The sequence below is a fragment of the Tinamus guttatus genome, unplaced genomic scaffold (assembly GCF_059628265.1).
Source record: "Tinamus guttatus ecotype Peru unplaced genomic scaffold, ASM5962826v1 Tinamus_guttatus_pri_ptg000004l, whole genome shotgun sequence".
Lineage (NCBI taxonomy): Eukaryota > Metazoa > Chordata > Aves > Tinamiformes > Tinamidae > Tinamus > Tinamus guttatus.
The window spans coordinates 4,892,984-4,965,072 of NW_028288538.1; the positions used below are offsets into that span (position 1 = coordinate 4,892,984).

The 72,089-nt window shown below is 40.1% G+C and overlaps 1 long non-coding RNA gene across 1 annotated transcript; it reads left to right on the plus strand.

Annotated features, from left to right (window-relative positions):
- The first annotated feature begins 14,225 nt into the window (after nucleotides 1-14,225).
- LOC148596377 (uncharacterized) lies at nucleotides 14,226-32,694 on the plus strand. The gene is made up of 3 exons (XR_015914392.1): nucleotides 14,226-14,384; nucleotides 27,334-27,510; nucleotides 32,368-32,694. It is a non-coding gene; the product is annotated as an uncharacterized LOC148596377 (long non-coding RNA).
- The last annotated feature ends 39,395 nt before the right edge of the window (nucleotides 32,695-72,089 follow it).

A 72,089-nucleotide genomic window follows, 5' to 3' on the forward strand; every position in this document is an offset into this window, starting at 1 on the left:
TAGACCAATAATATCAGCAATACATAGTAGCGGATTGGTTCCTTTAAGTGTTTACCTCTCCTCTGTAGAGGAGCTATATCCCTTTACAATGTAATTGAGCCATGTTTTGCTTCAGCTGATTTCCATCCACAAACAGTTTTGGAGTTCAGAGAAGAGATCACCTTAAGCCATTGAATTCTCCACTTTCACAGTCAATTAGTGATGGCTGCCAATATGGAGGAGGGCAAGGGATATGGGCTGCCCTTGAGAAAATGTCATACGGTGCTGATGTCATAAAATAATAATACTACATACTAGGCGTCATTACTTTTGCTAGTACATAAAGGCATCCGAGCACTGGAACTGCCTGGCTGTACTGTTTGCACAGGCTGGGTCAGGTAAAGCTGTGCTACTAGAAAGGCAAGTTGCACAGCCTGTGCCTTTTGGAAAAACTGAAATCTAATACCATGGGGTTAGAATTTGCAGCATTAGTCTTCCCATTATCCAGCCTGGATTCTCCACCTGGGTAATTTGGCCCAACTTCTTTGAAGTCAGTTGAACTATGAAGGTACGTGGTACTTTCTCATTTTATGCCCTGTGAAAATCTGACCAACCATTCCTTTGCACATCATTAAAACATGTATATATATGCACACACCTATTATTAGTTATTGAGCTGTACTAAATTTTATAACAGCCTGGATGCTCCCAAGCCCTTAGGAAATTCTGCCTAATCACCATGCAGGCAATATTCATTAGCACAGCAATACTCAGAAAGACAGACTCACAAACACAAAATTCACCATGCAGACTTTTCCTGCTATCCTCTATGCCTGCAGGATAAGGATAAGACACATAAACTTGCAGCTGACCCTAGCTTCTGTGCTTTTTTTATTCTGTAGCATAATCAAAGTCATTAGTTAGATCACCCTCCCAATCTAGCAGCAAAGGAGAAGTACACAGGTAATAGGAAAGAACCATCTGTGCTCAGACAGACAGTAAACATGTATCACTTTCCTTCTTCTTACCTTTATTTTTTTTTCCTTTCAGCTTAAGTCACCCAGACCTTGTCTTTTCAGTAATGTCATAATCAGCAAGCTGAAGGCAAGGCTGCTGATAATTGTTCTTTATGTTGCTCTTTGTTTAGTATCTGATTCAATACATCTGCGTGGACACCATTCCATCACCTTCTTAGTAACAGAGGTGAAAAAAAATCAATGGCAATCAGATTACCTTGTTAACAGAAAGGCTAAAGGGCCAGTGTGTTAAGTTCACAGTGCATCACCTTTCATTTAAAACATCTCACTTGTGGGCTTTCTGTTTTTTATTATTATTATTTTATTCTTATTCTTATTTGTCCTTTATTATTATTTATAGTATCAAGCGTTTCTCAGCATGCTTTGATATAATTGCATTAGTTTTCTCTCAGGTTAGACTGGGCAGCTGTGACATCTTTTCTGAGGGATGCAATATTTGTTTTGCTAAGATGGCTTTATCTGCAGGTCCTTGTTTCACACATGGGTCAGACCAGAATCTGGAAGAGGTTCAGCATCTTGTATGATTGCATGCTTGGCCCTTTTTCTGCTCATTCACTAGAACAGAGTCAGGCATTATATGACTTATGTGATGTGCTAGTAAGAATAGCTATAACACAGCACCAGCTGGATATTGAAGAAACCTGGAGTTTCAGCAATGGAGAAAATACAGAAGAACAAAGTTCTGCAAAGTAGGAAATGATACTAGTAGCCTGTTATTTCCCTGAGCATCCTAGTTTTAAGACTTGGGGTTACTGCTGTAATCCAGAATACAGAATCATCCTTCTTGTTTGTAGTCCACAAAACTGCTGTGTTACCTTAAATATATATATATATATTTATTAGAACCTTCTGACCAAACATAGTTTGCATGACTAACTTACTATTTCTTACATAACTCTTTTTTTTTTCTTCCCTAAGACCTTTCTTACCGTTGCTGTTAAAGCAGTGTCAAGTTCTGTATCTGTATTGGCCACAGGGTTTTTTTATTGTGGATAAAAAAAATCCTGCCAAAGACTCCAGTTGGTTTAATCTGTTGGAATTTTTTTCTGAGAAACACAGTGCAACATAAACTTTATTATTCAGGCTGAGTTATCACATATTATTATCACAGAAATGAACGAGCAGGGACTCTCTCAAAAAAGCTAATATCTTGTCAACTATTACTTCAGTCATTTTCATCAGCAAAAGGAGCTTTTTAGGATAGTTTGGAATTAGACTTTTTAATGATATTGAGTTTTTCATAGGTTGAATAACAAAGCAACTAGCCCTGTATCTGTTAGTTTCGTCTCTCTCTTCTGAAACCAAAGCTGTGCTTAGTTAGCAACAACAACAAAAACAGGTAGATGACTGATTAAATTCAACAGGATCTTCATTTTTCATTCCTTGCAGGATGTTCAAGTATCTTTCAGCTCTAACTGAATTCCAGGTCGAATTGCATGTAACTGTTAGAGACCTCTTCACCACAGATTCCCACAGCTAGAGTCTTTTCAATTAATTAAGTGTTGCAGAGGTTAGCAATGATTTTAAGTTCTGGAATGAAATTACTTTAAGAGGTGGCAAATTCCTTGTGTGTTTTCTCCTCCTTCATCTGGATTATGGCTGTCAAAAGTAGAATTTTGTCAATGTATTAAAAAGAACCATGCACCTAACAGGCTCAAATCAATATGTACTCCTTTGTTTTTATGGAAAGACTGAAATGAAAGCAATTCATAACTAACTGAGATGAAAAGTTTGCCTCTGCAATTTTTGGAAGTGAGAAAAGTCTGAAAAGCACACAGACTATCACTCAGCAAATTGACTGTATCAAGAGGGGGAAGAGGAAAACCAGGCTAATCGGACATTCAGGAGCGATGAGTGATTTTGGAGGTCTAACACAGGCAGGCACCTCCTTGCAGGAATCCCAAACCGGTAGTGTTTATTGAGTCTCAGTTCCAATTTCCCTAACATTTTTTCCAGTTGCAACTTCTGAAGGCCTGAAGTATGTTCCCAACCAAAGACTCAAATGCTTCCCCAAGGTCACGAGGAGCAACAGCTTTAATCTGGCAAAGAGTATCCACCCAGGCAATTTCAGCGCTAAATTCCTCCAGCAGACAGGGAGAATTTACAGCCTTGGCCTGTTCCAGACTCCCCATAATTACTGATGCAACTCTACACTCTTGACAGCAACCACGTCCTCCCTGGCTCCATGTAAGGAGGCCTATTTTGCACCCAGAGTTTTCAACTGGAAAAAATCCCAGCTCCTGGTAGTATTCCAGCTTCCACGGCTGTTTAGCATTGTACGATTGGTTTCTGATTGTGGCCTGTTTGAGTGTAGTACAGAGGAAATGATGATGGAAGACAAGAATACATACTAAAGCAAGAGAACCTTTCATCCTGCAGATGGGGATATGTACGCCCACAAGGAACTGCTTGTACTGATCTGCTTGTGGGGTCAGGATCTAAGCTTTGATGAATAGGAGCAACGGCGATCATTTGCTGTACAAGCCAGAATAACTCTTTGAGAAATTCTTAGCACATTACATGGTGCTTTTGCGACTGATACAGAATTTCACAGCTGTAGTACACATTATCCGGCTCCCAAAGACAAGAGCAAGGTGTTTAAGGCTGATCTATAGAAGCTGCAATAGCTAAGTGTTACACTTTCTCTTTACTCTTTTCATACAAGTGTCTTCATGGGAAAGCACCAGACACTTCTCTGAACCTGTGGAAAACCTACAGCGAATAAAAGGTGCCCTCGCCCTTCCACAAAACAAGCTTTCAAGGACAGAGTTGGCTTCTCTATCAATGAAGCTTTGAAGGGAACTTAGGATTTATAAAGTGTGCTGATGGAGAAAGCAGCACTGCCCACAGCAGTTTGATTTTCTGGCTCAGAGAACCAGGCCCTCCAGAGGACACTATTACCTCATGCCAAAAGCCTGGGCCAAAAGGACAGCGTTTTGGGGAGGAATCTGCCTTTTCCCACATATCAGAGCTTCTAATATGCAGCTTTGAATGGAGAAAATGTGTAAGAGTCATGGATTTTACTAATGGACATAGCCTATGTCCACCTGGGGGGTCTTGCAGGTGTGGGAACTGCAGCTTATAGGTGACTGCTGTTTCTGATTATGCCAGATGAGATTTATTGAGTGCTATAGAAGCCAGTTGAATCTTTTTTTTTCTTGTTCTGATAATATTGTTACATGGAGAACTGGAAGAAAAGTTACAGAGCTGTTGGCATAAAAAAGGGAGAGGAAAAAAATTATACAAGGAAATTGCAGTTAAGTGGAACTTGCCTCAAAGGTTTTATATTAGAACAGTAGTTTCTCTAGCTAGAAAGTATATACATATATATATATATTTAAAGTATCTCTTGTAGAGGGAGAATTTAGCTGTGGGGCCTGGGCTTCTAGCTAGTACGGTGGCCTTGGCTGTGGCACTGCATTAGATAGGGCTGTTCCTCTAGGGAAAGTGGAGGCTTGGTGCTCTCCATGGGGATACATGTGCCAATACAACCTGAAGATTAGATTTACGACTCTGGCAAGCTGAGCCTGAATTGTACGTGCTCAAGAGATGCTTCTGGTGGCCACGGAGTGGAGAGGGCAGTTGTAGACAAAGACCACAGCATGTTTTCTATCTGTGCCCTGCATGCTGGAGGAGGGCAGGGGCTGTACAGACCTAATTAACTGCAATAGCTGTCCCCAGACTTGATGCCCAGCCGAGTTCTGTCCTCACTTACACAACTGCAATTTAGATTTTGACCCAAGATGTAGTTTGTTATTAAGGCCATATGTTTCTCATAACTATGATTTTTGAGCATTAGGGGCTTTTTGTTGAGAATAATGGAAAATTCCTATTGAGCAAGATTTCACTGTGAACTGCCACTAACTTAGCTCCATATATCTTCAAGGGTGTGGAGAGGGAAGGTTTTAAAGATTTCTAAATAGTTAGTTTAAAAGCTTTTTCTTCTCCTAATTTTTCTCATTACAAGTCGATATTAAAATAAACAGTTTCATGAAGCTTTCTGCTCCAAATTGAAATTAATGTGTTTCCCTTTTTATGACAAAGAGACACATCTTTATACTTTCGGAAATGAGAAATAGCCAAATATACTTACACATTAAAAAAATAAAACAACAACAAAAAAGAAATAGAAATGGGTAGGGGAAGTCTATTTATGAATGTTAATACAAAAGCAAATGTTTTATAGGTGTGTAAGAACCGTTAATGTTGCTGATTCAAACTCAAATCTGGGCAGAGAAAAGAGTAAGAAAAATGGAGAGCCTAGACTCGGACTTTTCTACTAGCAGCTGGTCATACTGCTACAGATGTCACTGGTCAGTGATGTTTTCTGCAAAGCAGAAAACACCTTAGTTGTTTTTTTCCCCAGCTTTGTTGCAGTGGTAGGTTTACAAAAAAAAAAAAAAAAAAACTTGAAGATGTGCTATAGTCAAGAAGCTGATTCGAGCTGCTCATAGTCACTTTTCTGATCACAATGATACTTCGATAAGAGTTTAAAAGCTTGTTTCACAGAATAGCGTGGGTGCTGTGTGCTCCAGATGGGGGTAGTAAGTCACTCAAGGTAATGAGACCTCCCTAGAGGTAATATGAACTAGGGTCCCACAAAAGTCTAATGACACCAGATTTAATTGAAAGATTCTAGCTGGTGAACCCATAAATTCCCTTAACCATAAGTAGTAATATGGGGGCTGGGGTTCTGCACACAAGTAATTGCTTAATGGTGTAAAGCATTACAGAGAAAAGCCAAAGTCATATTTTTGCTATTAGAGCACGCAGAAATCACTTGCTTTCTTGTTTGAATATTCCATGTATTTAAGAGATTAGATTAATAACGGTCTAAACTGATTGTGTTTGTGGCTGGGCTAATCTTTAAAAATGTTGTGGCAGGATGGGCCTAGGTCTTACTGTGGGTTTCAGCTTTGTCTTAATGGAAATACAGAGTCTGGAAAGCCACAAAGCCATCATTGGAACTCACTCTAGTCTCAAAAATGTGTTGCTTTCTGGCCTTCTCTCCAGAGCTCTAGTGCATTTGTATTTGGACTGCATGATGTTTCAACAGGTGCAAATTCTGAAGATAATGGGCCTCCACATCGCAGAGTTTTTCAGGAATGTCACCCCTTGGCAGTGCCTGTCTTGGCATCCTGGCAGACACTAGGTGCTCTTGGAAGATGCTCACTACCTTTACCAAGTAGGATGCCTTCTTCAGGACGGGCCTGGCACAGAACCAGGCACACGTGTCCGTCTGTCCGTGAGCCCTGCTGGCTCATCCAACAGCTGCTTCAGGGTAGAGCTGTGGCAAACTTTGCAGCTTCTTCTTTATTTTTATCCACGTGTTTCTGTTTATAAATCGCTTGCATAAGACGCCATCTGTACCCCTGCAGTTTCTTGTGCCAGCATGTATGTGCATTCAAATGCAACTCGTATTTTTTGCAATTTGAAAAATGCAACTTGCTGTTTGTTTTTGTTTGGTTGTTTTTTTGCCTGTTTTTCAGTTAATTCTTGGCTCCTTAAAATCACATTAGAAAAGTACTCTGACAGAGTGTTTTGTGGAAAGCGCTTTGAGATCGTTTTCCAAAAGGCATCGTGATGTGAATGTCTTCTGTTGTGGTTTAACCTCCTCTATTTGAAATTTCCTCCCTGCACCTTAGTTTGTCGTTGCCATTTCTTTCAGTGTATACTTTATTTCTTTGACACAATTTTAGTTGGAGAGCATATGTATAAAATAAAAACTCCTTTGTATATGAAAATACAAGCTATCTACATTAAAGAAATCCCTTCACCCCATATATAAAATGTATATATGTAACCACTTCTGTGAGAAGGAAAAAAAATGCAGTTATTATAGTACCTAGGGTGTCACCTTCTTCACATGTCAGCGACCCCGGAACACAACAGTATGTTTCAGCCTGATGGCAGCGATTAAAGATCAATGTAAATTATGAAGATGAACATTCAAAGCTTACACAAAAGCACATCCACTGGGGCTTGCCTAACAACAGACAGAGGCGCAAATAACCATCACGGCCGGGCTTGCGCGCTCTTGCAAGTGCTCACCACCATGCTGAGCATTAAATATGTAAGATCAGCAATATTTCTATTGTCAAAATCCATTAGAGTTACATTTTTGTTTATATTTTTATTTTTCCCCCCATTCAATATCCCTAACTTCCCCTGTGTGCATATCCATGTCCTCATACTGCCATATTGCACAATGTATTATCTTGGTAGGTCGTATTAGAGCCATGCTGCCAATGCTATTCCAGGAAAAGACCTGGCATGAAGAAAAGATGACTGAATTAGTGGCCAATTGGGACATTTTCTGACCTACTCTTTAGGAACCAAGTCCTCTGAACTTTCCCATTATCCTTCGGCTTCATCCTTTTAATAGGGACCAAATCTCCATTAACAATTGAACACCGACAATAAGTGCCATCAGGAAAAGGAAATTCAATTTTAGTGGGGGATGACAGCCTTACCTTTTCGCGCTTAATTGGCCGTATTGTCTCCAAAAGTTAATTGGTTACTTAGTCCAGGTAGTTAGTAAAATGTTTAGCTGCGTCAAAAAGCCCAGGCTCCTACTGTTAATGGGGCATGAAATGGAATGTTTGATACTGCAAATAAAATCAGTGATATTCAAGGATGTTATGGTAGGTAATGCGTTGAAACTGCCATTTAATGGGTCCTGGAAGATTAGGGTAGTGTCAGCTGGAACCGCCCGGTCTCTTTTCTGACATTGTTAGTTGCCTCTTCATTTACTTAACGGCTGTCTGCACTGATTACATAGGCATAAAACTCCCTACAAAAAAACAACAGAGACACGCTCTATTAGCAGTCCAATTAGAACTATTTGCATATTACAGTTCATTTCTGCTTAAGTGAATCCCTAATACAACTTTAGGAAAAAAAAATCTATTGTCATTAAAAAAAAAAAAAAAGGCCAGACAAGAAAGGAAAAGCCTTAAAGGTGATCTCTTCTCTACTTCTTATTCCTCATCAGATAAATTTAGTAAAGGTCCATAAAAAATAAGAGGTGGTGGGACAGTCTGGATGTAACATATTTCTGCTGCTGGCTTTCATGGCGATGACTTTTTACTATGTCGATAAAATGCACTCCAACTTTTTTACAGGGCCATTGTGGGGTTTCTCTGTCCATTTTTCCCCCCCGTCTTGATTGTTTTTCACTATTCTTCTTTCCCTTAGTGTCCTTTTTTTTTTTTTCTTGCAGATATATATATATCCTAAGGTGGATGCTAGATCAACCCTCACCTTGGGTTTCTTGAGCAAAGCAGCTAATGTGCCTGGGAATGGGCCTCGTGAGGAAGCACACTTGATGCTGTGTAGCTCATGCAGCCTATTAGCAAACGGTGGTAAATGATCCCCCTCCTCTCTGCAGCCCCCCTTGCCAGCCTTAAAGGTTGACATTAACGGGGAGGTAATGCAGCCTTCCAGCTCCTCTCGAAAATACCCGTTGGCAAAAATTTAACCCGTTGTCAAATACAAGAAATGAGTTGGCCATGAACTGGGAGGGCTGAGTAAGTCCTACTGTGTAATCTGTCACAACTTTGGAGAGGTCTTTTCCCTAGGGAATAACATGGTGGAAGCAATATGGGATTGAGCTGGGAGTGGTGTGTGTGTTTGCTGGAGCTCTTCCTTTGCCTGTCTATAGATTGAAAGTGTGGTGGCAGCTGTGTAAAAAACACTAAAAATACTACCAGTAAGAGGAGAAAATAATTTTGTAGTCTTTTAATTTCAACTTTTGCATGGTCTGCTGAGCCTTGCAGATGCAAAGACCTCATTTTAAGGTGGTAATTACTATTTGCCTACATGTTTGCCCACCAGATAGGTGGTTTCCCATGAAAACCTGGGACCTGACATCCAATGAGAAGCTTCTCACCTGCCTTGTGGTGGCTGGTTCATCTCTGAGGGTCTCCTAGACAGGCTGTCTGGGTGGAATAGTGGAGTTGCTTGATTGCTGCTCGGATTGGAGGCACCTAGAGCAGCCCAGGGGGGATCTTTGATGTTCAGATGCTAATGTAAATACCGACAGAGTTATTTCCAAAGCTCACACAGCTGAATTCCTTTCTACATGCAGACCTAATTTCACAGGTCAGCCAACCCACCTCCGCTATTATCTGGATTTAGCGATTAATAGAGGATTTCAGTAGTTGACTGTGACAAATAGTGACGAGGGAAGGGAGGGAGGGCAAAGCTCTTCTGAAACAAGGTATGTCTTTACCAGCACTTCCTACCCCTAGCCATTATTTTTTTCTGCTGACACTTAACCAATTGTAAACAAACCCAGCACCAAAAAAATCCTTTGGTGCAGAAAGTGAAATTCTCTATGTCTCAGCCCTTGTCGTGCCTGCGAGAGGAGTCGCAGTGTGCAATATGTGCTGGTTTTATGCCCCATTGGGTCTTTTGTATCCAGCCTCCTGCTTTGGAGCTCCCTCTTGCCCAGGGATGGATACTGGGGGACACAAATGTCCCTGCGCAGCCCATGGCCCCTGCCAAGAGAACGGCTGCCTGCTCACAAAACAGGCTTGGATCAGTAAGCAGTGATTAAGGATAGGGTAGTGCTTCCTGCTGCTTTTACCTGGATCTGCCCTTCTCCCGCGGATATGGAAAGAAGGGGAAAACCCTCATGCGGATGTTAAGGAGCAGCCACTTGCAGATGAGATGAATCAATGGGCCCGATGATGCTTTGAAAATATTTGTTTTCTTACCAAAAAAAAAAAAAAAAAGGTAACAAAAATTACTTTCCTAAATAAAACATCAACTTATGAATGCAAACTCTGTTCTGTTTATACTCATCTTCTAGTTTATCTTTTTTTTCTGGTTTAGTATCAGGCCTAGTGAAATAGCAATTCATAGAAAAGGTGGGATAAATCATTAGTCTCTGTTTAGTTTACTTTTTATTTACGGCAAGAGTTTCTTTATTGCTGAACTGAATTGATTGCTAGTGAGGGGCTGCTTGCACACTAATTTGTGAATACAGGTGGCTTTTTGGGGTGCCGAGGAACTGCATAGGGGTTTGATCTGTGGCATGGGAGGATGTGACTTGTTCTAAGGGCTACTCTGCAGATAACACTAGATTCAGCAAAACTTTTCACCTCTTTCTTTTCCATTATTGATATGGAAGCGAAGTAGCGGAAGCTACATTAATTAAAAAGCAAAGAAACAAACGAAAAAACACTGTATATAATTAATTGCAAAAGAAAATCCTGCTAAATTATTCGTTCCTTTCAAGGGCTATTTTATTTTGTTTGCATGTGTGCGCTTTTTTTTTTTTAACAGTGATATTTTAAAAAATCCAAATTTTGAACTCAATATATCCGTCAGGTCTGAAAAAAAGAACTGTTATGTAGTTAGAGCTGCTAGATGTTTGCATCACAAAGTTTGGTGAACTTTAGGTGTATACTGACGGCCGGCACATCTGGGAGCCAAGAAGCTGGTCTCGTAAAGGGGACACATGGGTTAAGAAGCTCTAGGGTCAGCTGGGGCCAGGAAATGCAGTGCCGCATGGAAAACAATTTGCATGAGGGCTGAAAATGTAAATGAAAATACTGACATCTCTGGGTCCAAACAGAAATCGAAGCATAGGCTGTTCTGCGCTATGGTATCATGCCTAACTTTTAGGAAAAAATCAGATTATTTTCATTATTTTGTTTCTCTAACAGGAATTCTCTTTCTCCAGTTTCGGTTTGCCAGCGGGAGATGGAAAGCAACAGAGTTGTGGAGTTTGATCCTGGCTCCAAAGCCCCCTTGTACTGACCTGCAGTTTAGCAGCAGGATCGCGTTACTAATGAATGCATGTTTGAGAGCAAATAAAATAAAAACATTTTACAAAACTCAGGCCAGTTTCAAATATTCAGGCAGCTGTCTCTGCCCATCACCTGCCAGTTTATGGCTTTAACTCTTCTCTCCTAACTTCAACTCCTCATATTTCCGAATTAGGAGTAAGTGACTTTTATTCTTATTTATTCTACTGTGGCTATTTGGAGAACCCTTCTGTGTAAACTATTCTCTCTTAAGCATGGTTCTATGAAATGTGAAATAATATGTCTTAAAAAGAATCCACAAAATTTCCAGTATTTCTATCCCACTGGAAAAAAAAGAAAAAAAAAAGAAAAAAAAAGAAAAAGAAAAAAAAGACTGGATTCCTCACTTATTTAGTTGCTGGCAGAACAGATCTGTTAATTAAAAATAATTTAGAATTGTGGAAAATGTGATAGGAATATTGTAGTCTCATTTGCAGCTGATTCATATCCTTGGTCATATGTGGGTGTGTCGTTCAGGACCTTTTCCAGTGCTTTTGGGGAGATGTTATTTGTTTATTTTGACTTTACTAGTGTTTGTTTTTAGAAACTGTGCTAGAAGTGCTGGAATTAAGGACACTGTTCAACATCCAGGTCCTTGACCATAGCGTTTCATCCTTCCATGTCTTTTCTCTCCTGTAGTAAATTCAGTTCCACACTACACCTAAGAAGCTATTCCCATATTTGTATGAATATGTGCATGTACACACACACACACAAATATATACACAGATATGTATATATATATTCTTTATCCTTAGTAATTGAATCAGTGGTTTCCAAACTTTTTCAACATAGACTTGTTGTTAGCTCCCTGAATTGACTGTGAACAACCATATTTTCATGAGCCATCCTGAATCTTTATATTCAAACTGGTAATGGGAACAAAGCTTCTATTGACCACTCTGAAACTCCCTGAACTTTTCACACCATCTGATCTCATCCTTCCACCAGGCTGCTCTGGTTTTGCTTTAAAAGTCATACCAAATGCCCATGCTTTCCCTATTCCTGGAGTCTTTTTTGTTGTTCTTCCCTAAGCTCTGTCCAGTGCTTTCACATGCTCTTTGCTAGGAGACATCCTACACACATCCCTGAATTTCAGGTACACTTGTAATGGGGTTTTGACAGTCAGAACTCTTTGTAGCCCATGACAATTTCATGCACATGTATCTAAAGGCACAATTTCACCCCAAGACAACCTACAGTTAGACATGGGTAGCAAGTGTTTGATTACCTGTATGTAGCTTTAATTATAGCAAGGTACATGTAATTAAAAAGAAGTGCCTGATTCAGTGCTATGTTACTCCATTGAATTCTGGAATAGGAGAAATGAGGAGAGTTGCACGATCGTGGAAGTGGAGGAGCACCACGGTGAGTGGGAGCCAGCAGGTTTCTCTAGCAAGTTTCGGTAGAGTTGGTAAGTGGAAGAGTTGCAGCCTTGCAGAGAAGTGCTCTTTCTATATATCTAACAGAAATCCATAGACAAGCACACACACAAGCACACACTACATTCTCGTCATTGATTAACCAGTCTCACAACGTTTTCGTCAAGAGAAATAATTGGCAGTTTTAACTAACAAGAAATTGATCCCATTATTCAGTATAGAATATTCCACCTATTTCAAAAAAGATGCTTATTAAAGAGGCCCGCTACTTTCTATCAGTGTCATGCATATGTAAGTAACCACGGCTATAATATGCCATCTATGACGAAGTCATAAACACAAACATTCACACACAGCCAGGTCTGCAAAGCTCCTGTTTGCCAATTACAGTAATGCTGATGACATATCTAGTTTAACACACGCCGCATTAAAATAGTTCCCCCTTTCCTAGGAAAATCTAATTACACCAAGCCCAAGCACTCAATCAAACCTGTTATTCTGTGGCTAAACAGCCCAGTGTTAATGCAATTTGAGGAGATCCAGGCCGTGACTGGGAACGTCATGTATTAACAATATCTAATGGGAGCTCCCGTAGGTAAATGAATATGCTAACAAGCAAGGTCGCTGCTAAATCTAATATCTTTAAGCTGTTTAATTCCAAACAGTCCCTTAATAAATCAATTGACCGGGAGAGCTGATGCCCCTATCAATTATTCAAGAGGGCAAATAAATATTTCAGATGATTTGATAGGAAGGCTAGTGCTGGTCTTATAGAAAGCTTTGCATTTCATTAGCCTCTTGCTAAAACTTTTATAATGTGCAGAACACTGGTGGTTCTCCCGAATCTAGAAACTCCAAGTGTAGGAAAGAGCAGAATAAGGTATCCTGCTTCACCCAAAAGTCTGCCCAGGGCTTTATGACCGATAACATGGGAAGAGGTGGGCAAAGGGTGCAAACAGCATCAGACTTCAGAGCACAACTCCTCCACCCCAAGAAATACAGAAAGGAAAATGAGAGCACATTTTCATTTCTGGGCAATCCAGAAGAAAAGTAATCTAAAGAAGCTAGGATTAGTGGTTAATACCATATGACATGCTGCCTTTTGTAAACGGGGGGAAGTCATTTGTGTTTCGGTTGGATTATTTGTGTGTTTATGTTAACATTGAGCCATGATTCAGGTTTGCCAAATGCAATTCCCTTGAAGGAAAAGCAGAGTTATTAAAGGAGGTGCTGCCTGTAATTGATCTGCATTAAGTAAGTGAAGCTTGCAAAGTGCTTGAGATACTTGGATGGAAGAAGCCAGGAGTGCAAAATATTATTCTATAAGAGCAAAGTATTATTAGTGTATCTGAAAAATTGCTGATCATTTAAACATGTGGTTTATTATAAAATCAATAAAGATAAAGTTACAAGAGAAAGGGAGAGAAAATGTACCTGCTGCTGGAGAACAAAGAGGAAGAGGGAGATCCCTGAGGAAGCTTCTTGTTTAAGCATGTGTAAAGTTGCTTGCTTCTGTCTGATCCATTTATACCACTAATACAGATTAAAAGTCGATGATTACTTATATAAGCATTTCAGTTTATGAAATGAAACCTATGCCATTAAAAAAAAAAAGCCTATTGCTTTGGAAAGTATCCACTAGACCTATGTTTGAATCTGCATCTCCCTGGGATGACAAGATCCACATTTCTGCCATAGCTCCCTGCCCAAAGTGTCTCTTCCATAGCTATGTCTCCTTGTAGGAACAGGGGGAGGAAATAAGCTTAGGATGGAAGTGTGTTGGTAATAAAGTCACGAACACAGAGCCTGAAGCCTCCCACTGAGCCTCGCCTGCATGGAGAATATCTAAAATGAGCTCCTTGGAGCAACCACGAGTAAAGGAGCGTCTGCCCAGCATATTTCTCTAGAAGCAGTGTGAAGTCCTGCAATAGTCCACCCCATATGGGATGGGTTGGTTTGTCTCTCTGTGGTGGGCTGACGAGGAGGGGCAACTCCAAGACGAGCATCCTGCTCCTCCAGAATGACGAGCTGGATGCTGCTCTCTGGAGAGAGTTTGTGAAGATTTCCTTCATGCTCATCCTATTCTGCATAAGGGATTTCCTACAAGGACAGGGGAGAGGAGTTCCAGCCACAAGAATCCTACTGGTAGGAAGGTGGTTTAAAAACGAGAGGTAAGGAAACTTTTTAAATCATTTTGGACATGTAGGAAAATGGGGTGGTTTCAGAAGGTTGGTTAGAAAAGCATCTGACACTCCAGACGGGGTCCTCAGCAAAATAGTCTGGCTTACACCTCCTCTAGAACAGGCTCTTGGTTTCTTCTGCTTCTTCTCCCTAAATAGTAAGATCCGTATAAAAATCACTGAATGAGGATCTTCTATGGCAGCAGTTTTACATTGCAAATTGCTCAATGAGGTATGAAAGAGGCATCTCAGCTGCACAAAATCATAATTTAAATGTTCGGTTTGGTTTATTTTCAGCTTCATGACTCAATGGAGTAGATCCTCTGCATGGCACTGAAAGTAAAATCTGGTCAGGTTTGAAGTCAAAATCGGGGCTTTTACTCATCATTTAATAATCGTTTCCTTTGCTTCAAAATTCTATGTTATCATACGCATGCTGCAGCCAAGAGTGTGCCACAGAAAATTGCATGGGGAAGTGGATGAAAGAATTAACCTGAAGGTTGAAAATGTATAAGTAGTATAAGGTACTATGACCTAACGGAATTATTAACTATATACAAAATTTGAATTCTAGAAGCTGAGATACCAAATGAACAGCTTGGATTATTTTAAGTCCGATTTCTACCCATTTCAAAAATAAACTTTCAGGAATAAAATCTCTGCTTGCATGAAATAGTGGAATCGTATTCCTATTTTCAAGAGGGAACAGTTTTTTAACCGCTTGCACAAGCTACTTCTATAGGGGGAATCAGCAGCCCTAATATTTGCTAAGAAAAATAGGGGTAAAGTCATATGGGAAATGTGTGAGAGAGATTTTTTTAAAAAAATATTTTCCATCGAAATAGTAGCTCTCAAATATTTCCTGACTAGCTTTAATTTCAATTCATGACAGGTCATTGAGATTCAGTTATTCTTGGGAATGTCAAGGGTTCTCAAGAGTATTAGCGAGAATTTTATGAAAATGTTGATGCAGAAAATCATATGAAGTTATTTACTGTATTGAATCTTGTGTGTCTGGCTTAATGGATTGTGGAGCAAGTGCATGACAGTCAGATCTGGTAGTTATTGTGGTCTTCGTGTTTCTTCAATCCTGATTGCTTTATATATCCATGAAGGACAATACTTGTTCTAGCGAGGACTGGTCCAATGATGCTCCTCTACCTATGGTCTAAGTGAACACGACTACGCTGATCAGTGAGGATAGCTTCTCCTGTTACTGAAAAGTGTTGTCAAAATGTGGCCCCTTGCAGAAGTACCTGCAGATGGTGTTGACGTCACTTTTGTCCTTTTGTTTCTTTTTTTTTAAGAAATATATAGAGAATAATAAAAGAAAGTGTTCATCTAACTCATTTGCAAGGTTCTACCTGCCATCCCTTATGCTCAACGAGTATGTGAGGGCACTGTTAGGCTTATGTGCATGTAAATTACCTCTAACTGCACATCTCTATTATAGGCAATTACACTAATGTGCTGGAATGATACATTTAGTGCCTTTAGAAGATAGAAGCTGGGTGGAGGGCAGACTGATTTGAAGATCAATCTGGATGAAACAAAGAATGGTATTTATTTGGTAGACCATTGGGAAAGGCTTGCTAAAATCGTAGCATAAGATAGCATTAACCATATGATAAGCGAGGCTTGCAATTTAGGAGTCCTTTTGTGCTTTTTTTAAAAAAAATAATTATGCTTTGGATTATTAGGCTAAGCTGGGAACTATTACTATTTCTTTGTAGAATAGAGATCTCAAGCAAGATCTGACATATGTGCCAGGTATTTGGATTTTACCTAGCTAGTCTTTGACATGATTTGGATAGCAGAATTTGAGTTTCCTTGCTCACACTTGTAAAAGAGAACCACCACAGTGACCACTCATAAGCTAGGAAAGATGGTGCCAACATTGCCAAGGTACTCACCAGCATACGTAGGAAAGGCCCCTTCCTGGAAATGCACGATGAACGATGCTTTCCTTTCTGTGCTTTCATCACTGTGAGATTGGACTCCAGAATTGCACTTCGCTGGACAGCTTCTTTTGACTAAAAATAGAAAAGCTAAACTTAAAAAAGCAATGATTTTGGGTGATGTCCATTCTAACCTGCCTGCCTTTGAATGTGGAGCAGAAATCAAGGGACTTGATATCGGTGTTTGAAGCTCAGATGGGAGGAATGGCTTCTTGGCTGCAACTGTTACCAAGGCAGACCCTGGAGGTGGGGAGAAAGAAATTTATCGATTAAAAGCACCAACTCTTCCCTGACTGTCCCCTTACACAGTATCACCATGACTGTGGGCTGCTTCTTCCACTAGGTTTCTTTTACACCCACTTCTAGAGAATTCAGGAAGCAATGGGAAAATTGCATGATGTCACCTGAGAGGTTTAAGTTTTTCACAGCCCTGGATGTGAAGTATCACAAGTTGTTATTGGTAATATGACATGTTCCACAGGAACTTAAGGAAATTTTTTTTTTTAACAGTGAGGGTGACAGAGCATTGGAGTAGGTTGCCAAGAGAAGTCATGGAATCTCCTTCTCTGGAGATCTTCAAAACCAGCTTGGATGCAGTCCTGTGCCCCATGCTCTAGGTGACCCTGCATGTGCAGGCGGGTTGAACTAGATGATCTCTAGACGTCCTTTCCAACCTTAATGATTCTATGATTTTTCTATTTTTGGTATTGTTTTTATTTGTAGTAAGTCTTCCAGCAGACTTGGATTATAGTTGGTTTCTCTTTCAAATACATAAAATTAAGGCAGCAGATTATTATCCAATAATAAAAAATATGTGATCAGAACAAGTTATGCAGATAATTTGTACTACTGGAAGCAAACAGCGAGTCTAAGTACCCAAAATAGGCTCATATAGATGCTTAGTGAAGTGAGGGGAAAGTAAATAAGAAAAAGCAAGCAATCTGGTTATGTTCCACCTCTACGTTGCCATAAAGCATTAGGACTTGTTTCCATGGCAGCTTAAAGAAATCCTGCGCATTGTGACTTAACATAGGACACTCTATGAGTATTGTGGTGGTCAGAAGTGACAATGAGCATGATGGGCATGTGATAACAATATATAAAAATGCTGGCTGCTCAAAGGACACAGAATAAACACATTTCAGAAGGCCACTGTGATGTGTTAGGACTATAAGGCACAAGACCAAATGGCAAAGCATGGTTGTGTATATCTGTGGGCTGCGGGGAGAAGAAGAAAGGGTGGATGAAGGTAAAAAAGAGGGAGAACCACCATTGCTCCAAATGGGGATAAAAGGCTAAACATCTTTGCTTTCTGAAGAATTTAGCAAATTTTATATCAAGGACCTGCTTTTTATAGGAATTTGCTTTGCATGCTACTGTTTGCTTTAAAGAGTTTTCACAATTTATATTTGGCTGTGCCATGAGGGGATTACTTCCTGCTGTCTAATAAATGCAGAGAAGAGATTCGAAGGGACACTCATGCACACTAACACATACATGCATGCTACTTAGATGTCCAGCAGATAAATGCAGTATTTTTTTTACAAGGAGATATTACACAGGGAATCATCTTAGCAATCAGACGGTCTGTTGGCTGGTTTTAATAAACTTCAACTGAAGGAGTTGTTCAAGTCATTCAGTTCAAGTTATTCAGTTCATACTAACACACTAGAGGCTTAGCTGTGCACTATAGGTGCATCCCTAACTTCTGTCTATCCTTTCTCAGTCAAGGTGTTTAAAATCAAGAGAGAAACTTGTGTAGATGCTGATGCATAGTGAATTATGGACAATCTTTGTAAAATATCCCTCCAGTCCTAGTCCAGAGTTTAGTCCCATCACTATGCTCATATATGAACTTGTCACTATGAAGAGAGGGGACGTATCCTTTTTTCTAGGGAGAAGGCTGTGATTCAGATGTGCAAAAATGAAGTTGGAAAGCATGTGGAAGAAAAAAAACTGTAAAAAGGACTACGATATCTGATTATATATATGCATAATATATCAGACTTTTAAAGAAGTGGATAGATACTTAACATCCTAAAAAATGTTGAGTTTTTGTGCTTTTTACACGCATTTTTGAGAATTGCACAATGAATAATGGCTAATTTGGCTAATTTTGTCTCTGTTATTTTCAGTGATTCACTAGGCTAACAAGAAGTTTGGATTCTGATCCTGAAGAAGAAAATGCACATCTGGAATTGCGCTTTGGTCAGGTGTCTTGTTTCTGCAAGATCAGAAAATCCCACACTAATGCCATGGCTTAATTTTAAAATGGCTTCTCTTTTTAACTTTTTGAACTCTCATTTTAGCTTTTATCATTCATGTTAACTGCTTACACAGTTTATGCCTCTTTCACAGCTTATTTAAACTCAGCCCTTTTCCAATCCTGCATTTTTATCTGAAGACAAATTATTTAGCACCACTACGATTTTCACTCTCTTGACATCTGTGAACTGACTTTGTTTGACCAATTCTGTTCCTTGCTGGAAATATCTGGCATCATTTGATAATATTGTTCTTTTCATATAGCCAAAACCCTGGCAGGTGAGGAAAAAAATGAAGACAATTTAGTAAATAATGAACACAGAGAAGACATACTGTTTTCCTGCAATGAGGAATAAATGCACTTTATTAAGTGACCTTTCCTCTAGTGGCTGCCAAGAAATCATAGATAATAAAGCTCTTACTTGCACAGGATTTTAGTTGAGAGGGGGTATTGCTCAAAAAATGGTCCATTCCTTTATTAAAATCTTGTTGCATCAACATCAATTTTGGCCAAATTTTGCTATTGAGACTATTTGTGTTGCAGTTTTGTCTTTCTTTCAATTTACTTATTTTTGTAAGTCTTGTGATTCAATTGCTATTGCAAATGAGAGCTTAATTCCCACCCCCAATTCCACCCTGATTTGCAGATCTTTTTCCTGGGTTTTGCTTTATTTCATGTCTTTTCAGGAAGTGTATGGTGGCTGCCATACACCAGGATTGATGTGTACATGAGTGCCAGCTGGTTGTATTTAGTCACTGGTTCCTTGTATGATTGTAAATGACTTAATCAGCTTTGCACCTACAAGGGTTACTGTGACTGGTGGTTGACAGGGATGTTTCCAGTGGTGTCAATGTATTAATGGTCTAATCCAAAGTGCTAGGGATGGCAGTGCGTGCTGCATGCAGTGTGTGCATGCACATGGAGTGATGTTCTCTGTGAGCCTGTGGCTTTGGAGTGGATGATCTCAAGGAAGGAAACAACCCTCCTGCATGATGTGTTCATGGTCATTGTACCATTCATGTCTACCTACAGCCACCACATGTTTGTATGATTTAAAGATTTTACGTAACAAGCAGAAGCTTTAAATCTGGAACAAGTTTCCTTCAGTTATAGTCATATTATCTTGCTTGAGAGGAGAGAAAGTATTTGCTCTGAGTACTCTGCAGATACTCTTGGGCTTGGCAGGACAGGTTGCTTTTTGTTTCTTTCCACCATACCTCAAAAAACTGAGGGTGTCTTCCCCCATGAAACCTAAACTTAGGACTCACAGATGGGAGCTAACAGCTACTTGATTTATGAGCTAGACACCTCTTCTCACAGGGATAAACATGTTCCTCAGCATTCACTGTTCCTTCAGAAAACAAATTAAAATAAATCAAAATGATGTAAAATCCTACACCAAAAAAAAAAAAAAAATCAGATCATGATGAGGAGAAATTAAGAGCTTGGGTTCATGCCCTCTCATCTCTCTGAAGCAGATGAGAAGCCGCAGAGGCTTTGTGCTTCTGAGGCCAGTTCTGGGTAGACCTGAGTGCGAAGACATAAGCAGAAGACCTGTCTCATGAGCCTTGCAGCTCCGGAAAGCAGAGCTTGGGTTAGGGACCTGCACTGGAAGCTCAGGTTTGAACCAAGGCACTGCCAGATTGCTTATACTTCTAATCTAAGCAAAATATATGTAGGTATTTTTAAGGGATGTCAAATCTCACCTTAAATATGTATGTGTGGGAATAGCTATTGGTGAGGGAGACAGGCAGAGGAATGAGCATGAGCCCACAGATCCATTTGGAAGAACTCCTCCTATAACCCCCCCCTCTACTGAGTTTACTAAAAGCATCAAAGAAGAGAAAAAGAAGCAGAGACATAAAATGCAAGTAGCACTTTTTAATAGATTTTTCTTCCTTTTCCCCAAAGGGTTCAGCTGCAGAGAAAGAGTGGAACATAATAATCCTTAGCATTTATATAGCACTTTACATTTCTGAAGCTCTGTACAAACATTAACTGATCAATCTTCACAACACCCCTGTGAGTTAGGGATGTATGATTAACCCATTTTACATTCGGGGAAACCATAACATTTCAGGGTCCGGTTTTCCCCACCCTTCCAGAGGTGTACGGTCCTTGCACATCCTGCTGATTTACACAGGAGATATCCCTGGCTCTTTGGAGTGTCAGGTGCCCTGTGACAGCCTCGGGGCTCCATCTCCAGTCTGTGGCTCATGCTCCAAGGGGTCTGCTTTTGATTCCTCTGGCCATGGGATTGCCAATGCTTTTGCACAGCTTTGTCTTTCCACCTCCTTGCTGGTGTGGGACCTGTGAGTGGAATTTCAAGAAGCAAAACTATATCTGGCTCATATACCTACTGGAATACTACAAAGCTGTCTTTATTTGGGACCCTAGGGAAAAACCTATTATCCCAAATTTCCTTCTCCTCTCCTCTCCTCTCCTCTCCTCTCCTCTCCTCTCCTCTCCTCTCCTCTCCTCTCCTCTCCTCTCCTCTCCTCTCCTCTCCTCTCCTCTCCTCTCCTCTCCTCTCCTCTCCTCTCCTCTCCTCTCCTCTCCTCTCCTCTCCTCCTTCTGTCCCTCCTTCCATCTTTTCCCCCTGGAATGTTAAAAAACCTGGAATGACTTAAAAGGAAATATAGTCCTGTGTTGAGTAAAAACACCCAAATACAATGATACATCCTATCCTGGTAGCCCATTTTTCCCTTTCTTTTTTCAACCTTTTCCTGAAATTTTTCTGTGTTTTAGAGAAAATGGCATGTGGACTAGGGGATTAATGCATCTTTATTATTATTTTTTTCAGCATAGAAGTAAACAGATATCTTTAACAGAATATCTTGGTGTAAAATGTTGAATTGTGCTAAGTTTTTAATGCTTCCTGAGTTTCAGTCTCCTGAACACAGCTTGCCTGCTATGGCAGAGCTCTGCCTTTGCGGGAGCTGGAACTGTGTGGCAATGCTGTTTTTGCTCTGCCCCGTGTTTTGCTCTGGGCTTTGCTATCATGAGCCACAGGTGCATTCAGCTGAACTCACTGTGGGTTCCTACTGGGAGAAAAAATGTGTATTTATCAGAGAGGATATCCGCTGTGGTGAGGATGAAAGTTTCCTCCATGGTTATGTCCTACAGGCAGGGATGGCTCCATCTAAATGTGCAGCATCACCTCAACCAGGGTGCAGATTTGAATATAAGACCTGAGCCTTTCGGCATCTGCTAGTCTGGACTAACCCCCTGGCATGGATCATAAGGACAGTATGGAACTCTATGAAGATAGCTTCTGGCTGCCTATATTTGTAACCCTCCTCCCACTGAATGTCCATTTCTTGCTCAGCATAAAGCACCAAGTAGTGCTGTACCCAGAGGAGATGTTCAGAGAATATTGAATTTCATTACTGGATATGCTCCTTGGTCTTCTCCGTTGTAAATAGTCCTAAGGAGATAGGAAAAAAAGAAGGGTTCAAAATGACAACTGAGAACAGGGGCAAATGGCTTGTCTTCCCAATATATATATGTTTGTGTGGGGGTTTGATTATTCAGGATTTTAAGAATTTCCTCAAATGTCATTGCTTTGAGTGTTCTTTTTCTTTCTTTCTTTTCTTTTCTTTTCTTTTTTTTTAAATTGACTCACTATTTATTTATCTGGGAATTATAATATTACTACCATAACCAGATGTCCAAATCAAGATTGATATCTTAATTTCTATGAAACAAAACAAAACAAAAACCCTGCTGCTTCTGCCCTGGGATATGGCCTGTATTCTATTGCTTTTTATCTCTATTATTGAATCTTCTGATCTGGGAACTGTACAAAACAGATTTTCATTCTGAATGCTAATCAAAAGGATGTGTTAATTAAATATACTCCTAATCAAAACTAGTTTGAAATGAGACATGCAAGGCAGAGTCTGCCCCTTCTGAAGCTAATGAAAGGTATCAAGGGGACTGGGTTTTTTTGGAGGGGAACCTGGCCACTGGTTTAGAGAAAATCATTATTGTCATGAAGGCTTAAAAAATAAGATCATCTTCTCCTCTATTGGTGGAGTCCCTCCAGATTTGTGCTGGTGGAAGAGGGGCTCTGAATTTGGTCCCTACTACTTAAAAATAAGTAGTTGCCCTTTAAGATGTAAATCTATTGAAATCCAACCTTAGACATTGCCAGGGTCACTCCGCTTATTACTTTATGACATTTCCAGATTAAAGGTGCAGTGGGGGCTCACATTAATTTGCTTTATGTTTGACTAGAAATGCTTCCCATCACTATTAGAGCACACTTGGAGCTCTCTTCATTTTAGAACGCTTGTCAGTCATTCGAGAATGATATGCCCTACGTCTGGGATGAATAAGCACATCATATATTAGGCAGAGTCTTTTTTCTCTGGAGAGGCTCAAGAGAACTGACAACTAGTTCCAAGGAAGGTGAAAAACATACAGCAGCCCAGCGGCTGAATGAAGGAGAAGGGGGGAAATATTCTCCTAAGGAATTATCCACTGAGTTGATTGAAAACATTCAGGTAGTTGTCTTGGGAGAGCAGTTCTTAAAGATCTGGAGAGACAAGAGGAAATGGAGTCCAACACTTCCATGTACATCTCTGTTCTGTGGTGTGTAGGAAAAAGTCCTCACTGGGAGCATGTATATATCTGTGTAAACGTCTGGGTCTGGGCATGCAGAGCGCCTATGAATTTAAAGAAGAGAGAGAACTTGGCATTTTCTATGCTAAAAATGGTCATTTTCCTTTTTTACTTTCTTCACACTGAAAAATAACTTGTCAAATATTCCAGTAATTTCTATCATGAAATCTTGTCTGATTTTGATTTCTGTTTTGAAGCCACCTGCATATTAAACCTTTCAGGGGTTAGAAAATCACAGTTCTGCCCTGAGGATGAGAGAGACAAAATACTTAGAAACTTACTGGGTGTTAATGTGTTTTTGTGTAATAGCAGAGGACCCCTGTCATGGACAGGATTTGCATCTTCTCTACCAATAAGTGGAAAAACTGTCATATAATTTTTCTAATGCTGGGGCACTGGGGGAAGAGGGAGCCCAGTCCCACAATCATCTGTGCCCTGAGTGTTACATTCAAGTCCCCTTTATGGTTCTTGAGCAAGTGGCCACTCAGTTCAGATCTATAGTCACAGATGTTTTGAATCAATCTGGCTGTAGCAAAAACTGTTAAAAAAAAAAAAAAAGAAAGAAAGAAAGAAAAAGGCAAAGTAAGAGATATTTTGGCATTTCGCTTTTGAGCTTTTGGGGTTGTTTGAACTTGAAGCTCAAAGCCACAGGCTGAAATGCCCTCCTCTTGGAAACAGAAGGTCTGATTCAGTGAGAGATAAGTGGAGACCTCTTCTTTTAAAGCACTTGAATTTTAGGTACTGACACAACAAAGTAGAAATCAACATCTTTACCTTTTTGCTGAAGTTAGTGGAACTGTCCGTGAACTTGATGTTAACCATGTGCTTTTAAGTGCTTGGCTTTGCTGGTACCACTGTATTTTAGAGAAACAGGCCCTTCAGTCTGAAACCAACTCCAGTGGTAGATTTAAGGAAATTTCTGAATATCTTCTCTCCCTTCTTCCCTTCTTGCACCCTCACAGAAGTGTTTTTTTGTTTTGTTTTGTTTTGTTTTGTTTTTTTCCCGTGGATTTCTATTAGTAAAATGTGTCAAGGTATTTATTTTTCTTTTCATTCATTCTCTGAAAGCAGTCTCTGGGAGGATCTAATAAGACAATGGTTAAAATACTATGAGAAGTATGACATTCCAGTGGAGGAAAATTAGAAATGTAATGAACAACAGAGTCTCTCAATTTTTTTTATGCTCAATTAACTGTGCATTAATATCTTTCCTTGCAAAGTATGCCATAAGGACATTGAGTTCCCAACTGATCTGTGTTGCTATCCATCATTAGTCTTGACCAATCCATATCTCCATATTGCTATTCTGTTTCTCTGAAAAATATATAACTCCCCCTTAACTGCAGGTCCATATCCACCCAACAGCTTCAGCTTCTCTAGTTGATATATTCTCAGGGGAGTCTGTCACTGTTTCCTCCTCAAGATGCTATCCTAAAGCACTTTACAGTGCAATATAAGCTGGTAAAAATTCACTTTTTCACAAAATAAGTGTAAAAACTGCAGCAGCCAATTGACTTGTGCATGCCCACTTTCAGCTCTTAAGTGCTATATTCTCCCTCACTCTACCCTCGGTTTAATATCCTAACCTCAGTGATCCACAGCATTATATAGCTTAATATATAGCTTAATCCATTCCAGGGATTTTTATCTTTTCTTATATTAACTTATCCAGAGATGATCTCTCAGCAATGGCATATGCTGGAGACAGTCATTTTTAAAGCCATCTGTAGCTGGTCCTTGTGTGAATACTGCACCCTGAAACTCATGATTCCTCTTCACGACTAATTATTTCCTATGGCTTTTAATACTGTTTCAAGTCTTAGAATAGCTCTGAATGATGATAGACATATATTATTATTACAGGTTGTATTAAGCAGTCGTAGCTCAAGTTCTAATTACATTACCCTTCAGCCACAGCGGCAGTAACACTTGGTTTGGTTCTTGAGTTTCTAGGAATAAGCCAGCCAGCAGTTCTCAGTAAGACTGCAAGGTCAGGGAGAAAGGGACTTCTATCCTTGTTTTCTTGTAGGATCTGGGAGAATATATGGTGAAAAGGGACAAAATCCCCTCCTGAAGTGACTAATTAAAGTGGAGGGCTGCAAGCACGCTGCTTGCGGACATTGCGCTCCTGGAAGTGCAGGGATGGTGGAAGGAGCCTCATTCTGCACCCGTACAAGGGGTGACCCATGCATTGGGTGCAAGCAATGACCATGCAACAAGAGCAAGTGGGACTGTTTGAGGATGCTCAAATTATGAAACTGATCTGCAAAGGCCCTGGGTACGCTACTGAAGATTTCTAAATCCATCTAGCAGAAGCCACCAGGACAAAACACGCTTTAATTCTTCCTTGTAAAGAAATACTATGGTATTCCTAATTATAGTTCTTTTTTTTTTTTCTTTTTTTCCACAAAACTATGAAACTATGTGTTCAGGGTGTTGCCTAAAGTCTCATGTAGTGGGATTAGTGCTGTGTGAATATCGCCCTTATTTCTTTTCTTTTGACGAGGAGGGGGAAATTCTAGTCCACATAATCAGTGAGGATTGATCTTGGGCACCTGAAAGATCTCAGAACCAAGACTCAGTTAACAAGTATTTGACTTTTATTATTTTTAGTCTGTGGGTGGCTAGGGTCATAGTATTTACATGGCTGATGATAACAATTCTGCTTTGTGCCTGTAATACATTTATAGGCATTTGGTGGATGTTTATAAATCTTATGAGTAATGTTTTTATGATTTAGAAAATGAAACAGAAATATGACAGACATTTCTTCAAAAATATTTTAAATAATTCCTGTGGTATTGAAACTCTATGTGCAGAGCATAAGGATATGATTTGATTTTTTATGTTCCATTGTCCTAATGTCCAAATAAATAAATAAATAGCATGTATAATAAAGAAGTTATTTCTTTTTTCTTAAACTCCTTTATTTGATAATCTCAAGCAATATAAACTACTAAGGAAAGGTTTTATTATGTAATACTATACAGCAATATAATACTGCTGGTTCTTTGGGACAGCGAATCTCCCTCTACAGTCCCCAGAACATTTTGGTTTCTTCTATAAACTTATTACAATCTATTTCTCCATTGTAGAGTTTTCTTACAGTATCCATAAAAGCCAAGCACCTGATACAAGAATACCTCATTTATATAGCAATTTTCATACCTCAGTGTACGAATTTATATGTGTTATGTCTGTGTGTGCTCCACATCTTTTACATTTGTAATGTATGTATCTGTGAAAATCAATATGCATATTTACTAGCAATTAAGGATTCTAAATAAGCATTTAAAAATGAAGTAAATACCAGTTTTAGAGATTTTAGAAAAAAAAAGATATTATGGTTTCTCAGCTTGAAAATGAATGAGAACTCTTTCTTTGCTATGTTAATTAATTACAGTTGACAAAAAGTAGGATCCTTCACTCCTCCTTTTCATGTTGCTAATTCCATCCCTCTCTTCCTCTCTCTCTCCCCTCAATTAAACTTATGAGAGTATCCCCTCCCCTTTTCGAAAGAAGCTTTTAGATTAATCATATTATCTTAAGGTTCCAAATCTCAATGCCTGCGTGACCTTTCTTCCGTTAGAATCCATTATCTTAAACTATCACAATAATCCTGGCTTTAGGGAGGGAGAGCGGGAAGCAGGAATCAAACCTAATAGATGGCAAATAAGATTAATCTATGATCTAAGTGCCGATTACACTTGGCCCTGCCCTTGAACACCCAGGTGTAACCTTGAAATTCACATCCGCTAAGACACTGCAATTGGATTGCGAGTCCCCGAAGGCCTGGACGGGGCAGCTGGCCAAACTTTACCCATTATTCCCCAGCGAGACATGAGCTGTCTCCGCCTGCAGCTCTTCTACTTGTGGAATTTGGCAGCAGCGCAGTTGAATGTTTGTTTTGGGATGTTTAGCATTTTTTCAGATAAAATAGTTATTTTCAGGTCCTTAATTTTTGTTTGTCAGAAGCAAGCAGCCAGGGAATGGGTGAACTTTTACCTGGACCTCACAAGAGGAGAAAGCGCTCTTTGCAAAAATCTGATAACTCCGCAGAAGAAAACAGAGATATTTTCTTTCTTTATAGGCTGACCTACGGACCCTGCCAAAAAAAATGTTCCATGTGAACTTGAGTCTGCAAGGTCCTCGTTTTCGGTTCCTAATACGCCGCGTTCTGAAAAAGGACATCTGCGATAAGATGGAACTTGGCATCCCTAACTCATGTCCTATGAACGAAGCAGGCTCAGAAGAGGCAGACCCAGAGGTAATTTTTCATCAAAGAACTTTTTAAAGCCATTACTAAAACCAGCATAAATTTCCTCCGTTGCTGGCAGCTTCAACGGGCAGGACAGGATTGATTTGGAGGTGGCAGCTGAGCTCTTTTATCTATTTATATGTAAGGCCAGCTTCTCAACGGGGCTGGAGCAGCAGGAGTTTGCTGACGTGCTTGAACCCTGGCCGTGAATGTCAGCCGGGAGGTAGCAGCGCTGTTATGTTGCAATGACCAGCCCCAAATTTCTGCTCTGCTTGTACCTACTGCCCTACAAGAGCATCCTGGTGATAACACATATAGTGATAATGCATTAGAGGGAAAAGAAGATGCCATAGGAAGAAACAACGTGCGGTAGGGTTGAGGGACCATCCTCAGATGGTCCCTTGGTAATCTTAAAACTGCAGGGAAAAGGAAGGAGAAAAGATGGCTCCAGCATCACCCTGGCTGCGTCAGGAGGTCTCTGAGACATCAAGGAGGGATGAAATCAGTGCAGGCCCCACATCAGCCTCTGGGGAGGCCTATGAGCACCCAGGGCGCTCTGCACCTCAGGGAGCACTTTAAGAGGCACCCACCATCACGGGTGTTTCACGGCCTCCCGGCTGGCTTGGCCAGCTCACGAGCGCCTGATCTCACAAGTATTTTAAAAGCTCTGCTCCTGTTACCCTGGGGAGGGCACATGAACAGCATGGCACCGAGGCTGGCACCAGGCCACATGCCAGGAGGCTGACCCGGTGGCACTTGGGGGTATTATGTGGATGTGTAAATAAAACGGGAGATAGACACCTGGCCTGGCTCTTATTTACTTTATGGGGAAATCAGCGAGGAGGAGGAAAGCAAAAAAAAAAGGTTTCAAAATGGACTTGCCTAGTGGACCTTGACCAAAAAGTAAATCTGCGCACATAAAAGCTGATTAGGAAATGTGCTTCTCTGCCGTTTATTTATGTGTCTGTTCCTGCTGGTGCCAAAGGCGCCTGTGGTCCCCAAATGTTTCAGAAGTTTTGAAGTGTCCGGAAATGCTGGACTCCTAGGCCACCAGGCGCAGTGATCAAAATAAATAAGAATAAATCAGATCTCTATCAGTTTTACCAAAAAAAAAGCCCCCTAAAGGACATGAGTTTTATGGGCAATTCTCTTAACACTCCCATGGGCTCTGTTCCCAGCCTGCACTTGCAGAAACCAGGAGAAATTGCAGCCGTGTCTAGATACAACTGGGGGCTGCAAAGAGCCCTGAGCGCAAAGCCAGGGCAGTGGTGGGAAGACGGTGGCAGGAGGGAGGATGTTCCCACGAGGAGACGCACGGAGCGGCCGGAGAGGGTTAACTCGCACCCGCAGCCGGCAGCCTCATGCCATTAAGTCAGGGAGAGTAATGAAATTTCATTTAATTTGTCAGGAAGAAAGTGCTAATGTTAAAAGGCATTTAATAAAAAGGGGGAGATTCTTTGAAAGGAAGCCTTTAAGTAATTACTTCAAGTGTCTTAGGCCTCCTCACCAGAATATTTACATTAGTGTCTCCCAGCGCCAAAGTGTAATTAAATTAGTGCAGCATTTACATTCCATCCTGTTTTTTTTTTAGAAGTGTGATTTTATTAACAATTCTCAAAAAAAAAAAAAAGAAAGAAAGGAAAAGCGAGCCTTGATCTAATCAAATCGGGTGTTAGCATTTTTTTATTTTTTCTTGGTGTTCTCACTGAGAAAACTAGTGAGGAAACTGGCTGGGAGAAGTGGGGGGAGAGGAAAAAAGAAGAAAACTTCATCTGGCTTTTGAGTTCATCTTGGAGAGATGCCATTAGTTTTATGTGCCCAGGGACTGATGCGGAAAACTCCGGCCAACACTACACAGACTACCAGGCCTCCTGGTAGAGTTTGCAGCATTAGTCTGGTTGTCTTTGCAAGCCACAGAGGTGCAAATGTGAGGAGGAAAGAAGTTGGAGTGGCTCTGAACACGGCATCAAAGGAGAGAAGCAGAGGACAGCCTGCGATCTGTCTGTCCCATGGATGCTCACAGGGCAAAGCACTCTTAAAAGCTCAACATCACCTAAGAGCTAGGAAGCTGCAAAATATCGGAAAATCTGGTTTTGTATGTCTTACGTGAAAAAAACCACAACTATTTTTTCTGAAAGAAAAGCTATATGTAATACTTCCCTAGGGGAGAACAAAATTCCCACCTTGATTAAAATGGGATGCGCTTCATTTGCCTGAGCTTCATGGTAAACACAAATTTAAGAAGAGAGATTACAAATTCATAAAACATAAAGTATATGTGGGCAAGTTATCTTTTTGTGGCAAAGATGTCTCAGTTACAGAATTACCAGATACAGATTTACCAGTGCTATAGAAGATGACACTGAAGAGAGTTAGCAAGAAATAAAAGGCAATAGAATATTTTTTTCTTAACAAAATAAGGAAAAAATATAATTTTGCAGATGTTGAAATGGTTTGGCAAAACATTTGTGATTGCATCAAATGCTACCTCAGGAGTCATCTGACCATTAAATGTTATTTCAGCCAAAAGGAGAGAAAGGTGTTTCCATCACAGAGTAACTAATATCTTGTGCTTGTGAAACTCAGCTGGGGGACACAAATTCAAGTCCCTAGGAGAAACCAAGCAAAACAGATATTTAAACATGACAAGAGAATTGGTTGGTTGGTCGGTTTTATTTCATGCGAGCCTTTGCTAATTAAAAATGTGTTTTGAGTAATGGTGAATGCAAATAAACTGAGGAGCATTTTGTAGAATTGCCTCTAAATCTGCCACTATGAGTCTGCAGCTCTAACCTCGGCTATGACACTGGTCCAACACAGGTCTCTGCTGTATCTTCTTATTGGTGAGGACTTCAGCCAGGGTCTCTAGCAAAATACATACAGCAGCTACAAAAGCAGAGTTTTTTTAGAATAATTTGAGCGTGAATGTTGCATTTTGCTGGAACAGTTTCAGGGGCCTTCCCTAGAAATTGGTTTTCACGGTGTCCAGTTTAAGCTTAAGTGACTCTGAAAGGAGGATGTTGCAGCATGAAGAAGCCTCTCTAAACAGAAAAATTAACATACCCACCAATTAAAGGTTTTCTCTGCCCTGTATTTGAAAGATTTTCTGAAGAGAAGGCAGCAAAACTTTGCAGATGAGAAAAATCTCCCACTTTTGCCGCTCCGTCTTCACGGTGGAGGTGGCCGGGATTCAGTGGGAAATCAAAGGCAGAACTGGATAACAATAGCGGGGCTGTGGGCATGGGAAGAACACGCTCGCGCGACGCCATCTGCACGGGAATGGCTTCCTCTTCCCGTGGCACAGCGGGTTCAAAGGGAATCCAAAACTCAAAGATTCCAGAAAAATATCTGATCTAGGGAAGCTGTCCGGCACAACGATGACGGGCTGACACCCTCTGAAGGAAAAGAGGAAAAAACTGTAAAAGCAACGCACTCCCCTCCTTCCTGCCAGAGCAGAGAGGCTATTTACATCTTTCTACACTCACTCGCTTGAATTTTGTCTGATTTTATTTTTTCCTGTGCTTCGCACTCTTTGAAGCATGACCCACAGTGAGTTGTGTTTGCAGTCACTGCAGTTGCAGCAGGAGTCTTGCACAGGGACCCTCATGGGAGCAAAAAAACAAAAAAAACATCGGTGCATAAGGATGGTCCGAGGTGGCGGATATCCCAAGCCGCTTCGTGTGCCCTGTTGGGCCTTTTTCAGTTCAACTGGGACATCCACGGGTGCCCACGTCTTCCCTCTTACCTTACAGGACATTCATCCTCACCCTGGTGTTCACAAATAATTTAAAGATAATTTAAAGACTGGCAACATGGGTTTTGTTTTATTCCATTTCTGACTCCTGGGGTATGAAGTTATTGAATGCAGGGTTTTAGCTGTCAGCCAGCAAGTGAAAAACATTCGGTGGGAAAATGGCAAATGCTGGGATTGCCACCGTGTTGGTCTGCGCTGTTAATTAGACCTGGCACTATCAGCAGCTGCCGAGCCGAAGATTGCTGAACGAAGCATCTATTTACATGGGGGAAAAACCAGTGTTTTGGGCAGGTGAGGAGCGCTTTGTGCTGCAGCCATTTCAGTCACCTTCTTGCAAGGGAGAAGATTTTTCAGGCCAAACTCCATTCCTGATCAGGGCAAGGATAAATCACTCCTCCTTGCAAAAGGGCTCAACAATCTGGGGAAAATGGAATTTGCTGAATGAGGAGAACTTCTGAAAAGCTGCACGCTTCCTGGAGATGCCTAACTAGGAGCTAATCTCTTTCTGAGATCTGGTCTTCTCTCCCTTAAAAACACATTTTTTATATGATAGAACAGCTGTTGTTGCTTCTGTTGTGATGATCTGGGTGAAAAGTTGGGTAACAGAGAGGGAGGCTTTAAAAAAAGCAAAAGACAAAAAAACTCCCCAAAATTCTTCTCCTAACCCACCCACTGAAAAAATCCTTCTGCTCTGGCCTTCCAGGGACAGACATAAAACTTCTAATACTTTTTAATGCAATTAAAACAAATGCTGACATTATTTATAGCTAAATTACTGGCAAGAAAAACAACTAATGACCAAGACCCACATTGGTGGCATTAAAAAAAAAAAAAAAAGTAAAAAGAAAGAAGGAAAATCCTAGAGGGAATGATTTGTAAGGATGTGGTTAAACCTATTTATACCCTGGGTTCTATTTGTTTTACAGCCAGCGGTGCACGAACAACATGAAAGGTTATCTTTGACAAGGTTTTAGCTATTATTTTCTTCCAGTGAAATGGTATTTCTTGAGAAAAAAAGGTCTTCAGAACAAAATAACAATAAATCCTGATTTAGATACATAAAGCTGCCATCGATATCACATAATATCAGTGTTCTTTCTCACTCGATACAGGCGTTTTTAAGATAAATGGTAAAACTGAACTGGAAATCCATCTGGCCAGCTGCCTGATCTAATGAATAACCCCACTTTGGCTCCTGCAATGTAAGCAGAAAGAGTTCTCTCCCGGCCGCTTTCGTCTGTCATGAATCTACAAGACAGCCGACATAATATCTGGGCGACAACAGCGTGCTAACAGTGCAGTGACTTCCATTTTCTTTGCTTTCTATTGATTTTCACTTAATAACTGGCGAAATACTAAACGTCCGCCCTGAGTACCTAATAAATCCTGCCTGAGCTTTTTATTGAGGAGAATTTAATAAAAACAACCATTGCGGCTGAGGGATTTTTCTTCTGGACAGAGCACTGGGAAGGGGTGGGTGGTGTGCATGGGCATGGGGGGAGGCGACATTTGAATTTTCTTCCTTTTAAGAAAAGGTTTTTTCCCCTCCCTTCTCCTCCCTGCCCTCTTGAGGACCCAAGTTGTTTCTTCCAAAGGGACCAGCTTACTCCACTTGGCCTCTGTTTCTCCCAATGTGCAGAAATGGCCACAAGCCGCAGAGGAAGAAGGGTATTTATAGCAGGATGGCTCTTCCATAACATCCAACACACCTATCCCTGCTTTCTTCTTAAACCTGATTTCAATTTTGCTAATTGTCCTGAAGGCTCTTTAATTGCTGGGCAAGAGGGCTGTCAGAATCATACAGTGACACGGTTTTTATTGTCTCGTTTTACAGCTATTTTATGTCTGACACTTGACATGCAGGTGTGAAGATCCCCTGTCGGATTTGTTGGCTACTGTAACAAAACGGCATTTTTAACTTATACGAAGTGTTAAATCTGCATCCAGTTAAAAACAAAACAAAACAAAACCCGGTGGTTTATAAGTTGACAATTAATCCTAATTGTTAGCTTGGGAAAAAAAAAAAAAAAGAAAAAGAAAAAAAGAAAGAAAGCACTGGAAAAACAGATGTAAAAGGCCAGAAACCCTCTTTGTTTTGCTGTCCAGCAAGCATGTGCACGTATGTTGATATACATGTTATATACAATTTTCTTTCCTGAGGATGTATCAGGAGAGACTGGGACAACATTCCTAAGTACAACATATTATTTTCCTCCCACAACGGTTCTCTTTGCCAATAAACTCCACAGAGTTCCTATTATACAAAGCTGCTTTTTTAAAGCATTTGACAGTTTTTATTTTAATTGACACAGAGGCAGTTTCAAAGTCATTGGGTTTAATGAACAATCATCTTAGCATTTGCCTGCTCAAATCCTCTTATTCCCAGCAGTTCACAGTAAAGTTTATTCCAAAGGCTGAAATTAAAAAAGGAGAGAGAGAGGGGAAGCAGAAACGTTGAGGAGCTTATATAAAAATCTGTGAATCTCAAGTTTTGCGCAGCGCTGTTATGAAAACTACTCAGCCATGCAAAGCAATAAGAGGTTTAATTACTCCTTGGTTGTCCCTGTGCTGCTCCCAATGCGGCGTGTGGCCTTGCAGAGCCCTGGCAGTGAAAATTGAGGCGTTTGGGTGGAGTTGGGAGCCCGGTTGGCAGCTCGGCTTCTTGCTTTCTTTGCCTTTTCTGTGTCTTTTTGGTGTCCCTCACTGGCTCATTTAGTGGTAGGGTGGAAGACTCAACAGTTTGACATGGAAAAGTCTTTGGTAGATCTCCCTTACTGAAATAGGGAATAAGTCTGTTCTGAGTAGTGGAGCTTAAGGACAGGTAAAATGATAAAACCATAAAACCACACGGAAGAATTTTCCCAAACAGAGATTCTTATATTTATTTGAGGTTCAGTGCTCGTTTTAAGGTCCCTATTCCTTCTTTATCATATAGTTTAATGGGGCAAATCTATAAGAACAATTAAGTATTAGAAGTATCTCCTCTGCATTGTTGCTGTGCGACATTCAACAGATGAGAAAAAATAAAAATAAATAAATTCCAGCAGAACGTGATCAAATGATACCTGACTGACCAGTAATACTGGTACTAGCTGACATTGGAGTTCAGAAATCTCTTTCCTAACATAAAATCCTTCTACTATTTTTACCAAGCTGATAAAAGAAGAAGAAATACTAGCACGGTCTGAATTGAGCAACAGCGTGACAGGACATATTTGCATTCTGAATAGATTAGCTGGTCTTTTAAATATTTATTTGTGTCCCCATCCTCTGAAATTTTCCAAACACTTCTGATTTGACAGACGGGTAAATCTGTCTGAAGCTCCAATTATACTTGAGAAGATACATATAAATGATTTGACAAGTAAAGCATTAGCAGCAAGTTATATACCTAGCAAGATTTTGCAAGCAGCAGTTCATAATTCATGATACTTCAATCTGGACTTCATGTAAATTCTGTATGTGTGGGATCCTTTAATTGGTAAGCATAAAGGTGTATTGCTATTCACCTAATGTATGCCATTGCTCAACAAAAGGTTGTTGTAGTGAGTCTGATTGTGACAAATGATTTACTATTAGGAACATTCTGTAATTATTGTTCGGTAGTACCACAGACCAATACATCATTAACATGATAGACGACCTTTTATATCAGCAAAAATAACTAAATTAATAAAAATGGCTTAATTCCAAACCCTGTCAGAAAGCCAATACTTGAAACAATCAAGTATCAGTGATACCTGAAAAGACCAGAGTTATATTTTTGTTAAGCAAATCTTGTTGTTTGCATAATAACATTGACATGTGCTGTAGGACATAAGGCCAGATTTTCAACTGGTGTGAATCAATGATCTAATTAATTCTACTTATGTGTAGAGTCACCACTCCGCATCAGTCTGGAACATGATATGTAGGGTTTTATTGTGCTGCTAAAAGACTGTAAATGAAGTATCAGAAAGCTTTTTATTTTTTTTTTGTCTTCGCGAATTCTGGGAATAGATGCAGGTGTGTTTAGACACGTGGCTTTTCAGACAGATTTTCTTCTCAATTACATTCACCCAAATCTAGTGTTTCTCCTCTAAATTAGATACTTCCCCACATTTACCTCAGTGTCACTGGGGTGTAGAGAAGCCATAATCCAATCCTTTGATTATTAAAGTTCAAAACTTAGAAAGACACCTGAAGAAGAGATCTTTCTTTTTCAAATCTAAGAAGCTAAGCTCAATATTACCTCTTAGGTTTACCAGATATCGTACTTACACTGTTTAAGTTTTTGTTTGTTTGTTTGTTTGTTTGTTCTCCAAATACTTTAAAAAGAATGCAGTTTCAGGTGGAAAATACTAAGCCATTCATTCTGGAGACTGTCAACCTTTGCAGAATATATTTAGTTGGGATAGGTCCATCAGCTTTTGCCCCCACATCCACCAAAGAGCTACCTGGGGAGGGGTTTCTAGAAATGGTTCAAAGGACTTCTCCTGAAGAATTTCTTTATCTGTTATATTTTCTATTTATCCCTACCCATTAGGGTGCAACAAACCCCATGCTAGAGGTGGGTGCAAATGCTGTCTTGGTATTCATGCCAGAGAAGTTCCTGCAGAAACCTATGACCATGGTTTGTGTTTCACTCTGGGCAATTCCTCTGTTGTTTATATTTGTTTTATTTGGACCCTTTCTATATCCAGCCTCTTGCTCTATCTCTTCTTTCTCTCTCATTTGTCTTTCTACCAAGCTGTTCATTCCCAAGATAACCTACAAAAAATTAAATCTGAGGACAACTCAGTTGGAGTCTTGTGACATGCTGAGTGTGTATTTCTACCTTCCGATTCCTTGCCTTGTTCAAATGCAAGTTCCTTTGGCAAGGTCTGTTCCGCAGAGTGGCATGCAAAATTCCATGCCTAGCTTTCTCAGTTGTCCATGCAGCCATTACAATATAAATACAGCACATGAATATTATGTAGTTGGATCACAAAATACTGCTTGCTACCTGACTTGGTTTATTTGACCATAAATTAAATTCTGAGGATGCTTTTCCACAGACACATGCTGAAAGAACAACGAAAAAACAATTAATGTGCAGATCGAAATGTTCTACCAGGTACCAAGATTTTGGGACTTCATTCCTTTTGGCAGCTATGCCACTAATTCACTGCATAACCTTAGCAAATCCCTTTATTGCATCTCTGTAAAATATTGGTAATGAATTTACGTTTTGTAAAGTGCTGGGAGATCCACAGATGAAAAGCACTATATAAGCTAAGTGTTATTAATGTGATTCACTCAGTGAAATGAAATCTCTGTCGAGCAAAATACTGTTCTGTAAAATTTATATTTAAAGTTACATATTTTACAGCACCAAGAGAATGAAGGTTGTGTCACTGTTTCCAACATATAAACTATATTTAGCAGTTTATTCCTTGGCTTCTCTCTAAGTAAAAGAAAACAGCTTGATGTTTAAAAATAACATTTTGTAGGCTTGACGTCCATAATTTGGGCTGGAGTATTTTTTAAACAATTATTTTAAAAGAATGAAAAATCTCTTCCTACTCATATAGAATAATTTTTAATTCCCATGAGGGTCATATTAATGAGGATTAGCCATTTATCTTGAATAGTTATTTCAATTTCATATGGACATTGCTATAGAAAAATGCTTCTGATGTCAACCATTTTTCTCTCTGTTTTTAATGCATAGATTTTAATTTACTGTTGCATCCTGTGGCACAGTGGGGTAGTGTTTGAATGCCAGACAGTTCAGGTTTGTAGCAAAACCTCACTACTTTTACTGCTGACATGGGTTAATTTGCAAAATGTTATACAAGCAGCATAAATGCAGGGAAGTGTATTTGACTCTTATTAATCTTTTGATTTTATTAACTCATATTATCAGTAACATCTGCAAGGAAATGGAACCAAATCTTTGAGATTTATATTCCTCCTTTTTTCAGAAAGAGAATGCTATCATTCCTGCTCTTCCATAATACACTTCCAAACATCTTTTTGTATAAAAAGCTTTCGGTTCACAGTGACTTCTGCCAGAAACACAGCTCAACTTTTTTTTTTTTTTTTTGTCTTGAATCAATTGATCAATTATCACTAATACAGGAGTCTAGGGAAGGAAGAAAGCCTTTACAAAACCTTACCAGAGGATATAACTAGTCAAGAATAGAAGAATCTGGATTCTATCTTAGGAGAAATGTTGGTGTGACTCTGCTAAGAAACAAGCAGCCTCTCTAAGAACAAGGCATGAGTCTCTGCTCATTTGTCTCCTCGGCTCCTACTTGTCACTTTGTGAGTAGACACTAGAGTTGAACTCAAAGTAACCTTACACATTACCTCTTATGAACAGCTCGGACCAAATGGAGACCTTTTCCTAGTTCTGGCATCTGAATTGTAACCCTAAGCTCCTACCACCTGACTTTTTTAAGTTCTTCCCATTAGCTATATGTTTTTATCTACAGTATTTGGGTGGTATGGTAAGGTATGGTATAATATAGTATGGTATAGTATAGTATAATATAAACATGAAATTTGGTAGATTTCAGATGAATTTTAATCTCCAACAAGAAGAAAAGGCAAGCCTTATTTTTTTTTGTGCATTTCCACAGAGTTGTACACAGACATTGAGGAAATCTTATAACTAATTTTCATTTTTTGAAGTGGTTCTGATTTCCAAGATTTTAGACTCAAAGAGGCTTCCTTTGTCCTATTCATCTAGATCAAGGCTGGACTTCTTCCTAGCAATAGGCAGTGACTCTTTGAAATTGTTTTCAAAGCCAAATGTTGGCTGGGACTATTTTAGGCCTTGTCTTTGCTACCTTGGCCCTCTCTGAAAGGAAGAAGTTTGCCCTTGAAAGAGAGTTAAAGTGCTATGATTCACCGACTTGGAAGAATTGCAGGATGCTGGCTGCCTCAAGTGGTGCCTCCCACTGGACCAGTACATGTTTCCTTCCTCCTTGTCTGATCGAACCATTAAGAAGTTAGTCAATTCCCCTTAGGATCCTCCCAAGGAACCTCCAAAAAGGAAATACCCAGCCCTGGAAAGGTAATTTACCTAGACAGGATTTGAAAAGCAAAGTTCTCAGCTAAGGGAGACAGTCCCAGATCCCATCTGGCTGTGGGAATGCAGCTTCATAAGCACTTTATTCCTTGAGCGGACAAGCTCAGCTGTTCCACCGAGAGGTGTCCTACAAAAATCCAAAGTACTTGGAGATCCATATATTACTGCATCAAGCCTATAAGAGTCACAAATGTGGCATCTCAGTGATCTCTGAGAAACAGTCCTGTGGCAGAAAAGCATCCTGCTTCTGAGGACGGTTTGAATCCTCATCTGTGTGTGATGCCTCCTGAACACAAGCTATTTTTGCCTTGGTGGAGGCACAAGTGGGAGGAAATGCCAGCTATCCGTCTTTAGGGACCAGCTGTAATTTGCTTCCTTTGTTCTTCAGGAGCAGATCCCCAGCTGGTGGGAAAAGGCATTTTAGAAGAGCTACTCTTCTAAGACACCAGTTCTAACGCTTGCTGCGATGGTGTAGCCTATTGCTAAGAAACATGTCTTCAGGCCAAAGCATATTTTAATTCACTCAAACACAGTGATGTCATTTGAAGTCAAAGAGAGTTCTCTGCTTAGGAAACCAGTACAACATATCCCCTTTACGGTGAGAAACACACTTCTCATCTTCTCCTCCTTGATACTTATCAGAGAATTTTCTTTTTCTTCTTTTTGTTTATAAATCCCAGTTTACTCCTGCAGAAAATGCACTGGAATGTGATTTATAAGGGCCCAGATTAACTACTCACAAATTCTAAGATCATATGTGACTATGAGTATTATGTAATTTTAGGTAAAACAGAGATCACCTCTGAGCAAGTTTCCAGTGCCTCATTCCCATGTGCATAGAGCTGATCTAACCTGGGAGGTCTTGAGCAATTCTTGGGAAATGAGAACACCCTCACACTTAGGCTATTTGGTCTCCTGGGCATTATTCTAAGAAATAATGTCTGTAGGAACCATTTTCTTCCTTTTTTAATGTGAGGAAGATACAGCATCAGGAATAACAGACTCGTCTGAGACCACCAACCCATCATGCAAATGAGAAAAGCTTTTAGAAAATAACAAATAAACAATTTTAATCCTTAATCGACTTGACTTTGGCTCGTAGGAAAACTGCAGCTTAAAATACACCTCTTCCCACTGCTTCCCCTCCTTCCCACTATGCGCTCAGCATCCCAGATAGAAAATGTCCTCCTGAAATAAAAACAAAAAAATGGTGTCTCCAAAACATGGGTATATTGAACAGCCTCAACAACTGTGCGAGCATATTTGCAACACCTGTTCAGTCCTTAACCAGATGCCTCTTTATTTCAAGGTTCATGGATGCTTACCTGCCTGTTTGATACATTGTGTTTAAAACATGCAAAAAGATGCAGCAGGAGGAATTTTTGAAGTACCCTATTTCCATGCTTCTTCTGAATTCAGAAGCAGGAGTCCTGAGGATCTGATGGGCAAAATGATTCCTTTGCTTGTGTCCCCTCAGCTCTGTCATTGTGCCTTAGGTTCCCTTCTATATAAAGTGCTCAGATCAGAGCACCTCTTTGTGACCTTTCCTGAGCACTGCCTATTTGTTCATTGCTGCTTCTGATACAAAGAATTAAGCAGAATTTGTAGTGTGTGTACTGAAAGGCAAAAAATCCCAAAGCATCTTGTTCCCATTCTGAGCCAAGATCTGCTCTTCTTCCCACTGGACAAACGGGATCATTGCCACAGTGAGGATGATGAGAGGGCTCAGGCGAGGAGGACTAGTCCTTGCAGTCTGATCCTTTATGCTGTCCTCATCCCTCAGGTCTATTTGCCACATAAGGGTTTAAAAGGACAGTTCCTTTCTTGGACGAGACTCTGATATGGATATATAAATGCATCAGAGTTTTCTTTAGCTTGAAAGACATTTTCCTCTGCACTTTAAGTTAATTTTTGATGTTAAAGATATAGCTGTCTCTTGCAACACAACAGGCCCCAGACTTTCACAGCTCCCAGACATAGATGTCTGATTACTTAAGCTCTATTTGAAATTAAATGCCAGCCTCAGGGGCGTTTTGATAATAAATTCAGTTAGGGAAGAAGTTTCTTTCATAGACACAAACATTCTCTGCAGCCCCGATCTGTGCCAGTATCCTCACATAGGAAAAATTAGGGTACTTTCCCCACATTTCCCTTCCTGTATTCTCCTTCACTGCTTCCCCCTCCCCAGGTCTTGATGACCTGAGTTGCTGCCTCCCTTCCTGCTGGGCTCCATTGCTCCTGGCTTTGGGAATGCCATCAACCAGCGTGTAGGAGCTGCCTTTCCCGTCATCTCCATCACCATGATGATGATACATGGCTGGGGATGAAGGAAGAGGAGGAGGGAGGCTCTAAATGAGGCACCAAAAAGACCTGCTGCTGGGTGCTGAGCGTCCTTGGATGGGGCCCTAGGAGCCAGGAAAGGAAAGTGAGCTTCATGAGAAGGGTGGTTTTACCTCCCTTGTGGTGAGGGAAGTAAATAGAATTAAAAAAAAATGAGACCAAGAGAAGTGAATTGCTTCCCTCTGGCTTCCGTTTCCCCTAGGAATCATCCCTGAGCTGGTGGTTTTTGTCTCTAACAAATTTAGATCTTATTTTCCTCTTGCTGTATTTCAGTCTTCATTCCATATCAGACTACGGTGACTTATAACAATGAACAAAATGAATGCTGAATTCCAGGGACTGTACCCAGGTTGCTTGAAACCAAAAGGGGGACTAAGTATTATTATCCCCATTTTATGGATAGAGTGTCATACTACTGCAAACATCAGGAGGAAGTATTGCTAGTATTGCAAGTATTTCTTGTCCATAGGACATGAAGCATGGGGTGGAACTCTCATGATAAAGAATATTCCAGATAATTTGAAGACCAGCTTCCAGCAAAAAGATAACTGCTCCACACCTTCTGTGGTTTGCATCACCTCAATTCCTGTTTTTTTTTTTTTTTCCTAACATTAACCCAGGCCTGGAAGAGGGAAAGAGAAAGCATAAAGAAGGACTTGAAGGAGTTTTGCTTGTAGCCAAATTCTGTTATCAGCCACTGCTCAGGAAATCGTGCTTGCAGAGACTGGATTTTAGGACTGCATTTGCATTCGATGATAATGATTTTCTTTTAGTCCAGCTGGGATAACTGCAAAGATAGTGCCCAACTGCAACACTGTCGAAGGGAGAGTGCAAAATAGATTGCACTTCGATGACAAGCTGAGCAGTAGGAAGGCAAAATGATCAAGAAAAATCCACGCTGTTAAAGCCGTAACAAGGACTCTTGATTATGCAGGTTAAAATAACTTTGCGACCATGCCTTGCGGTGCACTTTTTTATTTTTTTCCCTTTTTTTCCTCAACAACCAAAGCTTTTTTTAAAAAAATACCCTAGATCTTTAGATAGAATTGAATGTTCTGTGACTTTAAATGAAAGCTCCACTGTTGTTGGGCAAATAAATTTAAACCACTTAACATGGCAGAGAAGGTCAGGCAAGCTTATTATAGTGATCATAGCGTTACAGCTATTGCGATTGACCGCTGCTCTTTGGAATCACCAATAATCAGAGGCCGCAAGCTGTGTTTGCAGAGAAAGGTCATCATTCATTTTTTTCGAAGCATTAATATCTTTTGTTTGTTTGGCTCAACATGAAACAGGAATCGATAGAGGTAATTCACAGAGCAATTAGCCCCTCATCTGTCAAACGGTGTCTGGGTGTATTTAACAAAAAGACCTTTGGAAAGGTTTAAAAAGGAGGAAAGTGCCTGTACAATCAACAATTTATATTTTCTACATGACACACTGTGTATGTATCTGTGAAGAGAAGGGACCTTGGGACTAAAAAAATATACATAAAACATGCCGTAAATCTGTACTCAGACTTTGAAAACCCACTGTGAGACAAACTGCTAACTGACTGGGGAAAGTTTTCCAGGCTGTTCTTGCAGACGACAACTATTTTCAAACCGAGGCTCAGGGAAAAAGTTAGACAGCTGGTCAAAAACTTGTCAGATTAATTACATGAAAGCAAACAGGGCAGTGAATAGCGATATAAAACATGGAGTAGGGAAGGAGGCAAATGGTCCCTTGCAGCCCTGCTCTGGCAGTTTAGGATATGGAGTCCCTTTTTTTTTTTCTTCTTTTTCTCCCCTTAGGGATTTTTCTATATGCTTGGGAAAGTTCAGAAAAACTGAAAAAAGCCACGGAAAAGAGAACATAAGTTATTACTGTGTTAAGCATATGTGATCTTACATAAGCACCGGTGTTCTCTCAAATTTGAGACTTAATAGTTCTGGGAAGAAAAAGCTGCAGCAGATCAGGGCCACTTTATTTCTGAATGAGTGTCTACCTGGGGGTTAATGTATTTTAAGAGCTGACTCTGTAGTACCTGTGCATGGAGGTGAGAGAGAGGAGGGTGAACTTTAGAGGTACCATAAAGGGTTTGCAGATACTTATTCCAGATAAAATTTGGCTATGTCAGCATCTTAAGAATAAGACTCAGGACATTATTAGATGAATAATTGTAGGATTTTTTTTTCTTGATGTTGGAATTCTATATTGCATCAGAAAGCTTGTAGCTGGTGAAAAGGAAATCCTTTTTCAAAAGCCAGGGGTGTTCATCACTACTTTCTCTTTCACACTGATTTTTCCCCTTGTCCTGCAACGTCACTGATATTTATCTTTGGGACCCAGAACCTCTATTTTGTGGAGTTCCTACTGTGTAATAACATTGGGAAATTGTTATATAAGCCTGTATAGTATATACAGACCTGTATATTTTATATATATATATATATATATACACACACATATATATGGAGTAGATTCCATATTAAGGCCTCCAGATATGGAAGGCAAGTGTTAACCACTGCTTGCCACCCTGCCTGCTAACTTGTCGTGGTTTCCACATATTCTCATAGCTTCGACCCTGAGCCATTATTAACTATCAATATGCTCAATGAAAATGCAAGAGAGAATGAGTTCTTGAGCAGTGGAGGTATTTTAAAGCTGTTTATATTTTTCTCGATACAAGGCAGAGTATTTTGCCATCAAACGTTCTGTGATTTTGGTTTGGATCTTATTTAAACTGAAACACTCTCTGAAGTTATTTGACACTTTTTGTTTTGTGGGCATTCATTTTCATTGGCAGTAAAATGGAGAGATTTTCTTTGTGAGCTCAAAAATTTGCAGTGATTAGTGAGATCTTTTGTCATATATTGTGACAATATGCATGAAAAATTCAAGTGATGATTTTTAGAAAAAATAAAACATGCTTTTTCCATCTGAAAAAATATACTCAGTAAAATATTCTCAGTATTTTCCAGTAAACACTTCATTTGCAAAATATTCGTTTCTTAATCCTTAAAATGCACTATATAATGAATGATTAAAAAAAGAAGAAAAGTCATAAAAGAACCGAATCTTCTCATATCAATATTTCCTCTTAGGCTGATCTTCACACCCCATCTTCAGAATTGCAGCATTAGTTGTTAACTGTTTTGGTGATTTCATTGTTTTCTTTCCCTTAGATACTTCCCTAAGCATCCAGTTCCAAGTCTGGGCTTGTCCTGAGAAAAGACATAGGAAAAAAACATTCACTGGTACATATGCATTTTTAAATCTAAGTCACCCAAAATGCTGCAAGCTAAACAGCCAGTGAATTTTACACTGATATTTCATTGATTCTTGACGTTTTTATTTACAGTGCTTTCTGGATAGCTGGAAGAACTTTATAAAAACAACTTTTGAATTCTAGTCTGAGGGTAACCAGTGGTCTAGGATTATGGCAGGTGGTCTTCAAAGTCCTACTATCTTTTTGGTGTTTTTCTTCCAATTAAGAGTTTGATTAAGTATATTTGGTGGTTCCTGACAAACTTGGAGCGCTGACAAAGCCATGTTTGCCCTCAGAGTGTGAGAACCAGTGCTCTACAAAAAGGTTATATTCCTTTCTCTTTTAATAATGGTGAGCTAAATTCTTGCCAGCTCTTCTGTGATTTTTCTCTGATTTTATGAATCTATTCTTAGATTTAGCTAGATGGATAGACTGCCGGGGACTGTGCTATTCTGTTATTGTCACTGAGGTAGGATAGTCCATCAGCAAAACACCTCTTAAATATCAGTCCTGGCTACCATCCAGCGAAAACCAAGACATGCTATTGAACAACACTTAGGACCAAATCTTTCTTCCTCTTCTGCCACTACTAAGCAAATTCGTTAAAGGTCTTGGCCTGTATTTAAAATAACATGAGCTTAAAGAACTTGCTAGTGTTTCATCTTAGAAGACATTAAGTGTTAGAGGAAAGGCCAAAAAAATTTTGGCAGACTCCTCATGCAAGAAGTTCAAAGACGGCGTTGATACCTAAATGTCCAATCTATCCTTGCACATCTGTTTGCCAGGCAGCTAGTCTGAGAAGTTGGGCAGGGTTTTCAAAAGAAACAAATGGCCGTGAGATGCCTGACTACCATTTGTGCCTTTGAAAAATCTACCTTCTTGTCTTCTGTGACGTTTCCTCAAAAATTTACCATCAGCAGTAAGGATAAATGGTTTTGACAGTCACTCAACAACTGCAAGCAATTAGAATCATGTAGATCTGCACCGGTGCTACATGCTACGGCATTTAAAATACCGGCAGTCAGTTCGTTCGCACTCCCACTGGTGAACACAATCTCTGTCTGTATCTGTGAAACATTTCCAGGTAAGTCAGTTATGAATAATTGCCCTTCTGAACAAAGTTAAGAAGAGGTGGGGACCTTTATGCCTCACAAAATAAAGGGAAAACAGAGCATGTAAAGTCGGCAAAACTCAAAGCACCCCGTGAGAGACAGACAAAGCTCATTTAGAGGATTTTCAATAGTTTTTGCACACACCGCAGCAAGTCAGAACTGGAAGTGAATGTGTTTAAGACATGCTGTCATTCAAAAAGGAACAAAGCACTAATTGCTATTTGGCATCAAGTTTTTGTTTATATTTATGACTGCATTTCTTAAAAGCCTGACTTCCTATTCATGTGCAGGTTTCCTTAAGCAGTTTAAATCTAAACAATTAAACTTTCATTCATGGATACAATCTAATAGGAAGGAATTCTGCTGTCATATTGCTTTGTGCTCTTGATCAAGAGAATATTTGATGTTAGCTTTATTAACCTATCAGGAAAATAAAATCTTGTAGGCCTGCAGCTCTCAAAAATAACTCATGCTGTGTTCCTGCCTACCGGAAGATGTCAGTTCCTTTCTGTGGAAACTTTAGCAGCTACATTTTCTTAGCTGGGAACAACTTTTGTTGGGTATTAGGAAAGGGATATTGATCTTAGTTTTGCAGAGGCTCAGATGTGCTCTTTATCTCAAAGATCTATCCAAGGGTACCTTCAAGAGCAGACTAGTTGTCTGGACTATTGTCTAGTCCTCAATTTCTGTCCCTGGAAATGTTGAGGTTGTCCTGAAGATGGCATGTACCCTCTGGTACTCAAGTAACTCTTGTATTTATAGCAAGCTGGCTCTCAGGCTCCTCACGAGTTAGCTGTGTGGTGGACCATGGAGTATCTTGCACTTGCAAGTGCTTTTTCTGACAACTCGTAAAGTAAAAGGAACATAAAATCTCCTCATATTGAGGAGAGTAAATTTTAAAGAAAAGACCAGACAAAGTGGATATCCTTCTGCAGAGTGAAGAAGTTTATCCCAGGTGACATAGAAACTCTGTAGCAGAGGAAGAAAACGAAGCAAATACCAAGGTAGTAATAGTTCTGCTTAGGAGTCTTATTTTATTTAATAAAATCTCTGTCAGAACCAAAATATTTCCACACATCATTCTGGCTTTGAAATACCATATTTTACTGAAAAGTTTCCAACTAGCTGTTCTGCTAGTACCAAACCAAGTTCTGAAATCCTTTATTCAGGCAAAAGGAGAAACAAAATGTTGAACAGCTTGATGTGAACTCAGTAGGCATCAGATACAGAGCTGTACATGAAAGAAACTTCAGAGCCATATCATGAGAAAGTCACACTCATTTGTTTTCTACTGGAGTTATATCAATTTTTGAAGGCCTTGCTATAATGAATTTTGGGCCACAGTCAAGTCTTTGCAATAGAAATGTATTTTCATGAGAAAAAGAACTTCAGTGAATGATAATTTGAAAAGCGCTCGTGAGTGCTTTTCAAAATTGCATTCTTTGAGATCTGGGTTCCAAAAACATTCACCCTGAAGGATAAAATGCTTGTAATAATAACTGGCAGCATAAAGGCCCTTCCTGGTTTTATTTTTCTTTTACTGAGTTGCCAGCCCATTCCCTCAAACCAGGAGAGCACACAGTATGCCTTGATTTCAGTTGTACCACATCTGGCTGAACGTTAAATTAGTGTGTTTTATGTTTTGTTTTTCGGTTTTGTAGAGTAAAGACCCGCTAGAAGAGAACTGTTAATTCACCTATATTCAATGAAATTGTGTTTGATCATCTGTCACTCTGCTGTCATACTTCCCATGTATATTACTAACTACTTACATCTCACATATTATGTCTGTTAATCTTTTTTCAGCTAACAAGTCTCCCCAAGTAACCTCATAGGGCTTAGTGCCCTTCTTTTTTTTTTTTCCTGAAGAAAAAAAATCTTTCTTCCAAACTCATCAAGATAGGAGATTTTGTCTCCATCTCAATCTCTGTCAGACTATTGGTGTTATATAGACTTGTTTATGACTACTGAAATCTTCATAAAGATACCTTCTGGCACTCCTCCATGTGCATGAGGTCTCTACACCTTCTCCTAGCCTCCTTGCCCCTCTGCAGATGTATCATACCTACTTTGATATTTGATCCATGTACTCCCAGTAGGAATCTTGTGACAAATTGTTCTTCTCTATCATTGCTGAACATCTCAAAGTGAAAACATACTTGGGCGGGGAGGGAAACACAGGTGAAAGTAAAGGGAAAGAAACATAAGAGATCTGCTAATAAAATTAGATTTTCTTGACACTTTTAGTCAATGCAAAAATAATTGTGGGAATATAAAAGGTTTTTTATGGCCAATTATTCTTGTCTTAGTAAGTATCTATAATCATAACAGCCACTGAATAGGTAATAATCCTCAGTAGGAAGAGGAAAACTTCCCTGCAGAACCATAAGGAAGGTAAAACATTATCAAATGCATGCATAAAATATATTAATATTGAGATAGTGCCAGGACTAAGGTCAGGCAGTTAGGTATCTTTTCTCCCCCAGAAAATACACTGTTCTACCTTATTGGGCTGCTAACATCCAATTGATCTGCATTACTGCTCTTTGGCAAGTGTATGTGAGCCTAAATGTTTCAGATAATAGGTATCACAGCATTAGGAAAAAGCTTTGACGGAGTCTCAAGTAATATCAAAAAAAGTATAAATTGTAAAATAGAAAAGATGAGGATGACACCAGAAATTCTTGAATGAGATGCCATTTTGCATTTAGAAAGGCAAGAGGCAAAGTTAAGACAAAAAGAGGGGGAAATGTCTGTTTACCACGTGCCCTTAAAGGCAAATAGATGACCTCTTAGCAAGAATGAGTTTCTCTTGGGTTTCAGGTACTATTTATCACCTGGGAAAGAGATGAGGAGGAAAGAATGATAGAAAAGCCTGGCAAATTATGCTTATTTGAAGGTAAAATGCTTCCCATCAGCAGAGTAATGAGAACATACTGTAAGTGTCAGCCGGATGTTGACATATTAGCATTTTTCACAAGGTCCTTTACTGAGTGAGAAGTACAAAGAACTTTTCTGGGGAAAAGTCCTTTTGGAATCAGAATCAAGCTCCATCACCATCCCACACATCATGCCTGGGAAATCCAGATTACTCCAGATAATGAAAGGGGAAAGGGAAGCGTGTTCTGTAAATAGGGAGCTTGAACCCACATTCTCTGGCTGCCACCCAGATGTCTCTCAGTACAAATGGGCTCATCTGATCTCTCCAGTCAATTTTATTCTGGAAAGTAGCCAGTGGGCCTAGTTCATGACCCAGTGATGTCATTATAATTCATTTTCGCTCACCACCAAGCCTTCTGAACTTTCCATTTTACAATGGGTCTTTTTAATAAAGAAGGAAGTCATGAATAGAATTCATAAGCACTCCTAATGATTTATAATCTTTTTTCTTTTTTTTTTTTATCTTTAAAATGGACAATCCTGCCTTCTCTGTCAAAATCGCTTAGGGAGGTTTATTTCTTCAGTCATAAAACACAGTATAGATTTTATAGGTAAAATGAATGCTATTGTCACCTATTTAAAAGGGGGAGCTCTTGTGAATATAAAAAGTTCTCTTGTGGTTCAGCAGAAGAAATTTACTTCCATGAAGAGGTAGTTACCATATCGTTGGTTCTCCGACTATGGCAAATGTGTTTTATGGGGATGGCTGGCGTGTTTTCGCATCCCTGCCTGGGAGGCATTGCAGCTTGCAAGACACGGTACGGAGGAGAGCTGAGCAGCTGGGGCATGTATAACCTGCAGCCTGTACCTGCACAAACACGACATTGCTGAACTTGGCTCCGGCGCTCTCCTGAAGCCTTGCCTCGTTGAACTTGTTTAACCCCTCCCAGCTAAAATAAACTTTCCTGAGATTACTTCACTTATCCTCGGCATGGATCTTTTCACCCCTGGGTTGTAGGAGCTGAGTGGATGATCAATGCATTTGCAGCCTGCACTGTAATTTAACTTGCTGTGTCTGACAGGAGATGTGGAATTGCTAAAGAGAGGCTTTACTTGTAATCTTCTTATCATCTTATCCTGGAGTGTTTGTGAAGGGGGAGGCCTTTCCAGCAGGGACTCGGAGTTGAGGGTTAATGCTGAGAAAGAGAAATTGCCCTATAGCACGTCTGACTTGGTGACCTGATAAAACATGCTCTGGACAGCTCATGAACTCTAGCCTCTCACTAGAAACCACGCTTGGGCTTTTCTACCCTGACATCACTTGCCTTCCTTTCATAAGGTCTTTAAGAAAAGTCACTTGCTGTAAATATGACGGGAGAAAAAAAAAAAAAAAAAGGCAAATCTTTCTCCCATCATTTCTTACTGTCTTTCTTTCTCTCTTTCAATTTTGATGCTATTTCAGATCTTTCTGGCTGAACAATAATTAGCACGAGTCTTCGATGACTAATGGATATGAGATGAATGGTTCAGCAGTGCTAAGGAGGAGGAGGTGGTGAGGATCAGCAGGCTGGAAGGTGCAGGAAGTCAGGCACTAAGAGATCCTGGAAAGAGGACGTGGATTAAAAAAAATGGAAGGAAGGATGGAAAATGGGGAATAAATAGAATAAAAGTGGAATAAGATTTGAGAGGAATTTGAAAGTGATATAAGAGAAGAAATGCTCCATTTGAAGCAGAAAAACTGAAGGAAGCTCTGGAGTCTAGGCAAAAGCTAAGAACTGCTGGCTTCTAACTGGAGCCGAACGGCTTCTTTGAGGAGTAAGTAAGAGGGGAGGGAATGAGCCTTCCAAACTGCCTTTGGCATCCATGGGAAACTCTCTATTTCCTCTATTATGAGCTGGATCAAGGTCTAGAAGTGAAGTAAGACGGGCCAATAGGTGAAAACATAGAGACAGCTAGTTAAAGTACGAAAGGAATGAGAGGTGGGATTTTAGGCTTAATCAAGAAGCTAATGTGGAGTAGTGGCAAGCCATGAAAACCAGTTTTTGTAACATAACATCCTGCAGACACAAGCAAAATGTCTTAAAGCTTTCACATGCAGTCATACTGTAAAGTTGATAATCCTACAGAAGCGCATGGAATTAATTAAAACTTCTTTAAAGGGCTATTAAGGGGAATTCTAACTTCTTTACTGTCTGAGTGCTGTTTCACACAGTTGTTACTGATTAGACTTGAGTTGTAAAGCGGTTTGTAAGAATTAGGGAAGGGCAAACAGCTTAGAAATAGACACGGTGGGTGTTCAGACTGGAGCAGACCAAACTCAAACAGTTATGGCTCCTGGATTATTAGATATTCTTCTCATTTGAGACAGGAAGGGGAAAAGCAACTCTCTTGGGTAAGGCTCAGAAAAGTTTTCCAATAAGTCTTTTTCCACATCTAAGATATTTTTTGGTAGCAAGGAGCAGTCAGAAGCAAAATCTGGAGAGCTTTGCTGGCTCTGAGCTACGTGCAATGTATGTGGCCCATCAAACCATAGGTGTCTAGGATAGGAAATGTACTCCTGGGTGAGTCTGCTTCTGACTAGTCTTAATCCAGTTTTATTAGTACCAGATTTGTACCAGATTTTGTACCAGATTAGTACCTCACTTTCAGTCCTCAAAGACCTCACTCATAGTCCTCAATGTGATGAGCTTTCCAAGAAAGTGTTGGTAGCTCTGAGAACAGGGAGAAGGGTATGTGTACCTGTGTGCCTGTTCAGGTGATATGTCCACTGGGAGATGACCTCTCCTTCCATTATCATCTGAAGACAATCCAAATCCAAGATAAATGGTTAGCTCCTTTCAGTTATATATTTATTTGCAATAAAATAAGTCAATACTATTTTTGTGTGATACTTCTGCAGCATACTGTCCCCAGCATGTCTTATCTAGGCCTAGCCATTCAGCCATGTCCATGACCTTCAAGCTGAAATGCCTTCTGGAAGTCCCAAGAAACTCATTATGGTCATCAGTTAAATCTCCTCTCCTTTACTACCCTAAATAGAGCAGACACTTGCACTAGACACGGGTTTTCCCTCTTTCCTGACCTGGGATCATATGACTGTGCAGAGGTGTTTTGGTTATCTTCAGCTCCCAGACATTGGAGACAACCCTGACACATAATAATCACACTCATGGGTCAGGGAGATTTTTAAGCTAGTATAGTAGTTTACTCCTCCATTGTTTTTTTTGGAAAGCGGCAATAAGGGAATCTCTTTTCTGATATTTAGGAACTTTACTCTAAATTCCAGCCCGAGGTACATAAGCCCAGCCTGCAGACCTTTGTTCTGGTGTCAGCATCTGATTACATAACTCTTCACTCTTCTCAATATTCTTCTTGATTTATTTACGTGATTTATTTATTTTTTATTATGAGCAGTTATATCTTTTCTAAGGCTTTTGCTAGAAAAAACAACACTTCCCTGCTCTTGTAAGATGGTCTCTCTGGCAGGATTTAGAGTAAATGGGAAGAGAAGTCCACTCAAATTATTTTAAATCCTTTCCAATGGGTGTAAAATACACCTGGGGATGCTGTGAATCCTCTTTCCAGTCTCTGAAAATACAGGTTAGATTCACAAGTGGCCTTTGGGGCTGATTTTTGTGTCTCAGCTTGGGTGTAGCCCAGTGTTGAACTTTGTCTTTAACTGGTACAGCGAGATATACACAAATGGAAAAATCTAAGGCGAAGAAATGGAGGAGTTGACCTGTTTATGATTTCAAGGAAAAAGTAAATTGGGAGTAGCGGGAAATACTGTGATCTGTCAGTCTGATTACCAGGCCACACTTCTGTATGCATTTAAGCTATCACTATCAGCTGCAATCCATCTAGTATCATAACCCTAACCTTGTTATCTTTCAAGGTCTTGAGTCTTGGGGTACTCAGAGAACTTTTCTCTTCTGGCTTCCCATGACAAAAGCTGTTCTTTTCTTCCCTCTCATCCATCATATTTCACAGAAGATCCTTAAATATATCTATAGTTTGCAAAGCTACTAGTCTTTTTACTTTGCAAGTATTTATGTTGCAAACAAAAAAGCCTGATGCTAAAATCTCACCATTCCTTTTGGCGAAAACTGAAATAATTGCTCAGTGGAAGAAACTGTGAATTTTCACAGTTTTATTCTGGGACTGAATTTTGGCCATTTCTTGAAGTGTATGTGTTTTATAGGCATGTGTCTGAATTCAAAAGCCCTGGAGGAAATGCACCTCTTATGTAGCAGAAAATAATGAAAAATTTTAAGTAAACTGACCAAAAACTCTTTAATTTTTCATGAACTTCATTATTTTGAACTTTAATGTGAGGAGCTTTTAAAAAAAGCATGAAACTTGAATTAAAGTCCAAAGATTTTATGGACTCTGGATATTGCAGTCTTTAGTGTCTGATCAGCGTCTTTGAAACCACCAGTGACAGAGATCACTCAAAACCAGTTCGCTGTTTTTGTCAAATGAGATCACGTGAACCTACTTCCCCAGAACAGTTATTTATTGCTAAATGTGTTGGCCCAGGTGACAATCTTTGATAGCCTGAAGAGAAGAACATTGAGTGAACAGAATTATTAGAGGTTAATTTTCTGTCAAGTCACCTACCTAACTTATAAAGATCTCATGCCATTCACTTGAGAGGATTTTGCCATAGACTTCAGCAGATGTGTAACATGGATCCTGGATTGTCCCACATGACCAAGCAGTTCACATTTCCTGCTTGGAACACAGATGCTTCTTTTCGCCTGCTTGGAATATGGATGCACAATTTATTTTTATTTATTTTTCATTTTACACCTGTATCTGTGAAAGTTATTTTAAAGACAAGCAAGAGTTAAAAAAAATCACCCTTATTTTCCAGTGATTTTAGTTAGTCCTCAATTAGGAGGAAAACAGAAACTCCCCATCTCCAGGAGAGCAGTCTGGCAGCATTGTTAAAGCACAGTAGCATTCCAAAGAAAAAATCACCCAAAGAAGGGACCACAAAATTAATCTAATCTGGTGCATTATGGAACACTTGCTTGACATTTGCTGCTCCTGTCAGGCCTAATAGAGAGATTTTTACCTGTATTTACCTATTCAACATATCAGCCCCTCAGCCAATTTTGGAAATTATTTCTGATTTATGGCTCTCATTCTGGCGAGTGTCGCCTCAACCTGTCAATTATCCCTCAAAGCAAATGCTAAGTGAATGCTAGCCGGGTAAAATTAATAAAGGAAACCTTTACTTAAAAAAAAAAAAAGTCTAGATGCAGGCTTATGAAAGGGATAATTCAGCTAAGCTTTAACTCAATTTCTACTTCCGATATATTCTGGTGTCATGGTGAAAATGCTAAGGAAACTAAAATATAAAGACAAGGAAAAAGATTTTTAAACTCCCTTCTGTAGAGCTCCTCAAGATATCTTCTGTCCCATCATCCTGAGCTTTAGCACAATATAATATTTTTAAGTCATCTGTAGAAGCTATAAATGCTCTTATTTTCTATTCCTCCCACCCCAAGCTCATTCAATACAGAGCAAAGGGTTGTGATTTCACTACATGCTTTGGGTTACACTTCCCTCCACATATACAGTTGCCTTCACTCTTCTTTGCATCAGAAAGATTACAGTAATCATTTGCAGTGAAACATAGGGATCATCAAGTCTGGCATCTGGGACATAACAGGCTGACAGATTCCTGATGGCAAATTCCTAAACATCCAAGAAAAATATGTGGTTGCACCAGGTGCCATGAAGGCAGGAAGACTCTATGCATATATAGGCCTGTTATATGGCATATGGGAGAGGTATAGGTCCTTCACTTGCTGGCCACTGCCTGCCTGGATAGTGCTCATCTTTTGCATCTAAATGGTTTTGGAGACCCTATGTCACTGGGGAAATTCCTTGTCACCCTTTGGAAAAAAAAAAAAAAACACCTCTAAAAGATATGATATTTGATCGATCATTTTTCTCCTGAGTTTATATTTGTACGACTATTTCTAGAATGAGGGAAGACTTCACATAATCCACCTGCATTCATGGGAAGTTTCCAAGAGCGAAGGAGGGGTCTAAGCCTTTTGGGTTTTTTTTCTGGTTTCTCGAGTCTCATTCATCTAATGAGTGGATCTACTAGTATGACCTATGAGTCATATTAGTAGCATGTGACGAAAGATTGGCAACTGAATATTAAATGCCAGTATTTTGACTTTAAGTTAAACTAAATTATGACCTATTATGACGTCGTGTTTCTCTTAAAATCTTTTAATTTGAACCCTGGATCCTTCCATATAATTTTGCTCAAAAGGAAATATCACCATCTTTCCAAATGTTGCCAGGTTTGAAAAGTGAAACAAAATAGGATTGATTCTTTCTTTGTTTTTCTGAGAGAGTGAGGTGGTCCCAGGCTAATGTCTGTTTACAGAAGAGACTAATTTCTCTTGAAGATATTTGAAAAAGAAAATCATTATGAAATTCTGCATTAAAAGTTGGTTTTCTACTATGTATATTTTATAAACTTCATTCCAAATGTAGTCAATGAGATGGTATTTTTATCAAACATGCAATAGTGGTGAGGTTTTAACTTTTGAAAACATCATTCTACTCATTTCTGTTTTCCTGAAAAAATTCACCAAGTCTTGCAAGGTTTTCAGGAAAAGAAATAGGACTCTTGCATCAGAAGGAAAAAAAGAATATATATATATATATAAAAAATATATACGTGGTCACGCACATGCCCATGCACACATATATATATATACATATCTATCTTTGTTTCCTTCATTTTCAGAGTTTCATACGGCTCTTTTCTTAACTCTAAATCTGCCAAGGTGTCTGTTTCTACACTAGGCAGACTTCAGTGATTTTTCAGGACTGAATCTGACTTCATGATCTCCAGACTTAGGTCTTAGATTTATACTGTACGATTTTTTCTGACCTTTGAGAAACCTGGATCTCAGATGCAAAAGGACTCAGGTGGCCTGAGTGCCAGAGGAGCTGCACAAACTGAATTTTAATAGGAATCGGGATATCTCAGTACTTTCCATTATCAGACTGAAGATTTCCTTGATCTATGTGAAGCTGGATTGTATTTCTTTTTTTGACCTGTTCATCAGGTCAAATTACCTCTGCATAATTAAGGACATTCTCGTTCTTTCACTTTAAAATAAGAAATATCTCACTTTCAGATATGACTGGGCAAGAATTTACATGAACTATGAGGAAAAAAAAATGCTCTGCTTCCCTCTCTCACCAGGGAAAGCAAGGAATGTACAAATGGTCCATCTGCCTGGAAGAAGTCTCTGCGTGACTCTCTCGGCATGACAGAATCCTTATGTTCCTCTTTTTTGGATCAATAATTTCTCATTTAGGGGGCAGCAAGGCCCTGTGAAAAGTGTGGTTCAAATCAAGCAGGTCCTGCCGCAATACTAAACTGAGTGTCTCTGCATCTGAATGTTTATACTGTGTCCATCTGGGTTAGGAATTTCTTATTTGGGGCCTGGCTATGTCACAATTGCGTCATCTCCCGTAAAGGGAGGAGGAAAAAAAGAGAGAAGTCTGGTTGGGTGTTGGAAACCTATATAATTAAAAGCCAAGAGTTCAGTGTTCAATGACACAATGGTGAAATGCCCTGTTTTTCTGCAGCCTCAGGCTATTGAACCACAAATAAATCCCATTTTAATGAAAGAAATCTTATTTTGTCTACAAAAATTTGAAAGTCCAGGAATATAATGAGTGTATAGAGAAACCTCACATCATCCTGGCTGTGCAAGGGTTTGCCTGCACAGCCTCATATAATTATATACAGACCGCATATGTACCTTTATCACAGGCAGCTGGAGAGAAATGAGCAACGGTTCTACAGTCAAAGAGAGTCAAGAACCACAGGCTGTACATTTTTATGTGACTGTTACTCTGAACAACCTCCTTTAATTTTCCATTCTTTCATTTTAACAAAAGCTTGAACACTTCTCCATTGATTTGCCTTTTCCACAGAGAGAGACAGAGAGAAGGAGGGAGTAAGTGAGGGGTGGGGGTTGATTTCCAATATTATGTAAAACATTTGGTTTCATGAAGCAAGCTGGAAAAGGGGATGAAAAAAAAAACCCTTTAGGAAAATAGTTTTCCATTGAAATCAGTGTATAAAGTAGGTCCCACTGGGAATATGTTTTCTCAAAGCTAAATTTTTAAACTCTTTCTACACTTCCCATGCCACTTGTCAGCAGAGAAATGAAAGGGAAAAAAATAACCCTTGGGGTTTCACAGCTTTGCACATTGAAGAAATGAGGGATCACTCAATGGTTATCAGAATTCAGGATTTCTTGCAGAGGAAGAATCTGGCATCCCTCAGACTGTTTCACGCTTGTGGACAAAATGCCTGGAAAGATTAATTTATTGTGGCAGCACTTTTGTCGTTTTCGAGGACTTTTGTGTTGCTTTCTTTTCTGCTATGTTATTAGAAGCCACCAAAGGACATCCTACATGCCATCCTGTGTGTGCACGTGTTTTGCAGAGCCACATCTCAAAGTCATGTGTTTAATTAGTCACAGCATAACAAAACCGCCCTACCCACCCCGTATGCTGAAGACTCTGACTACTCAGACAGTCCCAACCCGGGGAGCCCATTAGCTCAGGCTACCAGATTGGCACAGACTGGTCACTCCAAAAGTGCTGAAAGTGGGTTTGAGTCCCACTAAAATAAAGCAACGGCTGTAGGGAAGATGTGACACTTTGCTGGCAATGTTACTGGCACCTCCCTTGTCTGCCTACAGTGAGAATGAAGAGTTCTCTGTTCTCCTGGTTCAACTTGGCAGTCCTCTTTCCCTCCATCCAATGATTTAATATGGTGATAAGAGTCCTGAAGCAGAAGGCTCCTTCCCAGCATAACCCCAGACTTATTCCCTTGCCTTAGCAAGCATGTTCTTAGCAAGAAAGAACAGAATAAATTGTATACCTCATAAATCAGTGTAAAAAGACATGAGCTACCATTAATAGCTATGCTACAAAATTGATATTGTTTAGATTCTACCGCATATGGCATTGAAACTACATTTTTCCTTCTATATTTTCCTTCCAGGTTATTTCTTTTCTCTTCAGATGTTTATGAATAGTGTATGCATGAAAAGAAAACCAAAATATAAATATTAAAATCACTGATATTGACTTCTGGGGTAGAACTGCATCGCTATTTGCTGTATGAACAGAAATATAAAAGAATTCTGGACCACTGTCAATTACTGCCCACTGTGTTGGCTCCTGATCTCTATGTTTGTTGAGCACTTTGCCCATTTCTGGATAATTCTGGGGGCTATTGCAAGAGATGTGACAAATGATTAGATATTGCTGACATATCATCATATCATATTAATAAATTTGCCAGAGGTGAAAGAAACACTGACTGCATTATCGACTATTCTTAATCATTGTCTCTGGAAGTATGACAGTCACTTTGATTGAAACTGAGGAAAAAAGTCTATCCCTTTACCCGTACGCAAGCCACTTGAATAGGGAGGGAGCAAACCAATGCTTCATGTAGGATGATTCCATAGGATGTTTTAGGGATGGTGGTGGCAAGGGAACCTCTGTGACCACTTCAGGTGCCTCTGCTGTTTTCCTGGTACCTGGCCTGTTACTTAGACATTGCCAGTGTCTCTGCTCAACAACATCATGTTAATGATCTGCAGCCCCCGGCTGTCCGCCTCTGGGAATGCTGCTTTATAGATGAGTGGGTAGGTCAGCCTGGAATACATATTTTATATAGCTACTCCTGCATATTCCCTGGGACATCCTTCGACGGAACTGAGGAGGGCAATTTCAGGACAGAACACTTCTTTCAGATACTTACATGCAATTCCCACTGAGGCTCGAAAGAGTTGCATCCCTGGAAAATTTTGGCTCGTAGTATGCATTATTGAATCCTGTACAGCTCCACTTAGAGTGAAGGAACATGAGCTTCGATTCAAAACAGTGTGAAAAGAAAGCTTTTTCTTTTCTGCGGTATGTCTGCCTTAACAGACACTTGTTGATACGGAAAATTACGGACCACACTGCAAGGAGACTTTTCTCTCCAAACACCAAAGTTAGCTGAGAAACATTTTGTTGCTTTTTCCCTCCAAAATATGTGCAAAAGAATTGGAGATTTCCTGCCTGCTCTAAGCTCGGAGGATTCGAGACCAGGTATTTATTCACATGTTACTCAGCTGCCCATTTACGAATAGGGGGACCATGTTTTCATAGACCATGTTTCATAGGCAGCATGTGTTCAATAAAACGTTTGTACACTTGCCAAAAATCAGGCTGCCAGAGTGATTTTCATGGATTGTGTCAGCAAATGTTATTAGCAAATTGTGTAGTTAACCTGGTGTAAGACTTTTATTACTGCTGGGTATACTTACATATCAAAAAGCTTCTGATCTCCGCCCACTCTAAGCCTTCGGCAAAGAGAATCTGTAGTTTTTTTAAGAGACTATGTTTACAGCTGACTAGTATTGTTCCTAATCCTGTAAATACTATGTGGGAGAGAACTCCATCAGTTTCAGTCTTAATTAGTTTTGGCAATTAGTTCTCCTGGAAAGGACCATGAACAAGGTCCAGGAGGCTTCTCAATCCATTATTCCTCTTCAGAAATGAGCCTTCCTCTGGCTGTGTGAACTTTGCAGGCATGAAAACAAAAAATAAGCAGGGTAAGTCACTACAGATATCACCAGCCTGACTGAACAAGAAGTTGTGCTGCGGGAAGGCATGGTGAGAAAGCTGTTAGGGTACAAAGGAATAATCTGTGGCTATTTTATCTATAGGGAATTAGAACAAAAAGCGGTGCTCTACATCAAAGACTCCACAACTGAGACTAAATCTTTTCATATTTGGCATTATGTTAGTAATTACTGATTTAAGGAAGAAGAGAAGGGAAAATATATAGAATTTTCTCTTGGGAGATGTCTCATTGCATTGTTATTGGTACTTCACATTCTGTTAAAGCATGATATTTTATAGAATTTGAGTAATTAAAAAAGTTTATTCTTACTCCGCATCCTTGTATTCTGCATTTAAATCCTAAAGTATGTTAAATTTCCCAGTTATATAATCTTGGCCAGGGGAGACAAGAGGACAGATGACTCTTTCTGCGTTAAAAATACAGGTGCTGGATTGAGACTCAGGACCTCAGTTTGTAGTGGATCCTTTGTAGAAGCTGCTTACATCTCGTTGCCTTCTCTCCTTGTCTGTTAAATCGAGATGATCATGAGGCTTCATGTTTTCCATTTTTTAATGGTCAGAATTGGGAGTTTTATGAAGAAGCTTCTCCTTACATAATGGCAATCCCAGTTTACCTTCCAGGGGAAAAAAAAAAAAAAAAAAAAAAAAAAAAGGTCTGCCTTGGGTTTGGAACAAGTACATGAAGCAGGGTCTGCTAAAATGTGACAAAATATTCATTTCCTTTCGTTCTGGTGCTGAGCTCTGTACTCACCAGCATCAGATGCTGAATGGCCTTGTACACCTGGAAATATTCTGGTCTGAAGCACTAAGAGCACTTACTCCACCCTGGCCACTGTGAATATTTAGACAAATCCACTTACACTTCTTTGTGGGTTTGTTCTAGCCAACCTACAGAATTTAGCAGAAAGCCAGAGCAACATGAATCTGATCAGAAATTTTGCTTCTTGAGTTTGACTGGATTTATTTTCTGTTGTCTTCTTTCCGAGAGTCTTTAGGATAGGTCAACGAGCTGAGAAAGGAGGTCTAGAAAAAATACTAAAAAGAACTGAACATGGGCGACAACATCACTTTCTAAACCTGGAATGTGTACACCCATCCGTGTTGCATACTTTAGGAGGACAGGACCTGCCAACACGTGGTGCTGGCTGAAATTAGAGTTATGCCACGATCCTTATCATGGTGGTTATGTTACAAAATAGATAGGAAAACTTCTACACACAGCTCGAATAATGACCAGGAAGCTGAATGCAAGATAGAAAGGAGAGATAAGAAGAGAATATTTGGAAATTATGCCCGTTCCTTCTCTCCACAGTGCTGCCCAGGCTGTCTCTCAGTCCTCCCTTACAGAAAATCACTTCTGGAAAGATAATAGAGTCTTGATTTTTTCTGCTTGAATAGGAAATGGTTAATGCCATCATCACCAAGAACTGCAGAGTGTGGGGAATAAAAGCGAGACACTCTGCCAATCTGCCACCAGGAACATGCTCCGTGTTAGACATTTAATCATATTACTGCTCCCAAAGCCATCAGAGTCAATTTAATCAAATTGTATCATGGACGTGGTGTTATTGTTTTTCATGCCTATTAGGAAAATAAAAGTTAGCACTTATTAAATGAGGATCCTCTTGCATGTTGATTGCTTTGCTAATTTCTTAGTGATAATCCCTTTTTTTCATCTTCTGCTAGAAGGGTGGACTTCTGTCAAGTTTTGCAGCAAATACCAGCATACTGCAGGACCTCAGACATCAGCTGCACATAGGAAATGAAAAATAAAAATAGAACCTTGTTCTTCTCATGCTCACACCAATAGCAACTCAGAGCAAGTACAATAAAGTCAATGGAGTTATTTCAGTGTAAAATGAATGGATGGCAGTGTGACTGGGAAAGGAAGAGGTTGTCCATCCATTTTTTTTTTCTAGTGCTAACTATATTATCACTCTGTTGCAAGAAGGCATGCAGAACACAGACAAACAAACAGGATGTGAGAAAGTTGAATTTTGAAGGTGGCGCGTTTATCTGTTAAAAATCACCCAGTGGCTTTCAGCAGGGAAAATGGGTTTTGACAGGATGCTGATATGAGAGGGGTACATATGTCTCAAGAAATTGGGTACTGATCTGATCTGAGAGAGGAAAAAAAGAAAAAGTGATGCATTTGTTTTATACACAGGTGACAGGAACCGATTCTTGTTATTCCTCCACAGTGTTGTGTGATGGATCTCTGAAGGGCTGTTAAATATATGAGCTGAATTCATGAAGTTTATGAGTTGGGCATCCCAAGGCGCTCCCAAGGCATGGGAATATGATCCTACTTTTTACATCAGCGCTTAATGATAAAGGAAAGAAAGATGATCCAAACACTAATTAATCATCACAGAAGAACAAGATGAAGTACATTCCTGCCCACCATCAATTGGCTAAATGAATGAGGCAGATTCTGTGTTTTTTTGGAAGCATCATTTAAAGGCCACTACCAAGACAGGGACCTATTTTGATGAGCCATTTCTTCCTTCCATTAAGGTAGATCCTCTGTTCTTAAAAAAATGCTTTGGCAACAGCATGAACAAGATATACCACACATTCAGTTTTTCCCACTGCAGGAATCACTGTTGCAATGATACTTGAAGGAATGGTATTATTCTTCCTTTCTTCCTGAATCTAATTTCAAGTTGAAAGTAGGTTTCTGGAATAGTCACCACTGGTTCTATTCAGCTTACACCCAAATAAAATGGTTCATTTCACCTAAGTAAAATATCATGCAATGCTGGTTAGTTTAAATGCTTTGTTTAGAGGGTTGTTTTTTGCTTAAAAAATTATACAGATACTGCTGAACGAGCAGTTAGGAAACACATGTTTCCGAGCTGAAGTTACTAGTATTGTAAAATATGATTGATACCATATGCTTTCATCCTTTTCTTTTCTGTTTTTTAAAATGCAAATTAATTTTTAAAAAAGGGTTTATGCTATTTTTTATATTTCAAAATTAATAATAATAATAATTAAAAAACAGTCTGAGCCATGTGGTACCAGAGATTATTGCTCTGTTCTGCCACTTATGAGACCCAGGTTTGATTTTGGGTGGAACATTTGTCTCCCTGGGGCTGGAGGCTGCTGTATCAGACAGCTGGTGGTCAAGTATTTGAGCCAACCCAACCAATTAGTTGAGTCCTCCCATCCGGTGGCTGGATTCGTTCAGTGTATGTCTTGCACATTTTTTGCAGCTGAGACATAAATCAAGGCCCTTCTGATTTATGTGGCAGTTCTGCCAGGTTAGCCAGAGGACCTGTGCAAAGCATGGTTTGCTTGGAAAAGCCTCTGTGAATATGTGGTGGAGGGATGAAACAGTTGTGTGATGAGCGTCCATGATACAATGGAGCAATGAAAATGGTTGTGTCACTTTGGGGCAACCTATAGAAGGGTCTGCGGAAGACAAGAAAAGTCACCATTCAGTAAAATTTTGAAGGGGCTGTAAAGTAAAGCGAGGCAGGCACGTGAAAGCTTTAATTCTGGAAAGATTGGTAGATCTCATCAGAACATTGAACCTAAAATCCAATATAGATAATGCTTTGGCGTTCCAACTGCTCGGGTACATCTCTAGAGATGGCTTTGCCTAGCCCCAGTGAAGCCTTGTGTGAACCCCTGTGGGCTCCAAATCTCATTTTGGAGCTGTGCAGACATTGAATCAAGAGCAAGGAAGACAAGAGTGCTCATTGCACTGGTGTAAATGAGGGCTAAGTTTCCATTCCAGCGACACAGAAAACCTGATGTCAGGCCCCCTTAGTACCAAGGGGAAAACTCTGTCGTCACATGATGGAAATCACTGCTCTTGCATGAGTTTTTTCTCTCCAACCTGAGTTTTTGTTTTTTAAGATGTCACAGCTTAACTCTGTCCTGGCAGGCTTTTTGCCAGCTCAGATATTGTCTGTTCGTGCCACTTTATGCCAGATCAGATATTGTCTGTCTAGACACAGCCAATATAAATCTTGCATAAACTCCACATTTGACGAAGACGGGGCTGCGCGTATCTACCCAATATGAATTAAGCCATTACTGCTGAATGATCAGTTAGCTCAGAAACCTGCTGCTAATGATAACAGCATGATGGTCAGGCGACGAAATGCACAGAAACTTGCCCTCACTTTCCTCCTGTCAAAATCTAATATTAATAGGGGAAATTTTCTTAAAAGCCAATGGTATAAGTACAAATGCAAATCTTATCTTTGTCTTGTTATTTTAATATTTCATTTCCTTCTTTCCATATGAATTCAGCAACTCTATTATTGCCAACTGTCAGAGGCATGTGAGAAAGAGGAGGCAGTGGGAAGTGGTCAGATTTATTATAGCAGGCAGAACTGGAGTGAAAAGGGACCCTTTTCTTCAGCATCTCTCTGGGTACTGCTGTCCGTCTCTTGCTGCATTGCTTTTGGTAGTTGCTGTCAGCAAGGTGATTCCATTCTAGGAGATTCAAGATATGGAAAATGCAGTGGATCTTGCATTTAAAAATCTGGGAATTCTTCAGAAATCTTTCATATCTACCTAATATGGCTTGTAATTCCCTGTTGTTATTACCATTATTTTCCACCCCAAATAAAATGTAGTGGCGTAACGAACACACCCCTTTTGAAAAGTTTCCGTATCTCTTTCAAAAACTTTTGTAGTTCGGTGGTGAAATAACAGTTGCTTTATACTGGATGTTGCTGAATGAACATTTGCTTATGCTGAACTTTATGCTGAACATACGCTGTTTAGTCTGAATATCTGTGTAGCTGACTCTGGGTTGCACTCCTTGCAAGGGTGTTCTCTTTGCTCCACGTGTTGCTGAAGCGTCAGCTTGTTCTGAATGCACCTCATAATGCTGGAGCAATAAAATGCAAACCAAATATGCAATGCTGGGAAAAACACCCAGGAGTCACCACCGTGTCACCACAGCAGGTCTTTGCTCCAGGGGGATGTGTCCTTGCTCCAGGTGCATGTAGAGCAATGTGCCTGTTCTTCACAGGCAGCGGATGGAAGAGTCGCATCTGGCTGGAAGCTTCTCCTTGTCCTCCTGCCACCCGGTTCCTCCGCCCCTTCGTTTCTCCTCGCTGCTGCTTTTGTTGGAGGTGACAAGACACAAAGCAGAAATGGGGACACCAGCAAGTGAGGCTGAGTGTGCGGGGCCGTGCTGGAAGCGACAAGCTGTGATTCCAGCACATGCATTTGGCGTTTTGCAATATCCCGCCTCTTCCTCCTCCTCTGCGCTGCACAGATGCCAGTGGGGTGATTCATCCCAGCAAGGGATGCATCCAGTGCCAAGCGTTTACGATGCAAAACGTGAGAGACAGAGATGAGGGCTACTGCTCCCTGATTTTCCCTCCTCCTTTCCAGCCCCTACTCCATTCTGCACAGTGGAGAGAGATTTTCCTGTGAGAAACTTTGCATTTGTGACATAACTCCGTGGTTTTCGACCCAAATTCTTCTGCGTTTTTCCCCCCTGCTTCTCTTCTCACAATTCACAAGCTGTGTGAGATTATCAGTACAATTAAAGCCACGGGAAGAGGAAAAAACTGGGTATTAGGCCTTGATAACCCTTTCAGGGTCATTTGCCAATAGGGAATGGGGGTCAGCCACAAATTCCAATTTTAGTGTCGGTGACAAGAGCAGTAAGAATCAAAGAAACACAGGAAAGCAGATACGTGATCTAAAATCATCTATAACCAGAAGTGTTTATCTAGAAATACTACTCTCTGGCAAGATATCTATCTTCTTCTTTTTGCATATATTTCTTTTGGAGAATAGTCCTTATCTAACATCTAACTTCTCTTACAGCCCTGGTTTGGAAAGGTCTCACTGGTCACACGTACCTTTGGCTAGAAAGGAAGGCTGCTGATTACATATTTTTCTTCACTGGTGAGCGGCTCTTGGAGAACAATGCAGGATATAATTATAGAGTTGCTTTCAAAGATTAAGATAAATGAAGCTGTTGCAGCCATGGGGGTAAATGTTGAAAGGTTCATTGCCCACTGAGTGGAGAAAGAAATCGTTTTGCGATCAAAAGGAAAATCAGTGGAAAGCTGTTGGGTATGGGCCTTAGGCATGTTCACTCTGAACCAAGACTAGGGGGTTGGAAGTGCTGATGAAGGGCACCTGGAGCTCTGACAAAAGCCATCTTTGAGCATGGAGGATGAACAGGATCCGAAATGAGATTCTGAGAGCTTGGGAAGCCGGGATGAATATGTGGTTCAGGCCTTATTATTCAGGTCTGTTTTTTAAATGCAATTTTATTTTTAGAGGCAATCAAGACTCTTCTGAGAGATCTTCTGCATTCATGAAATCAGGCCAGAACTGCAAGTTGATTCAAGCTCCCTATAGGAAGCAGGGTTCTCTATGCTGACGACACCACAATGCATGATATTTCTGGATCTCTTTTCTGGCCAGGAGCAATGGATGACTGAGACAGCAGCTGGAAAAAAGGCTCTGAGGTTTGGCTTATAGGAACTTCTAGGGGATGATTAACTTTTAGTAAAGGTGCCTGTGGATTTACTTGAACTATGGCTCATCCTGAGGCTTGTGGCTCTCTACTATTTTAGCTTTGAGGTTATTTTATAAAGTGGGCTTTCTGTTCTGCTCTACGTCTAACCCAGACACTTGACAAGGAGCTGAAAACCTGAAAACAGAGTTTCTAATGAACTGTAGGCTTTTCCTCTGATTAATTTGGACTGGAAATTAATTGTATTTTCTTCCCCTGCCTGTATGGAATTTCCCCTTACTGTCAGGGGCCGTTATTAGGAAGTGCAAAATCATGCAATAATTTATAACCACAAACAAAACAAAAATAGGCATAGGGAAAAAAAAGATCTTTTTTTCTCCACAGAGATTTGATCTTTCTTTTTAACCCATCCACTGAGCCTAATTTGGAAGAGTCCTTAAGTTTGAGTCAATTCCCTTACTTGTCGTCAGTCTCCCCATCATTTAAATGGTAGTGACAAATGCTGACGTGTGATGTGCATTAATATATTGCATAAAACTACAGTGCTGTACACTGGTCAAAATCCTAGAGATAAAAACAGGAAGAAGACAAATTGCTTTTTGAGGTGTTGCTTACCTCTGGTCAGGATGAGCGAGAAGAAACTGGGATATATATGCACAGCTCCTTTTTGGCTTGAAAATGTCTAGAAGCATGGGGAAATGGCACTGGTCTGCAGCAAAATAAAATAGTCAGAGGACTACAAAGTCTTGGGCCCAAGCAGAGTGCTCAGCTGAATAAGCTGTGTCTGTCTGTAGGTGAAGAGCAATGCCATTATATCACTTTGACTTTTACTATATTCTGTATTTCCCATGACGGGTAAGCTCACCCTTTCCCTACAGGTTAATGGCACTGTAAACAAGAATAGCAGAGGGCTGGCCAACTAATCAAAAGCCAAAGCACAGGCCCCAGCGAACTGCTCGGAAAAGGCTGAGACTAAATCACAGACCCGCCACGGTGCCATGTCAAGAGGGGATAAGCATTAGCCGATTTACATATAAAAACGATAGAGCCAACCTGTGTGTTGGATGGAGAAATTTCAGGCAGGCAGGTCCAGCTTTGCCATGCTGGGCAGGAACCTGCTTGGAGGCACCAGTCCAAGCCAAGCGCAGAGTCTCCTCCTTGCCTCTGAATGCAGCCAAAACACACAGGCGTGTTAAGATAGACCAGGATTTGGGGAGCAAAAAGAGGACAGTGGGTCAGCCAAAGTCATCTGCTGTAGGTGGACACCTGGACCATACCCATTCTGATGGGTATGATGCCTGAGGCACAAAAATGCCATAGGCCTTTCTAGAATTGTTAAGAACTTAAGTAAAATCCAGATGGCAAAACTTGGTCTCTATCCTTGACAGAGCTAATGGAGATGTGAGCAGATAGCTGACCCCTCGCTTTGCCTCGTGCAGTCCCACCATACCTCATTTTCACGTGGCTCGGATGTACGATGGCAGGCTATCCTCAGAGCAGAGAAGCATGCCCAAGCTTGGAAGATTGTCAAAGTATATCCAGCCCTGAACGGTCCAAGGACAGGTCTGCAACTCTCCCAGATGGCAGCATTTATCACTCTGCCTTTGGCACCTGGAAAAGCAGCACAGCAGGTACCATCAGGGTTTGCTCATAAAGTGGTTGCTGTACTGTGTATTTTAAATAGCAACCATATTTTTATTGTATGTAAGGTGCATTAATAGCAACGTGCCTTATGAAAGCATTTGCAACATAATATAACATTAGTGTTTTCTGTTTTGCAGAAAGCACTATATTTATTCAACACATTTGTGGATTTTTTTTTACATTTTTTTGGCCAGGATCTCAGCTGCTAATGTTTGGCATAGTTTCTTGGACTTCAGCAGAGATTTGCTGACTTATAGAGAATCTGGCCTGTTGTGTGTGGATTTAGCACCAGTGATAAATGCCCAATCCCTTTTCTTGGGAATTAACAAGTTTGTTTATCCCCAGAATGAGAAAGACAACAGTCAGCAGACCAGCAAATTCCTTTACTGTCACTATTTCTCAGGATGCTTCTGTAGTGCTGGGTGTAGATAGGTTGTTCTGCCTTTTGGGATGGCTGCTTTTTGGAAGCTGTTTTGGTCCAAAAAGTAGGTATGATAGTACATGAAGAACCAAAAAGCCCAGGGTACTTGCTCCAGTGCAGCACCACACATGTGCCAGTTTGAAAGTTGCGATACATTCATGTTGAGGTTAATGTGCTATGCACTATAATTAAAGAATTCCTATTTATACTTCCTACCACTGGTTCTCAGTCACTTATGCCATGGGTGATAAATGTTCATTGTGGTCTCAACTGTTCAGCTGCTGCATCTCCATGGGCGGAGAAGGGGAAGGGATGGTTAGGACAGGGCTGAGTGTAATGCAGTATTGCTGTGGGTACTCTGACACTGATTTGGTAGAGCAGTAAAGCTCAGGACCAAGCCTAGTTAGGTAAATCCATGTAAATTTTTCACTGTACTTAACAGGTGTTGGAAAACATCCAGCCAACTTGGATTGTAGGCAAGGATTTCATATTTGGCTGTGAAATCTTGCTTAGAAGTGAGGAATGACCACCTTCCTTCAAATTCTTGCCTTTCTAGAAAAACAAAATCTGTGTGTGACACGCTGTGGAAGATGGCTCTTAGGTGGAAAAGGCCTCCAGGCAGCAAAGACCTGTCTCCAGAGCGGCTGGGCACCTATGAGGGATACCTGCAGCTGCTCAGCAACACTGAAAAACCTGTCCTTGAGTTTTCTTCAGGAAATTCACCTGAGCACATGGCCTGAACAAGCAGAGCAGGGACTCACAGACCTCACGTGCTTTTCCTTCAAGGCGTGTTGGCCCCATCTGTACCTGCTGTCCCTTTCAGGTGCTACACAGCAAGTCCCTGCCTAGCCCAGCATCTGTGGCTTCATTTGAGGAGATAATATCTGTGCCTTGGGTTCTTCATAGTGATCACAAATGTGCTAAAGATAGCCAATAGTAAGAACATTCAGCCTAAAGAAAGGGTGCTTCTCACTGCTGTACGGATGATCCAGTGAGAAGATAGATCACCCAGCCCTATATTTCTGTCCTTCTATCAGCTGCAAGACTAAAGCACCCATTTGTCCATCAGCAGCAGGATGAAGATGGCCGGCAGCAGACTGACAATGCTTGAAGACAGTGGTTTTGCTATTTGACATGTTTGGCCAAAGTAAGATTTATATCTCCAGTCACTGGGAAAGTGAACCAACTGCAGCTGCATTCTTCTTGCTGGTTTTCTTTTTCAGGAAGTCTGAGCACAAGGGCTGGGAGGGAACAGAGGGGAGCAAATGGACACAGACCTCAAGTGGAAATAGCTGATTAGGACCATACAAGTAATATATTTCTCGGAGCCAAGATGTGACCAATGTAATGGAAAAGCTATTGCTGCAGTGCAGAAGGGCTGTTTTCATGTAAGCAGCTAAGGAGCAGAGAGAGATATGAAGTCTCCGAGGAATAATTTAAAACAGATAAGTAATTCGTGTCACCTTTCAACTTCAGCTGTAGCCCTGACCTGACTGTTGTGTCAGGACTGTGACTGAATTGCCTGACCCAGAAATGCATGCCCCACTAACTGGTATTTACGTGGGTGAGAAGGTCTCCCAGTCCATGTCTGCATTCTTTTTTAGGCAATAGCTCTCTCAGGTCATTAAGGGAAAACAGAGGTGAGAAATGAAGGTCTAATCAGCTTGTCTTTGCATGATCTGTGTGCACTTGAATTTGGCTTCTTTATCCAGAGCCAGTGCAAAAAAAAGCACAGGATACCAAGCACAGGGCTTAGGGGGATGCTATTTTCCTGCAGCACAGCCACGATTTGGACTCATAGACTGCTCAAGTCCTAAGACTAGCCACTAACCAGCTCACTCACTCAAGTGTGGTGTAGTTGCACATAGGTGAGGACAGAGAACTCACACTTGCTCTTCCTCAGCTTCTCTCTGTGTAAAAGCTGGGGAACAAACTTGATCCAATGAATTGCTTGAAGATATTTCAGGGAGAGAACTAAATTGAACAACCTGTGGATCAACACGGAGCTCAGCTGAGGAGCTTCTTGTCAGAGGATGCTGTGACAGCTTTCAAGTGCCCTAGGGAGTGTGATCAAATCCATGCATGGACCACACTAAACATGTAGAAATCACAGAAGCTGGTGGTTGGAGAGGCTGAGTGGACAGCGTGAGGTGCTTGACCAGATTTTGTGCTCTTCTCCTTGCAATTACTTTTATCACCGTTCAAGAGAGGGTGCTAGTTTAGACTGACTTTCAGTTCCACAGTGTGGCTGTTCTTATAATAATGCACTTTGCGTCTGCCGTTAAAAAATATGCACATATGCTCTTTGCTAAGCTCAGCACAGGGGTGAGCTCATGTGAGGCTGTGAGCCGATTCCCGTTCCAGCTCACCAGCGCCTACGGAAGGGCAGGATCTTCCCTCCCCATCCCTCGCTCTCACAGCTGCTTCTGTGGGTGGGAAAGGCAAACCACATCTCCCTCTGGAAGGGGAAAAAAAAGCACTGGAAAATCCCTGAATTGAAACTTCCTCTCCCTTCCTTTCCCTGGCAACAAATTATTCACATACAGCCAAATCCCACATTTACCCTTTTAGGAATTTAGTATTTCATAGGAAAAAAAAAAAAAAGTTTTTCAGATATTGTCTCAGGATGACCTCTGGGCTTGATTTTGATAGGTTTGGTTATGCTTACCAAAGCAATAACATTAAATAATAAAAGAAGGATAAGAAAATGACTGTGAGAGAGTCTTTACTTGGCAAGTGAAGGTGAAGTCAGCATGGTATCGCCAGCATCCAGCTGTGATGTCACTTGGCTTCAGCTAAGGTGTTCCCAAGCAATATCGCTCATGTCATCTGAAAGAGAATTCCTGCAAAAATAATCCTTCATGTGACACCAAGGCAAAGAGAAACAGAGCAAATATTGCTGTACAAATTAATTATTTTTCTAGGGATTTTTTTTTCTTTAAAGACATTTTGTCATTAGTTTTGTCTTTAAGGATGGTTCAGGAGAGTGAAAGTCAATCTCCAGGAGCCTTCAGGAGATTCTGAGGTGCTTTTATGTTACAGAATGGATGCAACACAATACACAGGCATGCAAAATCAGTGAAATGCTGAACGTTGCACCATTATTTTAGTCTCTTATTTAAGTGCCCAGTAATAAGGAGGTCATATATGAACACAGTCATTTCAACTAAAATAGAAAGGGCAAGAGAAATCAAAGAATATTTTAAAGTGTAAATATGCAGCTGTGGAATCATTAAAGAGATTCAAATGCTGAAAAACAGAAGTTTATGAAGACCATGTTTAACGGGAGCAGGCTGGGAGAGAGTTTAGCTGTCCTTCTAGAAAACAAAAATTAATTTGCTTTGGCCAAATTAAAATTAATTAAAATTATGCAATGTTGCCCTTGTGTTAATTTTAACGGTGAGGTTGTTGTGATTTAAGGCTACAATTAGTTCTAGTGTTTGAAAGAGAAGCACTGTAATCGAGACAGGACATTTTAATAATCCTGGTTATAAACATTTAATACATCATCTTTAGGGACTCACAAACACATTGTAATTAACTTTTACAACTGAAATAAATCAGATTGCATTAGCATATTGCAAAGGAAAAAATCATTTGCATGATTGAAAACAGCTTCGGAAAATTATGTATAACAGGCTTTATGTAAACATCAGTGCAAGCCATTCTCAAACTTTTACCAAGATTTTTTTAAAGTTATTTTTAGAACACTTTAAAAAACCCCAACCAAACAAACAACAACATCAAAAAACCCTCATATTTCTCTTTCTCTTGTTAAACCTCTCCTTGCTTCAGGAATGTCACTCACTTTACCTTGCATTTTTTCAAATCAGTAATAAATGTGTACATGACCAAGGTCAATGAATAGCATAAAACACAAGATTAAGGTCCTGATCCTGCAAGCACTTAAGATGTGAGTAACTTTGTTCGTGTAAAAGCTCCATGGACGGCATGGGTCTGTTGATATGCATGAAGTTGTGCTTAAGAGTCTTAGGGGTATGGCCCTAATCATTCATCTCTCTTCTTCACCAAAGATATCACAGATAAGATTTACTGGAAAGACCATAAACAGGATTTGAATTGCAAAATCACTTAAAGAGAAGAAAAAAATCTGAAAACCACAGAAGGCCAAGTAGGAAAGAGGTTTTATCTTACTTCATTTATTGAAGCAGAGAAAGAAACGACTGACTTTTGCCCTGACATCCACACCCATCTGCTCTAAGGAAGCTTAAATACAGATCTGAGCTGTGGTCATGTGAAAATGTGTGCTTACTGTCATCATTCTAACCCCAAATATAAATCTAATTAAGAAATGTATTCATTGAGTTTAGGTTATGGATGGGATTTCCTGGCTTGACACCTGTGTTAGTTGACATAGGATCAAAGTATGTTCTTAAAAAGGAGCACAAATACAAAACAACAACAACAAACCTCTCATAATTCTCCTACAAGCTGCTAGAATTGGGCCTCCACTGAGTGAATTTAAGTTTTCTTCTTGAGAGTGCTCTGGACTTTCATCTAAACTTGTTCTGAGTACCTAAGATATATGAATGGTAGTCAGGTCTGAACTTGAGAACTGGCTTCAATGCATGCTTAAATGGAAATGTAGATTTCTCTTGGAATAACGCAGACAAGTGGTGTTGGTCATCCTAACACATGCCCATGAGGCAAGACTAGAGGCAGAGAAAAGGAGAAGAAATGGAAAATAAAGACATTAAATCCCAAATAAGAAAAAAAAATAGAGATGCAGAGACATCATGAATGAGGACTGTTTGAGGTGAGAGTATAGGAGGAAGAGGCTCCTGGGAGAAAAGCTTCTCATTAAGGCAGGAAGAATAAAGAGCTGGAGGGAGAGTTTACAAAATCACATAGGGAAAGAGATGGTTTTCAAGTTCTCAAGAAAATGGAAAAGCCTGTACAGACAATTTCTGTGGCTTCGTCTGTGATAATCTTGCACTAT